Source organism: Peromyscus leucopus, chromosome 12, assembly GCF_004664715.2.
Source record: "Peromyscus leucopus breed LL Stock chromosome 12, UCI_PerLeu_2.1, whole genome shotgun sequence".
Classification (NCBI taxonomy): Eukaryota; Metazoa; Chordata; class Mammalia; order Rodentia; family Cricetidae; genus Peromyscus; species Peromyscus leucopus.
The window spans coordinates 51012586-51084674 of NC_051073.1; the positions used below are offsets into that span (position 1 = coordinate 51012586).

The 72089-nt window shown below is 39.0% G+C and overlaps 1 protein-coding gene across 1 annotated transcript; it reads right to left on the minus strand.

Moving 5' to 3' along the window:
• Positions 1-22588: 22588 nt before the first annotated feature.
• Btla (B and T lymphocyte associated) lies at positions 22589-50257 on the minus strand. Its single transcript, XM_028872065.2, has 6 exons — positions 49468-50257; positions 34838-35158; positions 31219-31254; positions 29579-29737; positions 25833-25879; positions 22589-23116 (listed from the first exon to the last, which is right to left on the minus strand). The coding sequence occupies exons 1-6, from the start codon at positions 49550-49552 to the stop codon at positions 22868-22870; spliced, it is 897 nt and encodes a 298-aa protein (XP_028727898.1). The 5' UTR covers positions 49553-50257; the 3' UTR covers positions 22589-22867.
• Between the last annotated feature and the right edge of the window lie 21832 nt (positions 50258-72089).

Here is a 72089-nt window from a genome sequence, read left to right on the forward strand (position 1 = left end):
CCATCATTCTCAGTTTGGCTTTCCTGCCTAACTCCCTGTCCATCTACCAGCCAATCAGTATTTTATTAAACCAATTTGAGTGACAGATCTTTACAGTGCACAAGAGGATTCTTCTACAGTACAGCAGCATGTCAAATATAGCTCTGTTATAGAGTCCTTGCCTGAGTTTAATACTTACAACCACACATGCACACAAGCACACACACTCATTCATACATAATATCTATTTATTATTATATGCCATAATCAAGTTGGTTTCACTCAAGGGATGTTTTGATGGTAGAATTTATGCAAATCAGGAAAAATAATATATCATACAAATAAGATGGCTAATTAAAATCATAATATTATCTCAACATTTGCAAAAAAGTAATTTGACAAAATTCAATTCCTCTTCATGAGAAAAGCCTTGAAAAATGAAGTACAAGAAGAAGAAACCTTAAAGTAGCAGAGGCTGCACACAACTCACTGTAACCAACAGTGCTGAATAGGGAAACACTGAAAACATTTCCTCTAAGATCAGGACTAAGACAACGGCATCTATTCTCAATGCCCTTCTTCAGTGTTGTAATGGTAATTTCAGCCAGAGCAATTAGCTAAGAGAAAGAATAAAATGCATATAAATAGGACAAGGGGAGGCAATAACCCTGTCTACAGATGATATGATTCTACATGTGGTAAAACCTAAAGTTTCCACCAAAGACTCTAAGACTGATAAATTCAGTGAAGTAGAAGGATGCAAAATCAACATACAAAACCAGTAGATTTTGTGCATATCAATAATAAATTTGCCATGAAAGAAATTGTGACAGGTATTCCATTTGCAATGGTCACAAAAAAGCAAATGTAAAATACCTAGAAATTAAGTTAGGAATTAAAAGGCAGCTATAACAGAAATTACAAAGTATGAGAAAAAATTGACAAACATACAACTAAGTGGAAATGACTTCCATTTGCACAAATCAGAAGAATTAATATTGGTAAATATCTGTATTACCCAAAGAAATCTATAGATTCAATGTGATCCCTGTTGAACTACAAGTATTTCCCTAAAAAAAAACATTTAGTAACCTGAAGATTCATGATAGTCTTAAGTAAAAGGAACCAAATCCAAAGCATCAGAATACCTGGTTTCAATATACACTATAGAACCATAGTCACCAAAACAGTATTATACTGACATGAAAAAACAGACACAGGCATCAGTGGAACATAGAGGACTCATAAATAAGACCATGCAAATGATACGTTTTCTTACCCAAATGCAAAAAACACACGATGAAAAGGGGCTAATCTCTTTAACAAATGTTGAATAACTGGATATTCATATACAAAAACTGAAATTTGACCACGATTTCTCAACTTATATAAAACGCAACTCAAAATGGATCAAAGGCCTGAAGCTGTGAAAATATTAAAAGAAAATATAGCAAAGACTTTTAAGACATTGGTCCAAGCATTAATTTTCTGGACATGATTCCAAAAGTACAAGAAAAAAACAAACAAAAAACCCACAAATGGACTACATCAAATTAAAATGCTTCTGCATAGCAAAAAAAAAAAAAAAATCACAGTGCAGAGAGAAGGTACAGGACAAGGGGAAATGTTTGTCAGCTATGCATATGACAAAGAGTTAACAACCAAAAAGTAGAAAGAAGTTTAAAAATGAATAATAAAACAGTCAATTAAAATAGGGAAGTTATCTAAATACACAATTACCAAAAGAATATGAAAAAGTTCTCAATATCATTAGCTACTGGGGAAAGCAATGTAAAATTACAATGAGAATCCATCTCACTCCAGTTAGAATTGCTATTATTAAAAGCAAAATGAAATAAACAATTATAAATGTTGGTAAGAACATGGAGAAGAATCCTTGTACACTGTGGGGGATGTAGGTTAATGTAGCCACTGTGAAAATCCAATAGAGGTTCCTTAAAACCTAGAAGTGGAACTTCCATATAATCCAACTATCCCATTCCTCAGGAAATGATATTAGCAGGCAAAACCAATAACTACACCCTCAAGTTTATTGGGGAACTTTCCACAACAGCCAAAATATGGAAGCAGCCTAGGTGCCCATGAGCAGCTAAATCGATAAAGAAAGTATTATGTATCAAGTCAGTGGCATGGCGCAGTGGGTAAAGGTGCTGATGGCCAAGGCTGATGAGCTGAGTTTGATCTCCAGTACCCCCATAGTGGAAGAAGAACTAATTTCCTCAGGTTGTTCTCCTACTTCTATAAGTGTGTGTGCATGCACAAACACACACACACACACACACACACACACACACACACACATACACACACACACTAAACAATTGAAAATTCCTAAAAATAAATTATTAAATATGACATGTTTACAGACAAATGAAATGCTGTCATCTGCAGCAAAAGGAATAGAATCCAAAGACATAATATTAAGTGAAAAAATTCAGACACAGAAGGATAATTATCATATATTCTAAAATAAGACAATTTAAAAAAAATAAACCAAGTTTCTACTAAAGCTTTTTAAAAGTAGTAACTTAAGTACACAGGCTACTGTAGATTGCCAAACTATCACATTTTAAAAACAAGAGACAGACTACAAGAAAACAAGAGACAGACTACATTTGGCCAAAGGGTAATGAAAATTGAAGTGATCTCCAAAAGAAATGAACAATGCTCAAGTAGCAATGTTTCTACTTGACATTCCAGAATCAGAGAAAGGTCAAGACAGGCATGAAGTTGGGCAGATTGCTATTTGAAATTCAGAACTCAAAGCATAAAAATAACTTTGCAAGTATCTAGTCATGAAGAGAAAAGAAGGAAAGAAATAAAACAGAAACACAATTAACATGGATCCAAAATAGGAGAAACTATCTTGGAAGAGTTTGGTTCAATGATGAATTCCAGAACTACATAAAACTAACTACATCATTTTGAAAGGAGAAGAGAAAAGTTACTACAGAATTTTGGATTTAGTCAAGTTATCATCTACATATGAGGAAGAGAAAAATGCTCTGACACACAGGTAGTTTTTTAAATGTGTGATTCTCCTTGCATTAAAAAAAAAAAAAAAAAAAAAAAAAAAAGGCTGACAGTATTATTTCAGCTGCCTGAGACAGGAATCTACATCAACACCCAAGAGAAGTGGTGGTTCAGGGAAGAGGAAAAACAACAAACCTTTAAAGGAACCTCAGAAGCTTTTAACATGATATCAGGTGATGTGGACACTTAACGTTTTGTCATGCAGCAGTTTGGCTATTTCCCTAATGGAATTTCTGAATCTCTTATATCTGGAGATTTATAGTGCTGACAGTCTATGACTCTAGACAACTGCTCCTCCTGAGAGAGAAATCTATCAAGTGAGGAAATGGTCATTGTTACTGTCAGGATTGGGAGCCAGGAACACACATTAAAACCTTCCTGGAAGGTATTCCTGCTCAACAGCTCTGGAGATGCTAGCTTCATTGTCTACCTATTCAGCATGTACCAACATTTCCATCAGAAAAAGCCAAGATCAGTTTCTGTGAGGCATCCTTCACTAAGACTGGAAATTAGCTTTGTCTGATGTTCAGTGTTACATCTCCTTGACATGTACAATTGCAAGAGTTAAGCTGACCATTTCTTCCTGTGTACCCAAAAGGAACACCAAAGTCACAGATGCAGGATGGCATACATAGTTAGTCACATTCTTTAACCATCCGTGGCTGAACATCCTGATAGGTATCAATGTGAGAAGACACATTAGAAGACTCTAGCCTGACTCCTATAGTAACCTAAATCTAATATGCTTACTCACTAAGTCAATGGCTTATAAAGTATAATTTCTTTTGAAGGAATGTTTTAAAATGTATTTTTAAATGCTTTATAAAAAGAAAAGGATCTGTCTTTCTCTGTGTTTTAAAGTGCCAAGTATTCTGTTCAATGTTTTTGGATGACTGTGGCTAAGCCTGAAAACTGCGTAATTTCTCCTACATTATTTTAATCTTTCTTCACTACAAGGCATATTTACACAATGAAGAAACCAGTTACAGAATAATTTGGGCCTTGTGTTGTGGCACATTCTTATAATCTCAGCATGTGGAATGTGGAGGCAGGAAGATCAGGAGTTCAAGGACACACTTTCTCTAGAGAGTGAGTCTGAAGTCAACCAATGCTACATGAAACCTTATCACAAATAAACCAAACAAACAAAAATTGGAATGTAAAAGTTGGACGAAAACCACAGTTCGTGGCTGTGGTGGTTTGAATGTAATTGGCCCCTATAATCTCACAGGGAGTAGTATTTTTAGGAGGTGTGGTTTTGTTGGGGTGGGTATGGTCTTGTTGGAGGAAGTGTTATCACTGTGGGGGTGGGCGTTGGTGTTGAGGTTTCCTTTGCTCAGGATACCACCCAATGTGTCAGTCAGCTTCTTGTTGCCTGTAAGATGAAGGACTCTCAGCTGCTACTCCAGCACTTTCTGCCTGCTCCCTGTCGTGGTGATAATGGACTGAACCTCTGAAGGTATAAGTGAGCCACTTCAATTAAATGTCTTCCTTATAAGAGTTGCTGTGGTCATGGTGTCTCTTCACAGCAATAAAGACCCTAATGAAGATAATGGCATATAGATTTTGTTTGAAGACAATAGTTCAACAACAGAAGGGACATCTTATAATGTAGGGGTCATGGTATAGTAAGGACAACAGTGTCTCTAAAACTACTTTATAAACCTTCATTTTTCACTTAACAGTTGGTTGCCCAGATAAGATGATGTAAGTGCATTATGTGTAAACCATTCAAGGCCTCCCCAGTATTTGTGAATATGTTCTACATTTGCTAGTATGGCAATTAAGAATCATCATAGCTTTTACTGTGCTTAGGATATAGAATACCCAAGAACAGATTAGATTTTACCTATTTTAAAGTATAAATATTTCATTACTTTTCATTTTTTTCCTTCGGGCCTCAATCTGAGTATCTCCTTTTTCTGCAAACTGGAGGCATAACCCACATGCAAAATTGAATCAGCTTCACTCTGGTACATGCTGATGGACATGTTGCATCATTTGTGGGGCTGTAACAGGGGGAATTAAGCAGGAACTAATATGAGTGAAGGCAAGGGATCTCTAGGCAAGATCAGGGTAGAATGTGATCTGGAACATGTACTTGTTCAGACTTTAAAAATCAAAAGTAACTTCAAAGGCAAGCTTTATGAATACAGAGATAGCATGTAGCAAATTAGAAATAGAGGCAAAGGCATAGAAAAACAAAAGAAGAGGAGTAAATTCATCTTCTTGGTACTAGGAAATAAATGTTTTCTTTATGGGAGTTGCTGTGGTCATGGTGTTAAAACATGTGAGTTTAAACATCAATAATATCTAACGGTAGAGCAAGAAATCCAAATCCAGACTCAGCCACACAGATGATTACAAGCCAGCATGAGGCTGCATGTGACTATAGCTCAAAGGCAAACCAAACCAAATCTTAAAAGACTTAGAAAGAAAGTGATAGGAATTAAGTCTGAAATAATCTGTGTGCCAAGAGGCACAAAACATGGAGTAAAAATGAGAAAAAGAATAGACAAATATTCAAGGCTATGGAGGGGTAAAGAGTTCATGGGCACTGGGTTATCAGGATTGCGATGGAGACTGGATACTTATTTTCTTCTGTGCATATTCTCTTAAAGTAGAACTCAACACAAGTTTTAAGATTCAATGGCCATGAATACAATTAAAAAGAGATTCTGAACACAGCTTCTGAACACAGCATTACAGCAAAAGTTACTCCATGAGTATTCAGTGGAACACAGTAAGGGCTTCACTGTGTCAAGAGACAGATAGTGGCACCTTTTATATGCTCTCTATTTAGCAAGATTTGAGCATTTAAGACAATGATTTTTGTCCTTTTGGCATGGAAAGAAATAAGGGAGATAAGTCTAGGAGGTTTAAGCTAGAATCAAATTTGCATAGGTTTTACATGTCCCACAGTAGAGTTTGTAGTTTACCTTCATCTGCGCTTATGTCTAGGGAAAGAGACTATAAGGAGAGAGAGAGAGAGAGAGAGAGAGAGAGAGAGAGAGAGAGAGAGAGAGAGAGAGAGAGAGAGAGAGAGAGCTCAGTGGGTGGAGGTGCCTGCTTCTGAGCCTGGTCATTTGAGCTGTGCCCTCAGGACTTGAATGGTGGAGGGAAGAGAACTGAGTCTGTCTGGATTTCCTCTGTTCTCCATAGCAGCACATGGCACACACACTCAAGATGTACACACACAATAACAAGTGTAATAAAAAGTTTCAAGAGAGAAATATGAACAGAGCATGCTGATAAAACAAATTTTCATCTAACAAATTTCAGGACATTGAGTAAGAACTTAATCAGAACTAGGTAGTTTTCAACCAGGGTAGAGAAAGCAATCTTGGCAAGTCTACCATCCAACCTATAATGAAATCCAGTGCCAGACAGGCTTGCCTATGCAAGTGATAGTTCATATCAGAGAGATAAAAGGAGCCCTAACTTCAGAAAGAATTAGCCAGAACTATGTATTGGAAGAACCTTCTACAAACAAGGCAAGGAGATATCAGAAAAGACAGCAGGGCCGGGAATATAAGCTTACCAGACTAAGACAGGAAACCAGTCCAAAGAACTTGGCCAAGATAGAAAGGCGGATCCCTTCCTGTTAATTTTCAGGAGTAAGGGTAAGAGATGGTTGGAAGAAAAATATTTTGTAACTAAGATGTGTAGCCAGGTTGACTTTTGAAGCCATTATCTGTGAGCTATTATCTGTGTTTACAAACTCATTTCTCAGACTGGAATTGACTAAGGGTGTTTTCCATTCCTCTCTGAAACATTCCAGGAAATTCTCTCAATAGCCAACTATCCTTGGGTCTTTGGACTCCAAGTGATGATGGACTCATTTGGAGGCAGAAGCAGAGGTAGGCTGATTTTTTTTTTCAGGCCAAGAGTAGCCCCTTGACTCAAGATCCAACTTATAATCAGGCATGTCCCCTCTTCCAGTTGCTCTTCATTAGCAGTGTGTACATCTAGCATTAGGACACTGTGTCACACAAACTGATGTCAGCAGAAAGCCATTGTGTCTCTAGACATATTTTACTCAAGAAATTCTAACCATCTGGGGCTTCACTAAGAACCTGAATATGAACACCCTTTCTTGTACCCACATAAACAAGACTTTCCTCAACATGGCTCTTAACCTCTGTGGCAAGCATGCTAGCTGCGCTGATCTCTGATCCCATCTCCCATTCACATGTCTCTGTTTATTCCCATCTGTCAGGCAACATCGTGGGGCTTTTTGCATAGAGTTTCTGTGAACTTGCACCACTTTAGTTAGGTCAAATAAGATCCAGGGAAAGTCACTAATAATCTCTCTGGTCAGCTCAAGTTCTCCTGGCAGTCCAGCCCTAGCCTATTCTATTTTTAGGGGGACTACTTTCCAGACCATGGGAAAGCTACAATATTTTCTAAGCAGAAAGAATCAATGAGAAGATTAATTTTAGTAAACAAACTTTTTCCTACCAATGGACAGACCTAAACTTTTACTGGAATGTACAAAAGGGCCATATCTGCATGCCCCAGGTTTTTCACATCTGAGTGGGTATTTAGACTGTCACCTACTCATAGAGATACTGAAAGGATCAAACAGTATAAGGAACTTCAGGTTGGGGTGCACTCCTGGTAGGCCACCAAACACCAGTATTTAGCAGGACAAGCATCTGCTTTCAGCGATCATACTTCAAGCAAAGATCTTTCTTAGGCTTTCTCCCTCAGAACAGCTTTACCATTTTTGCTTGATCAGCTATTTTTTTTCCTGACAAAGATTTAAAATGTGTTTATGTAGAATGTTTGGAAGCTCTGTGTTGTGAAGATCTTTAAGGATCTCTAGTTTCCAACACTGCCCAAAGCAAACACTACAGTTTCTTCCCTGTCTGTGATTATTTCATTTAAGCCTGAAAAGTCTTTCTATGGAAATATAAACAGTTCTGAGCCATTCTCCAAGCATAAACCATGTGTTGAATAACTTCTGATTGGTGATGTTTTTATACCTGCTCAATTTTCTTCCAATGATGTTTATTCCCTTCTCAAACTGATTTTAAATACTGGTAGTGTTGTTGGTTCTAATTCTTCCTTTCTCAGAAATTGCCTACCAGTTTTCATTTTCTAGGTGAGCTTTGATGTAATTTTCCAAACTTTGGAAAAGAAATTACATTGATATTTTAATTGAAATTCAGTAAATAATGAAATTTTTAGGGAGTCATGTGAAATCTTAGTCTAAAGACATAGTTTGTCTTTGCATTTAATTTAGTTTATAATCTAATAGAGGACCTCTTTAAGGTTTGAAGTATAATTGTGTGCTGTAGAGTATACAGATCTTAAATATTCTAGGAGTTTTGCTGAAGGAGTCTACCTCTGTAGCCATTTTTCCATGTCAGGACACAGAGTGCTTCCACTTCTCTGAGAAAATCCCCCTGTGAATCTTCCCATCAGTATTACTACACATATTACTACACATAGATGTTTACACCTAGCATCCTATAATTGCTTTTCTGGTTCATTGTTTTTTCCTATTCTAGAACTTCCTACAAATGAAATCACCATTTTTACGTCACATTCTTCCACCTAGCAAAATGATTTAGAATTGCATCCACGTAGTTACAGGCAGTAGCATTCTTTTTTATTGCTGAGTGATCTTGTGTGACTGTAGTGTGATTTTTAAATCATAATCCTATTGATAGTGATTTGCTGTTGTGCATAAAACTGCAACAAAACTGCTGTGCACATTCTTGTACAATGAAAACTATATTTTCATTGACCTTCTTTAAATACTTATGAAAGGAATTTCTGTCATAGGATAAAGCCATATTTAATTTTATAACAAAATGTGTGAGTTGATTTATGGACTCTCTCTTCTCTTGCACTGATGTGCTGTCTATACAGTGGTTTCTCAATTGAGGTTTTAATGATGGATTGATAAATTTCCCCCTACACCTTTGATCTTTGTTACATGTGTTTTAAGACCTTTTTTCAACTCCATATACATTTAGAATTGAAATTTTTCCTACAAAATTGATGCTTGAGGTATGAAATGTCCCTCTTCCCCTGATAAAATTCCTTCTCTTAAATTCTGTTAATATTAATATAGACTTTCCACTTTAATTATGATTGGTGTTTTGTGGTATATCTTTTTCTATCCTTCTACCTTGGAGCTGAACTTTAACATTCAAGGCATAGATCTTATAAACTGAATATATCTAACTGTGTTTTGGCTGTTTTCCAGTGCAGCAATTTCTAATATTAATTGGTAATTAAGACACATATTTCTTTTTCATTATGTGAAATGGGTTATGTGGTTGGTTTATTATCTTAATATTTGTTTATATTTGTCTCATATTTTCTGCCTGTTTAATTTCTTTTCTATTTGATATTTATCCTCTTTCATTTTTGTCCTTTTTGGCTTTTTAGCTACAGTTCTTCAAAGCACATAGTGAGTGTCCCAGGGAGTTCAAGTTTATTAATTAATTAATTAATTAATTAATAATTAATAGCTTGTTAAGCACATCATGCTTCCACTTACCATGCTCATTCTTTAAGCTACTGTTGTTAAATATTTTATATCTGCACATTCTAAAATTTCCATATTACATTTTTACTTTTTTTTTTCCAGTCATTAATCTTTTAAAAACTCTGAAAAGGAAATTTCAAATGTCTTTTATATTTATCCAGATATTTCTATCCCTGACACTCTCCATTCTGGTGCCAGGACCTACTTTCCTCTGGTATTACTTTCTTCATCCCAATGAATGCTTTTTAAATCCTGCAAATATCCTCTCTGAGTTTTAAAAATATTTTCGCTTTATATTTGTTTGTTTTGTTTTGTTTGTTGTTGTTGGTTTGTTTTGGTTTTTGGTTTTTTGGTTGTTTTTTTTGTTTTTGTTTTTTGGTTTTGAGTAATTTAACCATGCTCTAGTCATAGTTTTCTTCGTGCTTACCATCTCTGAGACATTTGAGTTGATATTTTTCCACCAAATTTAGAAGTAATTGTGCTGTTGTTTCTCCAAATGCTTCTTGTCTGTCTGCATCAGCTTCACTATTGTCTTTCTCTGAGGATATGGTTACATATATATTAAACTACTTTGCATTCCTTAGAATGTTTTGCTTGGTTCTATTATCTTGTTTCTTGGATATCCTGTTGCTTCACATTTGGAAAACTTTAATTGAAGGTTGCTTATCAAAATGATCAGAGAAATGCTCATGTCCTTTCCTTTAAGTTTCTTTGGATTCCGTAGACAGGTCTAAGGAAGAGTTTCTAGGAGGAAGAGTGGTGAATTTACGAGCATACTTTGAATTTAGAACTGAGCTTCAGGTCCTTATTTAACATCTGGTTTGTGCTGGTGCTCATTTGTGTCCCACAGGAAGGCTTCGTTTTCGATCAACCACATACACACAGCCTTGTTGCACCCTATATTCTCCGTATGTCACCCATTTTTATTTTGGGGGTAAGGCATGGGGGGTTGTATGTCTGCATATATGTGCATGTGTATGTATGCACGTATATAAACAATGTGTTTGTGTACAGGCCAGAGGTTGATGTTGGTATCTTCGTCAGTTACACTCCATATTAGTGGTTTTGAGATTGAATCTCTCACTGAACTTGCAGCCTGTAGATTTAGCCAGACTGACTGACCAGCAAGCCCCAGGGTCTTCCTGTCTCTGCGTCCCCACTGTTGGGATTACAGGCTGGCACCATTACACCTAGCTTTTTTTTTTTTTTTTTTTTTTTTTTTGGTTTTTTGAGACAGGGTTTCTCTGTGTAGCTTTGCGCCTTTCCTGGAACTCACTTGGTAGCCCAGGCTGGCCTCGAACTCACAGAGATCCGCCTGCCTCTGCCTCCCGAGTGCTGGGATTAAAGGCGTGCGCCACCACCGCCTGGCAGTACACTTAGCTTTTAATGTAGATCCTAGAGAACTGGATTCAGATCTCTATATTTGTGCAGCAAACACAATACTGACTAAACCATCTCCTTAGCCCTCTATGTACTGTTTCCAAAATAAAATATTAGTTTTACTATGAAAAATATGGATTAAAATAACTCTCCACCTCATTTTTTCTTATAACATATCAAACTGATTAAAATCATTACATACATTTATTTTATCTGTCTGGCTATGCCATCAACCCAACGTGAATTTGAGGTGATTTTAGTGTTTTTTTTTAATTTTAAAAATTATTTATGAAGTATTATTATTGCCTAACGTTGCAAAGAATTCCCATGATTCCAAAGTCAAATTCTAGAAGGTACAACTTTTTCTTTTTGTTTGTTTGTTTGTTTTTTGAGACAGTGCTTCTCTGTGTAGCCCTGTCTGTCCTGGAACTCACTCTATAGACCAGGCTGACCTTGAATTCACAGAGATCTACCCTCCTCTGCCTCTGCTGGAATTAAAGGCACGCACCACCACTGTCCTGAAAAAATATAGTTTTTAAAGACTCATTTTCTTTTTTCTTTAGTTTTTTTGACACAGAGTCTCTCTATGTAGCCCCACTGTCCTGAAACTCACTATGTAGAGCAAGCTAGCTTTGAGCTAGCAGAAATATACCTGCTTTTACCTCTGCCTCACCTGCCTCCTCTGTCTCCAAGTGCTAAAACCAAAAGTATGCACCACCAGCCTAGCAAGAATCATTTTTTCTTTGCTTATTCTACACTATTATTTCTTTCCACCAAGTGGTAGCCTTTTAAAAATTTTTAGTTTTCATTTTTTTTAACTAAATATACGTATGTGTCCAGGAAAATCTCTGTGTCTGTGTATCTATGTGTGAATGTGTATAGATATATTTTTTGATAATACTGTTAGTTGGAGTTTCTGAAATACTCAAAAACTCTTACAGTAAAGAATAAGAATTTCACAAAACAAAACAGCTGATTGTGTGGTTGTGTCTGTTTGAAAGTTGTTTTGGTTTCCATAGAACGTACACCACAGGACCAGCATATTTTAGAGTTGTCAGCTAAAAATGAGTTAAATTAGATGTTCACAAGACATATGGGGTTTACTGAATGTGTTACCCTCTGATTTTCCTCAGACCACTGGAGTCCATTTTTAGCTTATGGGTGATACCCTTAACCATAAATTTGGTTCAGCAATTTGCCCCCACCCCAGCCTCTCCTTCCTTTTTTTGGCATTATTGCTGATCCTGTTTTGTTTGTTTGCCCAACATATCCATGCTTCTTGAGGGAGGGGAAGTGTGGTAAGAGCTGTCAGTTCTGCCTATGAACTGAATTTTTCTCAGGATTGTTACTGGAAGCATCATCTTCTCTCATTCCACATTACTCTTCTCCAGGAAAACCAGGGGTGTCTTCATCTTCAGATTTAAGCCCACTCCAGTCGGGGACCAGGCCTAGGTAGGGAGCATGTTAGAGCCCCCACGCTCACATGTAATGGCCTGAGCTCTCAGCAAATGCTGGTTCTCTGTGCCATTTGCTTTGTCTCCAGTCACTCCTACTGTGATCACTGATCTCTCATTTACAGTCTGCTCATTTTTCTCCTTCTGAGCATATCTGTCCTAACAGCCATCTTACAACCTGCCCTTTCTTTCCACAAGCAAGCTGCCCACTCTCACATAATGCCATATATTTCCCTTGGCTGTGATTCCTTTCATCCACTGTTCAGCTCCCACTGATAACCAGACAATTGCAAACACTACGAATCTCACCCAGGACTCAGTAAACACCCCCAAGTCAGCTTTAACAGACAGCTCTAAGGCATCACATCACTCTCAGTTCTTGTGCATATGACAGAGCCCAGAACAACACGACTCCTTTGTAGCTTCTTGAGTAGAGAAACAGAGGCTCTGCAACAAGTCTGCTAGCTTGCAACTCACTCCTTAAAGTTGTTAATGATAGGAACATGGGCAAGTTATTTAACTACTGTGTGCCTCAGTTTTCTGATCAGAAGACTGAGCACAATACCACTCTGTTATATGGTGGTTGGGAGAATTAAACAAGTTGTATATGTAAAGTTCTTAGAACAGTGTTTGGTGTGTAGAAAACCAACAGCCAAATGGTAGCTGCCTGTTATTGTAAGCAGTGGTGTTCATGCATAATTATGAGCCATAGAAAGCCCTAAATAGCATCATCTCAATTTAGTATACCAACAATGATTGGAATAAATGTACTATACTATTTAAGTTATTCTTCTTAAGTTTAAAAGAAGGTACACTGGGCATTTATAGATGTAAAGTGAACTTGGAGATCACATTGGTCCAAACTCTATATTGAATATCATCCAAAGAAAATAAAAATTCTCTAAGATTTGAAAGCCAGCATAATCTACGGTAGGAGCTATCATTTTAACCATCTTCAGCAGTTTGTGAATAGTAAGAAAGTGTGAAGGGGACTGGGTGGTGGTGGCACACACCTTTAATCCCAGCATTTGGGAGGTAGAGCCAGGCAGATCTCTGTGAGTTCAAGGCTAGCCTAATCTACAGAGCGAGGTCCAGGACAGGCACCAAAACTACACAGAGAAACTCTGTCTCAAAAACCAAAAGAAAAAAGAAAAAGAAAAAAGGAAGTGTGAAGGGTTTTTATTGTTAGAGTTTCTATTTGTCTTTTGATTTGTTTTGTTCAAACAGCAGCTTATTCCATAGCCTAGACTAGCCTCAGACTTGTGATCCTCCTGCCTCAGTCTCCTAGGACTTGGATTACAGGCATGCACCTACTGCAGGATAATCCTCTCATACACTGTAAGGATTTGTCACTCAAACTGATTTAATAAAACACTGATTGACCAGTAAGTAGCCAGGCAGGAAGCATAGGTGGGGCAACCAAACTAAGGATGATGGGAAGGAGAAGGGCAGAGCCAGGGGTGTCAGCCAGACACAGAGGGAGCAGGAGATGAACATAACATGCTAATACAGGTGCTACATGGCAGGTCATAAATAAGGAATATGGGTTAACTTAAAATCTAAGAGCTAGTTAGTAATAAGCCTGAGCTATTGGCCCATCATTTATAATTTATATTAAGTCTCTGTGTAGTAATTTGGGAAGAGACTGCCAGGTATTTGGGAATAGGAAACGCCCATTTATTTGCACCACCATTCCAGGCTACTGAGTTTAAATTTTCTTTCTTTTTTTTTTTTTTTCAAGATAGAGTTTCTCTGTGTAGCTTTGCACCTTTCCTGGAACTCACTTGGTAGTCTAGGCTGGCCTCAAACTCATAGAGATCCGCCTAGCTCTGCCTCCCAAGTGCTGGGATTAAAGGTGTGCACCACCACCGCCCTGCAGGTTTGAACTTTCTAATCTCTATTTGTTTACTATTTCACAGGGCTTGATAAAATTCTAGACATTCCTCCTGCTAAATAAAATTATCAACATAATTAGTAAGACTTGGCTAAGTTCATAGCACTGTCATAAATAAAAATGAAAGTTATTGTTATATAAGCATATTGACTATGTATTTTTTTGTGTACATATATACGTTCATGAATGTGTCCATGCATGTGGAAGCCAAGGACCAATGTCAGGTGTTTTCCTCACTTCCTCTACCATAACTTTTGAGACAAGGTCTCTCACCAGACTTGGAGGACACTGATTTGACGAGACTGGATGGTCAGGAAGCCCCTGGGACCTTCCTGTTTCTACCTCCTCAGAGCTGAGATCATGGCTGGCACTGCTGTGTCTGGCTGTTATTTTCACATGGCTTTGGGTGGTCAAACTCAGATCTTCATGTTTGCATTTCCAACATTGTCAAGATGTGCAGTGCTTACAGGAGTAACCACAGAGACTCTTTACCCGGTCAAAGTGTTCACAGTAAGTGCTTGAGTACTCTGTCATAAATAGGACATCTCTAGCTCCCACTCCAGCTTTGATGGAATATCACAGAAGAGGGGCAAAAAAGAATGTAAGAGCTTGAGGAAGGAGCCAGGCATTGTAGAATGAAGACTTCGGGTACAATATGATCATTGAATTCTTTTTAAAGAATTAGATTTTACTTTCTTTGTTTGGGCAGAGGGGGATACATATGCTACAGCACACAAGTGGAGGTCAAAGGAAGACTGTGTGAGTCAATTCTTTCATTCGGCCTTGTGGGTCCCAGGAATCAAACTCAGGCCACCAAGTCATGTAGCAGGCAGCCTTACCCCCTGGACCATCTTGCTGGCCCATATCAACTCCTGAATTCACAGCAATATGGGTACCTGCACAGCTCTTGCCAAAGACTGGGCCTACCAACATCCCATCACGGAGCAGAGAGGGGCAAATGAAGCCCACCCACCTGCAACCCTGAAGATCTATAAGTAGGTAATGCCTTCTGGATTTTCTTCAATGATACAGCCATTGGTAAAGCGTCTATGCTCCTATAAACAACCTTCCCATCCATGCTTTCATAAGTAACCCTGATGAAACTCACTGAGTCACCAAAAACAAACAAAATCCAAAAAGGACATTATCGTAGGAGGGGACTAGTTGGGAAGAGGACCAGAGAGTAAATATGATCAAATATATACAAGTATAAAAATAGGACAATATATATACATATGTATATAGTCACTAACAGAAACAGCTTTACAAAATACCCCATACCCTTAGAATGGCTATCTCCAATTAAAATTTTTTCTTTTGTCTGGCTAGAAGAGAAAGCACAAGTTATATTTCTTTGATCTCCCCTAAAGAACTGCACTTTTAATTTTATCCCACCCAGTAATTAGTGTAACATTTTGTGCATTCTTATTATAAACTCAAATAAGCAAGAAGTCATTCTTTTGATTTCCTCGAGGTTTTACCTTAGCCACAAAATAGGATCTTTATCTGGCCTACCTCTGTTCAGGCACGCCCTCCAGAAAGAGGATGTTTAGCTGGCTCTGAGAGACAGGGCTCTGGCCCTTTTGACCACATTAACCTCGGGGGCGGGGGGGACTCTTTCATTAAAGTTCAGGAAGTGTTCATCTCGTTTCTCTTCCTGTGTCTACAATCAAAGCTTGGAGCCAGCTGGCACCTCCACAAGGCTGGAACATCTCTCTGTAAATCAACTCTACCCACATGTGAGCGGCAAGGTCAAGCAGGATTTAGAAAGGAAGTTTTGGGAAACCCCTTTTGTCTTTGGGCTCAAGCCATGCACTCCAGTTCATTTTTACTACTGATATTGATAATTTTCCTGATCTGACTCCCCCATTTCTTATTTGGTTAAAGACCAATAGAGAGAGAGGGATGTGGTGAATTGGAGTTTCTTCACAACCCTCCAGGCAGTTTCTAGGGAATGAAGATTCTAGTAAAATAAGAAACAAGCTTTACCTTCAAGGGACTGAGAGTGGCATGGGGTTTCCACATGTTCTGCAACTACCTGTATGACATCATTTAGCTGCGGGGTTACAATTTTTGTTCAGTACACAATATCATGCAGAAATAGGGTCTTTGTCCATCATGTCATCTCAGAAGCCAGCAAACCAGGAGATGCAAGCATGTGTTCATAAACTCAGGTGAAGCAATGCACACAGAGTGTTTACTGGTTCTGACTCCTGGAGAGGGCTTCATTTTGAAAATCAACATCTATAATTTGCTTTTGAGGCTGTATGTTGATTTCTAGCACAGAACTTTCAGTTCTCATATTCTCAAGTTCTTTGGCACAAGCTTCTAAAAAAATTTTTTTTTAAGTTGTGTTTTCTTTTTTACTTGCCATTTTTACTTTCTGAGTGGGGTGGTGAGGCCTTTCCTGTACCCGCTCAAAATAGAACTTTCCAGATTCATCTCTCCTATAAATGTACCTTTGCTTATGTTCCTACTGCACTTGACTGAGGTTGGGGAGAGATGCTCACAAAGGCTCAGTGAATTATAAGACCCAGAGAGGGCATGCAACCCACCCGGGGCTTTGTTCAAATGCAAATCCATGTTTAGGGTGGGAAGAGTGTGATTTCATATTACTAATATGCTCCCAAAAGTTCAAAGTTCCTATGCATCTGACACAAAGATCATCCCTTGTCTATAAAAGAAAGTGGATGGTTTACTTCACAAACATTCAACATATTTAATTATAATACACACCAAGCACTGGGTTGTGAAACTAAATGGGAATGTGACAATATTTACCCTTAAGAAGCCCACAGATAGGGATGGAGAGATGGCTCATCCAAAATGAGAAATTTCTCATACTGGGTCACCTTGCCCAGCCTTAAAAGAAGGCGAGGTGCTTAGTCTTACTGCAACTTGATAGGTCACGTTTTGTTGATATCCATGGGAGGCCTGCCATTTTTCTGAACAGAAATGGAGGAGGAGAGGATGGAGGCGGGCAGACAGGAGGTAGGAGGAGGGACAAGGAAGAGAGAAGGGAGGGGAAATTGCAGTCCGGATGTAAAATAAATAAATACATTTTTTAAAAATTTTGTTTTTAAAAAAGAAGCCCACAGATAGGGATAGATAGATGGCTCAGATGTTGAGAGCAATGGCTGCTCTTCCAGAGGACACAGGTTCAATTTCTAGCACTAAAAAGGCAACTTACAACTGTCTGTAATTCCAGAAGATCTGATGCCCTCTTCTGGATTTCAGGAGCATGAGGCAGCTTGTATGAATACACACACATGCAGGCAAAACATCCATACACATAAAATAATTTTTTTAAAGTCTGCAATCTAATGTGACAGCCAATGTAGCAAATAAGTTCCCTGATTAGCTTGAATATAAGAAGATGAACCAAAGATTGGGATGAGACATTTGAACACATTCCTCCCAAAAGAAAACACAGAGAAGGCAAGTAAGTCTATAAAATTGATGAATACCACATGCCATTATGGAATTTAAATTTTAAATAGCCATGAGATATTATTGCTGAACATTAGAATGATGAAACTCCCAAACATGACATTAAATGTTGGCTAGGAAGTTGGTGGGAATATAAAATGGTACAGCCACTGTAGCACTTATTACAAAAGTAAACACAACCCTAGGCCAGCGATCATCCTCCTTTGCTTTTATCCAAATAAAATAAGAATTTATTCCTACACAAAGACTTCTGCATGGATGTTTATAGCACATCAAGATTACCAAGTTCTTGGAAGCAACCAAGATTTCCTTCAGAAGGAGAATGAATAAACTATAAGTTGTCCAAGCAATGAAATATCATTCAACAGAAATAAACTATTAAGCTATGGAAACATGACAGAACTAATACATGTTACTGCATCTAAAAAGCCAGTATGAAAAGGACACATAGGATGTGACTCCAGCTGTTCTGGAAAAAGCGAAGCTACAGATAAAATACACAGATTACACAGTTTCCAGGAGTTAAGAGGACAGAAGGGTTGGATAGGTGGAACTCAGTGTGTAGTAGGTAAGTAGCAACGTTATTCTTCATGTCTTTGCAATGATAGGTAAAGGTCATTATGCAAGTCTAAACTCCATAGACACAAGAATACCAAGAATAAATTCTGAGGCACACTAGAGACTTTGATTGATAATGATATCTTAGCATTGGTCCTCATTTACTAGTTTCCTGTCCTGCAGGATGCTGATGGGGACCAGCTGTGCACATTGCAGAAAACTGCACATGGAAAACTTCTGTGTTTTCTTCTTGATATTTACTCTGATGAAAAGTTTTAATTTTTAATTATGTTAATTCTTTATGTGTTTTATTGAAGATATTTTTTCATAAGATATATTCTGAATATGATTTCCCCTCCCCCAACTCCTCCCAGATCTTCCCCACTCACTCAACTCCACACCCTTTCTTTACCTCTTTAGAAAACAAACCAGAGTAAAGAAATGTTTTAAAGGAGAAAGCACAGGAAACATGTACATACCCAAGCACAAACAGAACTCATGAAAACACAGAATTATAAACTATAATACACAAGCAAAATACGAATAAGGAAAAAAATCCCAAGCAAAGCAATATGAGACAAAAAAGTCTACAAAAAAAACTGAGTTCATTTTGTTTTGGGGGATAAATGGAAATAAATAAGAGACTCACATCCAGATGCATGTACAGAGTGAGAGACCTTGAAACATTCTGTCCTAAACAGGATGTCTTCATAAAACCCCTCCCTTCAGGAAACCCTGCCTAAGAGGAGGCTGAAAGAATGTAAGAGCCAGATGGCAAAGAGGGTACCAAGAAAACAGGGCCTTCTAAACACTGCAGGACAGACACACACATGAACTCACAGAGACAGAGACGGAGGCAGCTTGTACAGAGCCTGCACAGGTCCCTACCAGAGGGGGTCTTTGAGCTGAAAGATGTGGACAGAAGCCCCTATCCCTAACCCAGAAGCCATCTCCAATGGATAACCACTCACAAATGGAAAATTAATTTTCTGCAATGGACTCTTACTGGATATACAAACTACTCTTCAGAGCAGGCCTCCTGCTCAGCAGCAGATGGACAGCACACAATGAATTCAGTGGAATCTCGGGAGGCTCTTTGTCTCATAATGTTTGGTCAGGGCATATTCTTTTTTAATCTTACAGGTCCTTCATGTTTATATTATGACTTCTGGTCCTGTGTTTTCATGGGATTCCTATGCGTGTGAACATGTGTCTCATGGCATCTATCTGTGTTTCTCATGCTTTTTCTGTTTGTTTTGTCCTACTTGGATTTGTTCGTCTTTGTGTTTTCTTGCTTTATAATTATTATTTAGATGCCGGATTGTTTTATAAGCAGAGACAGAAGGGGTGTGGATTTGGATGGGAGGGGAGATGGGGAGAGCCTTGGAGGCATTGGGGAAGGAGAAACTGTAATCAGAATATATTGTATGAAAAAAACTATTTTCAATAAAAGAAAAATGGAGAAAACGCCCAGTAAATTGTCAGCTGGTCAAGCAGGTTTTGACATACTTACCTTTATACCCCTAGATCTGGACTGCTCTCAGTCTTGGTCAGAAGAGCTTCTTAATGTGGTGGGTGTGGTCAACGCGGAGACTTGGAACTGGTCAAAGGGTCCAGATAAAGTGACTGTTAAGCGCTCACCTGTAAATGTGACATGTGTAGCATCCCTTCCAGAGATTGAGAAAGGTGAAGGAAGACAGAGGGGAAAGAACGTTTGAGCTGGGACACAGGAAGGAGCACTGTAATGCTGGCTTTGGGCCATGACACGAGTGTTGTACCCATGAACTCACAACAGCTGGGTTTTCTTGGGCAAGACCTGCACAAGACCGGTGCCATCAATGTCCTTCGTGGATGGGGAAGGGGCTTACAATGGTTGCGCCTGCCTGCTAAGTTATTAGCGGTTGATTGCCAGGCCAGAGCGGGGAGGGGGTCTTCTTCAGTGTTCTAGCTACTGGTAAATTTTGGCGTCTTCAATCTCAGGTAAATTTTAAGAATTTTACTGTCTTACTGGGAACAATCAACAATCTTAAAGTTCGTGGAAATCATAAAACTATCTACCATCTGTAACTTAAATAAACACGAAAATAATCCTGGAACAGATGTATTTGAGAAAAATATATGTATATATATTTGCTAAGTAGGAATAAGAGCATAAATGATATGTGATTTTTGACAAGCACGGTACAAACATAAACATAATGGACCATTCATAGAGGTGAAATCTCTAGCAGTGCCTTTCACTGTAAAATATAATAATAACATTCTTTTTTTCTTTTTTGGTTTTTCAAGATAGGGTTTCTCTGTGTAACAGCTCTGGCTGTCCTGGAACTTGATTTGTAGACCAGGCTGGCCTCGAACTCATAGAGATCCGCCTGCCTCTGCCTCCCGAGTGCTGGGATTGAAGGCGTGTGCCTCCACCACCCAGCTAAGAGCAACAGGGATGGCTCGGCAGGTAAGGGCGCTTGCTGTGCAAGGGATTGAGTTTGGATGGCCCACACCCACGTAAAAAGCTGGGCATGAGCAGATAGCCCTAGCAATGTGGGGGGCAGAGACAGAAGGATCCATCACGGTGCTTGCTGTCTACAGGCCTAGCTCCAGGTTCAAGGAGAGACCTGTCCCTAACAGAGTGAAGTGGAGAGCAATAGGAAAGGGCACCTGGTGTCCTCTTCTGGCTCCTGCACACACGTGTGCATATGCCACAACATGCATACAACACACACACACACAGGCATACACAGATATACATACACACACAGCGGTTTTCAAAGATTGTTTTAAACAAAATCGGCAGAAGAATTTTGTTTTTAAAGCTGGAGACAAAATTCTGATAGAATTGCTCCACTCACATGTTGATCTGATAAGAGGGACAGGGTGCTGTGCTCATCCCCCATACTTCCTGTTTCCATTTTGAAGATGAGCAGCTAAAGCAGCTATTTTAAGACTTTTTTTTTGCATAAATACCCACAAATGCACCTGGTTGAAAGAGCTTACCTAGAGTTGGTTGCAAGAGTATCTGAAAACAGTGTCTGCTGTCCCACATCCAGGGAACTGAAACCTGATGTGAGCAGTGGCTGAGAAATTTCTCCAGCAAGGCCTCTTCGTTGTCTGTTTCTCAATACCTTCTCTAACAACATTCCTATTCCCACTGTGTCAGAACTTATTTTCTTTAATGCCCAGTTGGTTCTATGCTTTGTACCTCCTAAGCAAACTAAAATTAGGGCAGCAATCTGATTGGTTTCTTGTCTTGTTTCTGTAAGTCATGTCTTGCGTTTTCATTTTAGCATGCATGGGCACAGGAACACACACACACACACACACACACACACACACATGCACAATTACTTGGACCATATTCACTCATTCAGCAGCTCATGTGTTTGTTCTAGTGGCTTCTAGCTTTTGCCATCCACTGCATACTAAAATGATGACGATACTCAGTTTCAGAGTCAGAGAACTCAAGCCTCAGGCTGATGAATAAAATTACGAGCTATGTTTTAAATAATTAGACTCAAGTAATCTGGAAATTCAGCACACCTGAAAAATCTATCCTCTCAAGCAGCTACAATGTCAGAATTTAAACCTGAATGACCTCCATATGCCATATTTCATTACAGATGATTCGTCCTGATTCACTTGATAAGAAGCAAGAAACAGACATTCATGAAAGTATGTCAACGCCTAATGATCAACTACATATTCCAGACTCTTTCTTTTTCTGAATGGCCCTTTGAATTGGCTCTCGGGTAAAGCACACAGTGGTTTAAAAGTTCAATCTGGATTCGCCTTATAATCTCTCCTCTCGTTGACTCTTGTTCATATGTTCATATGTGTATTAGTTCGGTAGCATTGCATCACATTCATGCACATTACTCTGCTTGATCCGAACACTACCGCTCTGATTACAAAAGTGCTCACTATACATTGATGAATCCTGTCCTACCCAACTTTCTTGATTTAGCAGGGTGGTGATGAGCATCTCATTAGCAGGGATAATGTACATTGGCCCCACCTCTGCTCGGCATCTTCTGTACCTGTATTGCACCAATTACCTTTTCTAATATTTTTCTGAATTGTGTCCAAGATAATTTTCCTTTATATTAAGAAAAATAAAACCTTAGCTATAGATTGACATGGGAAATTGTGTTATCATGGAAGATTGGGAACATACATTCATTACTGTATTTATGATTAGTCAGTCAAATTGGGCCATCCTTTTTCTAGAATGTGTAGTGAGTTGATCCAAATGTCACACTTCTTTCTTCCCTGCAAGTCTCTCTGAGAGTTCCAAAGGAAATATTAAATTCACACCTTGGGTAAGACATGGTCAAATTTAAACATTCTATTATTCTACTATTTGCGATATGAGTTTTCCCAGAGAGAAGTCTTTTGTTCAAGGCTCTTGTACAAAACTCTTCCAAAGTTTTCAGCAGAAATTTTAACTAAATATTCTATGGACCTTTACGACACAGCCCAGTACAAACCATCTTGACGTGAAAATTCCCAGGTTGAAGAAAGTTATTTGACCCCAGAGGTCCAGACAGTGGTATTGACAAGTCCATCCTACAGTGCTCACAGTCTATGTCAGTACCAGATTTAACTTCTCCTACAAATGGATGCATATTCTGTGGGTGCCTCTTCTATGTTCTTTGCCTGTCTTGGGTTCCTTCCAATAACAGAATGGTTCAGAGAAGCATAAACAATGCCCTGTTTGTTTCCCTCCAATTGGGAGTTAGTTGTAGATTCAGAACTTTCCTGGACACTTGACCAGAGATCATTATCATAAATGCCAGTTTCTGATGGCAGTGTTTGGGAATTTGTCCTGGGACTCACTGGGATATCAACCTACAAGAGAAAAGAGATGTAGCACGTAAGGATGCAACAAAACATATTGATTATTAGACTCTGAGTGAAAGGCTACATGTTGTCATGCACATTGACAGAGACTGTCTATTGTTCCTCATGTAAATTACTTAATATCTACATTTTCACTAAACTTTATATAATCAAAGGATGAAAGGGTTGGTTTGTTTGGGGGTGTGGTTGTTTGGTTGGTTTGGATTGGTTTTTTTGTTTTGTTTTGTTTTATGTTATGTCCAGGTCCTCATGAGCGCTAGATAGGTTCTTGACCACTGAGCCCCAAAGGCCAAACATTTGAAGTTCACTATGTTCTTCCCAAACAGTTGTTTTGTGCTGTATTATGGGCCATTTGAGGTCACAACACATACACACAATGCTCTTTCCATGGAAAAAAAAAATCACTGTCCAGTTCATGGGAAGAGAAAAATAACTCTATGAAAATTTTAGGCAGCTTATAACACATTGGCATATAATACATAGAACATCAAAAGATCAAGCCCAAGGCAAAAAGACCTGAGACCTCCTTGGAAAGCAGGAACAGGAAGCATCATGGGTTATCCAATACACATTATGATGAGAGAGCTAAACTAGACAATGGAAGCCAATTTTGAAAGAACAAAGTTTCATTTAAGTCCTAAAATACTATTCTATTTGTTATTTCTACTGCAAAAAAAAATCATCATACTTTTAAATAGTGCCAGAGACCTAAATGGTGTGAGACAGAGGGAAATCTGTGGAAACTGAAGTGAATTTTGATATTTTCTCCCCCTTTTCAGTTATTTGTTAGCTTCTCCTGGTTATACAAAAATGCAGATGGTAAGAATGATGTTGTGTTAATAATTAGGGTTTTAATTCTCATGTGTGGAAGGGGGAAGGGGTGGGTAGGTGCATTCACCCATGTGTGTACAGGTAGAGGTCAGAGGTCATGTCAGGTTTTTTCCTCTATTCCTCTCTATCTTATTTATTGAGAAAGGTGTTCTCACTGAAGCTGGTACTTCAAGTATGCTTTCAGCTAGGCTGGATGGCCAATGAGTGCCTGGTTCAACCAGTTTTCACTTCTTCCCCCACCACTGGGTTTTAAAGTGTGTGCAACCACATCTAGATTTGGCATAAGTTGTGGGATCCAAACCAAGTTCTCACACTTGCACAGAGTGCTTTACCCACTGGTCCATTTCCCCCAGGGCTCTATTTTGACTTTTTAAATCTCCACTTTGCCAGCCAAGTTATGCTCTTCCTCAAAGTTGCCAGGTTCTTGATCTTTGACTAGTCACACTCCTCTAGTCCTTGGTAAGTCTCACTGTGACATATGCAGCAGGATTTCTCTTATACCTACTGAGGAAAGCTCTGTCCTCAAAGCACGCTTAGTCCTAACTTGAGAAATGAGGCAATAACTGCTGATACGCTGCAATTTTCCAGTGAGGTGAGCACCCAGAAATCACACGGAGGCTGGAGGTCTGACAGAGCCGAGAGTGGGTTGGCTAAGATGGAAAGTACCCCCTCACGAAATGAGCCTGCATGGGGGGGGGGGGCAGAAGACTGTCAAATGAACTGCTAAAGAGTGGCAAATTCACTGTCTACCACCGAGGTTCCCTGCTATATTTTCCAATCTTAGTCTGTCAGTTCAGTTGGCTTGGCTCTCTTCACCAGAATGGCTCATTGTCATGAAAACTCTGTTAGCATGAACATAATTCTTTGCACCTGAAGTTCTGTAACACTCTATAAAAGCAGCGGGTGCCACAAGGCAGGTGCACTGTGATGTGGTGGCCAGAGACGATAAAGGCTGTTAGACAGGCAGACATCTCACCTTGAAGACCTATTGGAGTTGTAAGGCTCTTTTAAAAACAAGCATGCTGGTTTATAACTCACTTTCAAAAAGTCTAACCCTTTTAAGTGTGTTATGACCAAGGGGACTTGTCTATACAACCACTTTTATTCCCTTAGAACAGTGGTTCTCAACCTGTGGGTCACGAGCCCTTTGGCAAATTTCTAGCTCCAAAAATATTGACATTATGATTTATAACAGTGGTAAAATTACAGTTACAAAGTAGCAATGGAAATAATTTTATGGTTGGGGGTCTCCACAACATGAGGAACTGTATTAAAGGGTCGAAACATTAAGAAGGTTGAGAATCATTACCTCAGAAGGACTATTTTGAAATAATATCAGAACCCTGTACTTTTCTGTTTTGTTATTTTTTATGTTTCATTAGCATAACTAATATATTAGAACATAACATTAGTAACTACACATAATAATGTTTTACATGACATAGTTGTATACAATAGGTTTATTCATAGTCACCCTCCATTGGTCTCTCTTGTCCCCTTCCCAATCCTCCCAATCCCCTTCCTCTTCCCAACCTGTTCCCTTTCTATTTTGATGGTTTTTCCCACAATGAATTTCATTTCAGTGGCTTACAATAATACAAGTGAGGGTTTATTTACAGTGAGCACACTGAAAATGGCTCTCTCCCCATCCATTTTTGACTACCATCTTTTCCTCCCCACTCCATAGCAAGTTGCTTAGAGGCCCTATCTTATACAAGTATTATACAAGCAATCACAGCTGACGTGAAAAATCTGGAGTGTGTGTGTGTGTGTGTGTGTGTGTGTGTGTATGATAATATCATATAAACTTACTGAAAAAATACATATGGTGTAACATAAAATGTGTTTGTCTCAGCAGATATTTCAGACGTACCAGGTTAACGTCCCTTTCTGCTAAGTCAGAAGGCATCTTTCCTTTCCCTGAAAGATTGAAAAGAAAGAAAGAAAAATGGTCATCAAATGGTATTAAGAAAGCAAGGTAAATGATCTTCCCACCACACCCACCTCATGCACTCCAGCACTCATGCTGTTAGCTTTGCCTTGCTACCTGGACCCCACACATCTCGGCCTGTGAGAGTGCACATGCCCACTTCCTTCCCCTCACTTCTTATGTCATACAACAGTCTTCACATCCAAGACGAAGGAGTAGGATCTAATGAAGAACAGTTTCAAAGGTTGGGAGTCATTGCAGTCTCGATGTTAAAAGTGCTTCTGTCAGCTCTACGATAGATGGGACATCTATAGCATACTCCTCCCCCAAGGCTCAGGTAACATTGAAGAAATAGTGTAAGAGCCAGAGGTTGGTGAAGACTGAGGAAAAACTGTCTCCTGGATGTGACTGTGCCATTGTATCAAGTAACTCATAACACCTGTGATTTCTTGTTACAGACCTGTGCAAGATTAAGACAGCCAGCATGGCAGTACTGGAGCTCTGCAACCTTCAGCTCATGACAGATAGTAGATGCTAGGAAAGGAAGAGTTAGTTCTTTTGCAGGGGGAGGGGATCATCTCTGGTAGGTTACCATACCTCAGTGAATCTCCACAGCTATATGTATATGAGCAACAGTAATTGGCTCAATGGGATATATGTTGTGGTAGTTTGAATGTAATTGGCCCCAATAATCTGATAAGGAATAGCACTATTAGGAAGTGTGGCTTTGGTGAAGTGTTTATGGCCTTGTTGGAGGAAGTGTGTCACTGTGGGGGTGGGATTTAAGGTTTCCTATGCTCAGGATACTGCCTAGTGTGTCAGTTGACTTCCTGTTGCTTGCAAGATATAGGACTCTTAGCTACTGCTCCAACATCATATCTGCCTGCATGCCACCATGCTCCCTATCATGATGATAAAGGTTGAACCTCTGAAACTGTAAGGGAGTCACCCCACTTAAATATTTTCTTTATAAGAGTTGCCATGGTCATGGTGTCTCTTCACAGCAATAAAAACCCTAACTAAGACAGAAGTTGATACCAGGGACTGGGCTATTGCTGTGATAGGCCAGACCCATGTTTTTGTTTGGAGGAATTTGGACTTTGGTACTTTGGGTTAAGGAAATAGTGGAATGTTTTAAGCACTGCTTGATGGGCCATACTAGTAGGGGCATGGAAGACAGTAATGCTGAATGCGATTTGATGAACTGTGGGGAGGTTGCTCAAAAGGTTACAGAGGAGAATAATTTTAGTATGTTGCCTAGAGATTCTTCTTGGGATATTTTGGTGAAGAAAGTGCCTGCTTTTTGCCCTTGTCCAACTAAATTTCCAACTTATGAATTAAAGAAAAGCTTAGAGATGGGTGTGGTAGTGCAAGCCTTTAATCCTAGCACTGGGAAGGCAGAGCCTGGCAGATCTCTGAGTGTGAGGTCAGCTTGGTCTAGAGAGCAAGTCTCAGGACAGCCAACCTTAAGCAGTAAAGGACAGAAAGCTGGTGAAGATATAATTGAATGAGTATTCCATGTTCCAGCCCCAGTAAGCAGCAGAACTTGGCAGCTTCAGGCACCTGTTTCTGCCTCTAGAGTTAAGGACAGAAAAAAATTGGTTATGGAATGTGCTTGTGTACCTAAAGAAAGCCAATGAGGCCAGGCATGTGACAGGGGCATCCCTGAATGGAGGCCTAGTAGAGAGGTCATTTCATGAAGCTGTGAAGTTGAAGCCTGGATTGCTTTGGAGAATGCAAGATGGTAGAGATGCCAGAGTCATGGTATACTTGCTGAGAAGAGCTGCTAACAGGGAGTGAAACCAGCCCAAAAGGAAAACAAAAGTGTGTTGCATTCAACAAAGCTGAACAGAATTGGAGATCTGAAGAGTGTTTTGACATCAGACATGGAGATGCAAAGTTTGGAGTTTGCTCAGCTGGTTTTTGGTCAGGCTTTGGTCCCATATTTCCTCACTATGCTCCTTTCCCTGCATTGTGGAATGGTAATGTATATCCTGTGCCATTATATGTTGGAAGTATGTGATCTGCTTTTTGATTTTGATTTTACAGATGATTACAGTTAAGAGATTGCGTGAATCCCAGAAGAGACTTTGAACTTTGGACTTTTAAACACTGTTGAGACTGTGATCGACTATGGGGGACTTTTGAAGTTGGACTAAATGAATTTTGCATTATGATATTGATACAAGCTTATGGGGGCCAGGGAATGGAATGTGGTAGTTTGAATGTAACTGACCCCCATAATCTCATAGGTATGATTTTTTGGTGGAATTGGTATGGCCTTGCTAGAGGAAATGTGCCCCTGTCGGGATAAGCTTTGAAGTTTCTTTTGCTCAAGATACCACCCAGTGAGTCAGTCAGTTTCCTGTTGCTTGCAAAATGTTGGGCTTTCAGCTACTACTCTGGCACTACTTCTGCCTGCATGCTGCCATGCTCCCTGTCAAGATGATAATGACCTGAACCTCTAAAACTATAAGCAAGCCACTCCAATTAGATGTTGTCTTTATAAGAGTTGCCATGGTTATGGTGTCTCTTCACAGCAACAAAAAACCTAAGAGGTGTGTGTGTGTGTGTGTGTGTGTGTGTGTGTGTGTGTGTGTGTAATTGGGAGGAGGATCTAGGAGGGACTAGAGGGGTTAGAGAAAAGGACAGTGTGACAATGGTCAAAATGTATTGTATGCATGTAAGAACAAACAGAAATATAAAAATGTAACTAATGTTCTAGTCACATATCCATGCTCCCAATTCCCTTTGGATATGATAACCAATAAAGATTATTCCAGTTTCTTGTGCTGTGTAGTTACAGAGGCAGAGCTGGGTTTACAGGGGGATTCCTTAGAACTGTAAAAAGGTTCTGGGATCCAAAAGCACTTACTTCAAAACACCAGAAGCTCTTCCATCCAGACAAAGCTTTCTCTTGTGGCAGCCAAACAAGGGATGCTCTGTCTGGCTCAGTTTCTACAGCTACACTGTGGCTTGTATTGTAGAAAAAGGGGAGGGGAAGACAAGGAGAAGAACAGGAAACAGAAAATATAGATGGACCAGATCAGCATGCCTCTCTTGCTGAGTTTTACTGTTCAGTGATGATGATGAAGGCATGATTTCAAAAGGAAAAGGCAACTGTTTTTGAAATATCACAACTCTCTTATTGTAGGCAAGTCCACATTTTCAAATGCAACACTACTGAGTAAAAATCTGACTCAAGCATGGGTTTATGACAGAATAGAAAGTACAAACGCACATGAATCCCTTCTGGGGACAATGGTTCTTTATTTAGATAAGGGTGTGTATCATTGGAATTATGTGGTATAGCTGTGGAAAGGTCTTAAAAAGAATAACTCAAATCAACATGTTCATTCAAGAGATTATTTCAACCTGCCTTTCAACCTGATTAAAGTTTAGGAAAACGCTGTCTTATACACACCTGAGATTGATGTGTATAGAATAAGAATACTCCAGTAATGTGCCCTCTTCGCCACAACTCCAGGCTAGCGTTGTGATGTGGTGAATATGCCTTATCATGCCTGGAGAGAGCCCACCTTAATCCATTCAGTTTTCTAGTGGAAACCAGTAGTTCCCCAGGAATCATTATCCAGAAAGAAAACACTAGCCAGCAAAAAAAAATTTATGCTCTAGAAAATGGGCCCCAAATGTGTGGTACATGAGGGCAGAGGGAAATTGCAACCCACCTTGGCGCCTTTTCAGGAAACAGACCAGGCAGAAACAGGCAAGCAGCAGAGGCAATGCCCCCAAAGGAAGCAAGCTGTAAAGCAGCCAGATCATGTCCAGCCTCTCTTCCGTGGTGGGTGGTCCTGAGGCGTTGGTGGCATCTGGGATGTCAGACGGTGCTGAAAACAATTAAGACATTCTAGAAGCATTAGAGCTAACAATACCCTTTTGCATTGTCATAGTTTGAATTATGACAATAATTCAAGCCCTCTATTTCTCCTTTGGTGGTCCCAGTACCATCAACCTACTCTTTTTAACTTTTGTGAACATCTCACATTTGTCTTGAACAAGTCATCTGAAGAAAGATCTCTGCGACAGTTCTCACAAACTACTTCACCAGGCCCTTTCATTTATATATTTAGCTCAGAGCTCATGAAACCATTTTCTTTATACAGTTTTAGAACTTGAAAGGAATGTTATTGCTCCAAAAATTGCCCAAAGACAGACAGCTCATGAATGGCAGTTGGGACTCCTGCCAGAGGGTTTCTGATGCTGTACCTTTGCTTCTTCTCTAAGACATCATTATCTCCAAACATCAAATACTTTTATTCTTACCAAATATGCTTTTCTTAGCATCTAGCTAGTGCTCGTTATGACTGATCAGTGTTTACATTCACTGGATCCCTCTTTGGTCAAGGTTGGTTGCAACTTACAAATAAGTTGTGACACAACTCAGTGAATCAAAAAATAGTAGTTTTTTAAAACATATTTTCTTTTATTTTTATATGCATTGGTGTTTGACCTGCTTGCCTTTGTGAGAGAGTTGGATTCACTGAGTTATAGACAGTTGTGAGCTGCCGTGTGGGTGCTAGGAATTGAACCCAGGTCCTCTGGAAGAGCAGCCAGTGCTCTTAACTGCTGAGCAATCTCTCTAGACACCCCCCCAAAATAGTAGTGTTTTAATAATATAAGACAAACTACAAAATATCTGAATTCATAGTACATGCAGTGGTTCTCAACCAGAAAATCTCTCATGCTCCAGAAACATGTGGTAGTTTTGGGAGACCCTTTCTGGTATCACAAGGTGGGAGAGTACCTGCATCTAGTAAGGAAAGGTCCAGGGCTTAGTAAAATCCCTGCACTACACAGGGCACTCTTCCATTCCCATAGCACAGAAATCAAACAACTCTACTATCTATGGATTGTGTGGATTTGCTTTTCCTGTGTGTGTGTTCTGGGTTATGATGTAAGATGTACTGCTTCTTTGGAGTTACTGTTATTTTGATACTGAGTATCAAAAGCAGTGAAGTAAAGTTTGAATTATGTGTGTGATTCCCCCCTACACACACACACACACACACACACACACACACACACACACACCCCAGATCCTCTCTTTGAGGGTAAAAACAATCAGGAGCAGTTGAAGGGGACATACAGTGGGCATATAGTTTAATGGTACAGAATGGTGGCGAATTACTGCAGCTGCTGTTTAGGTTGGGCAAGCAGCCAAGAAGCAGATGCAGCTGTCTGGGGGAAGGCAGTCTGCTGGCAAACAATAGATAATCTAATACAAACAAACTCAATTAAGAAGACCTTATTCCCATTATTTATCCGAACACCAAACAAACTTGCTAATTTTGATTGGTTTCATACTTACTTATTAGATGGTGTTCTGAATCATTTTGAGTCCTTTCTGAAACAGAAAACAAGATTAAGTATTAAAATGGCTTGAGAAAACACTAAGGTGGTACTCAATGTTATCTCTAAAGTCAGAGCTATTTAGAAAGGACTCCAGTGTTGCCACGACGACAGAGAATCCAATAATCCAGGCCAAGTTCAGCTTGCATAATTCATGGATCTTCACCTTGAGATCATGGTACACAAAGCAAAGGAGTTCTTTTCAAGTCTGAAGAAAGACTGCTATCAACACAGTATAACCTTCAACTGACTGCTTTGGTTCTCTCCTCCTCATTCCTTAGGCATAAGGACACAGAGACCATGTGTGACCTCTGACACCTGCAATGTAATAAAACACATAACCCTCAGGTGCTTCTGAGACTGTGGATGCTCTGGGTGAGAGTCAGTCAAGGTACTCATTCTGAAACAAAGATTGTGCCTCTCAATTCCTGCCTTCTCACTCTCTGCCTTCTCACTCAACACCCATCTCGATAATGACCTCTGCATTTTTCTAATGTCCCTACTCAGAAACTAACCTGGGACGATTGAGAATCACGGAGCTTTATAATATGCAGGGGCTGTTCCTGGCTCTGTGAGATAATCCCCTTGGACACTGGTTTGTTTCACAAGGTGCCTTTTCTCATTCTGGAAGACAGTTACTTTCTCAAGAATAGCCAAGCCTCCTTCTGTCCACAATTGTCCTTACACAAACCAATTCCTATCATGAACATAAAAAGCAAAACATATGCAAAAACAGGGGCATTTCCAACATCCCCTCAGAAAGATATTTCAAAGGGTAAAAAACAAAATACTTGTATTATATCTCCAAATTTTACTAATTACAAGCATAACCATAGTCCCAGGACATATTTATTTCCTCATTTCATAAGCAGTTCCCAGAATACTCTTGGGTTCAAAAATAAAAAGAATATTTTTATTCTTTCCCTGTAATCACCATTTCCCTAAAGGAGACTATATACTCAGCTGAAATTTAAACTAATCCTAAAAAGAAATGTATGTGACCTCTACAAAAGAAAAACAACCACAAAAAGCAAGACATGATTTCTATTTTGTAAGGCACTATAAGCTCTTATGAAACTTGACGTATTTTTATATAATGCACAGGGAAAGGAAATGTATGATAAATGAGAGACATAGACCTGAATGATAAGCAAATTGACAGACTGCAGAATCAGTTCATTGAGAGTAATCCTGGAGACTTCCTGGAGAACTTGGGCAATAATCAGGGCTTGAAAGGAAAAGTATAGTTGTGATAGGTATAAAAATGGATCTTCTGAAATGGATGAGAGTGGCATAGGAAGGTGATGATGGGGATGTGTAAGGCTGGTCCTGGGAAGATGCGTCACATGTGTGAGATTGAGGACCTACGTTGAATGTTCAGTATCCACATAAGAGAGAGAACATGGCAGCTCCTGTCTGTCATCCAGTGCTAAGGAGGCAGCAACAGGAGCATCCCAGGTTATCACTGACTAGCCAGCCTAACAGTTGTTCCATTGAGTCCAAAGTTCACTGAGAGATCTTGTCTCAAAAAATAAGGTGGAAAACAATTGAGGAAGACACCAGATGTCAATCTCTGCCTTCCACGTACACACATGTGCAGACACATATATGCACACACACAAAGATGAGGCAATGGAAAGTAATGCTGTTCAACTTGGAAAGGTTCCTCCTTGAAGTGATGCAAGAAGGTATGGAGAAAGCTCTGGTGCATCTTTATATATGTTGGGCAATAGTCTCTTATTAGGCATGTGATTCTCAAACACTTTCTCATGTTCTGTGAGGCGCCTTTTCACTCTTGATGCAGAAACATGTTGAATTGTGATGAAGTCTACTCCACTGCTATTGCTTTTGTTGTATGCTTTTATAATCATATCTAGGAAATGATTACAAAATAAAAGATCAAGACTTAGCTTTTTATGCATATGTATGGTTTTGTGTAAAAGTAGTTTTGTAGATTAATTTCTTGTATTTAAATTTCTGATCAATTTTGAGGTTTTTTATTATTTGACATTTTCATTCACATATATCATGAATTTTGTTCATTCAACTCCCATCATTTCCTTCTCCTTTATTCTTCCTTCTCCTACTGACTTACTTATTTACATGGTATGAAGCAGGAGGTTCAAATTCAATTTTGGCATATGTATATACAATTATATTTCAACATCATTTGTGTTGGGGTTATTTTTCCTTCTTTCTTTGTCATTTTTGGTGGATTTTTTTTTCTCTTTTTGTGCTAGGAATCAAATCATGAGCCTCCAACATAGTACGTAAGAACTCTACCATTGAGCTAAGTTCCCAGTTGCTATTGTTAAAGAGACTTTTCTTTCCCATATGGATGATTTTTATCTTACTTCTCAAAAATCAGTTGAGGGCATTGGGCAAGGTGACACATACTTTTAAGCCCAGTATTTGGAGGAAGTGGCAGTGGATCTCTGATTTTCAGTACAGCCTAGTCTCCATAGCCAGTTTCAGGATAGCAAAAAATACATACTGAAACACTGTCTCAAAAAACAAAGCAAAGCAAAACAAAAATAAGTAACAACAAAAAACAATTGAGAGGCATAAAGAAAGCTCAGTAGTTGGGAATATTAGCTGCTCTTCCAGAGGACCCAGGCCCAATTCCCAGAACCCACATGGAAGATCAAACCATCTGTAACTTCAGTCCCAGAAACACAAGCCATATGTGTAGTACACAGACGTACATGCAGGCTAAAACACCCACACAGAGAAAATCAAAATAATATAAAAAGTCAATTGATCCTATACAGAATTTTATTCTAGACTCTCAATTCTGCTATGTTGATCTCACAACAGTATTTAAATAGCTATATTTTAATAATGAGTTTTGAAATATAGAAGTCGTAAACTTCCAACTCTCTTCTTTATCCAGTTTATTTTGGCTTCTTGGAGTCTGTTACAACATGATGTGAATTTTAGAATTAAATAAGATTTGAAGGAGACGATGATGTTCAATCTTGGGGACTGCCATCTTTATAACAGTCTTCCAAGCTGATGACAATAGGGTATTTTTACATCTTTATCTGTTAATTCATGCTACAAATCTGCTGCTTATGTAAACATAACTTCTACAAATTCTAATCAACAAGAGCCAACAACAGAAAAAAAATTAAGGAAAAAGAAAACAATGTTGTTGTGATCATTTTTGAACTTGTCCAATAAATGTTTTAATCTTTAAAGGCAAGAACAATCAATAACTGCCTGCTGTGGTAGTGCACACACATTTAATCCCAGCACTCGGGAGGCAGAGGCAGGTGGGTCTCTGTGAGTTCCAGGACAGCCTGGTTTACAAAGAGAGTTCCAGAACAGCTGGACCCTACCTCAAAAAAAGACCAGTAACTTCCATTATTTTTCCTCTACTGTTCTTGCCTCACCCTTCTCTTCCCCTACACAAATACTTTATGTATTTATGACTGTCACAGTCTGGAAGATGTGGTAGACTGTGGATGTGATACAAGTGTTCCAACTTCTAACCAAAGCATCTGCAAGTCTGGGTTGTCTCTTCCATGGAAACGCAATGAAAAAAAGCCATAGATGGCCTCGGGTAGAGCACTCACCTGTCACATTGATGGTTATTATGCGGCTGTAAATAACATTAGAATTAATGTTTGTAGAACAGACATACAATCCTTTATCACTGGCATTTATTGGTTCAAAATGGAGAATAAAAACCGAAGCCTCGGGCTTTTCTTCCCAACTAGTGTGTTTCTGAGGTCCAAACTCAAGAGGTAAACATTGTTTTTCACTGTACTTGCACCAAGTCACATTAGGTCTGTGATCACAGTATGTCACAGGACATTTAATTTTAAAGTACTCTCCTGTTGTAGCATATTCCGAATGCCTGTTAACCTTAATTTGTACTTCACATGACTCTTCACCTAAAACACAAAAGCAAAACTGGAATCAGTATGATCTTCTAGTAGGACCATAGATAATGCAGCAATTATTTCCCACAAAGGTTTCTAGTGCACAATTCCATAATTTTCCTCAGTACTATTTTTCAGTATTTTACCTCCACTAGCCCAATGTGGTACATAGCTAGCACATAATAAATAGTTGTTTTAAAAATAAATAATTTCACTGAGTGGTAATGACATACACCTCTAATCTCAGCACTCTGGAGACAGAGGCAGGCAGATCTCTGAGTTTCAGGCCAGCCTGGTCTAGAGAGCAAGTTCCAGGACAACCAGGGATACACAGAGAAACTCTGTCTCAAAAAACAAACTAACAAACAATTAATTAATTAGTTTCATCCTCCCCACAAAATGACATTATGAATTCTGTTTTACAGATGAGGTTTAAATGCTAAAGAACTTGTCCATGGTTATATGCTAATAATTAGAAAAACTGAGGCTTTAAAGTCATGATGAGATCTCTACTGCATTATTTATTGGCATTATTTTGTTTGTATTACTTCTTAGCCAGTAATCACATTTTACATTTTCTAATATCAGCACTGCTATGGTCAAGTTAAATAGGGAATTATAAACAATCACTTCTCTACAATACTTGGCAGTAATAATATTCTTCCCTTGTTTTTCTTTATTCCTTTTTTGGATGTTTATCATTTTTTATTTCGATTCTTTTTTTTAATCCTTCTCTCATACAATAAATACATCCTGCTTACAGTTTCCCCCTCCTCCACTCCTCCCAGATCCCTTCTTTCCCTTCCCCTCCAGATCCACTCCTCCTCCATTTCCCTTCAGAAAAGAGCAGACCTCTCAGGGATATCCACCAACTAGGGCCTAACAAGATACAATAAGAATAGACACAACCCCATAACAAGGCTGAAAGAGGCATCCCCGTAGGGCAAAAAGGGTCCCAAGAGCAGGCAGAAGAGTCAGAGACACCCCTACTCCCACTGTTGGGGCCCCACAAAAACACCAAGGTAACAATCCTAACATGTATGAAAAGGACCTAGTGCATGCTCATGCAGGCTCCATCATTGCCACTTCAGTCTATGAGTCCTGCTTAGTTGATTCTGTGGGCCACATTCTCCTGGTGTTCCCAACCCCTCTGGCTCCTGTAATTCTTCCTCTCCATCTTCTGTGGGGTTCCCTGAGCTCCACCTAATGTTTGGCTGTGGGTCTTTGCATCCACTCCCATAGGCTGCTGGAGGAAGCCTCACTGATGACAATTGGGCTAGGCACTGAGCATAATAGCAGAATATCATTAGGAATAATTTCACTAATTTTTGAGGGGTTGGGGGCAGTCATGTTTGGTTTTACCTTAGGTCTCTTGGCTATCCAGCCTCTAGTTCCTGGCCATCCAGGCAGTGCTGGGCATGAGCTCCCTCTCATGGTGTGGGCCTCAAGTTAGACCAGTCATTGGTTGGCCATTCCCACAAGTTCTGTGCCACCATTGTCCCAGAACATTTGCAGGCAGGACAGATTGTAGGTTCAAGGTTTTGTGGCTGGGTTGATGTCCCAGTACCACCATGGGAAGCATTGCCTGGCAATTTACAGCAAGTCTATAACCAATATCAAATTAAATAGGAGAAACTCAAAGCAATTCTACTAACATTAGGGACAAGATAAGACTGCCAACTCTCTCCATATCTAGTCAGTACAGTACTTGAAGTTCTAGCTAGACAATTAGACAACTGAAGGCGATCAAGGGGATACAAATTGGAAATGAAGAAGTCAAGGTATCACTATTTGCAGGTGATATGATAGTATATAGAAGCATTCCCTTGTTTTTCAATGGCTTTAATACTGTCTTTCAGTCTTTTCCATGAATCTGAGTAAGAGACATGCAACTCAGGATAACCATGCCAAGGTAAGATGTGTTCTGATGACAGCCGACATTTGTATACTTTACAAAGCAGAAAGAGAAACAGCACCCCAGTTCTTTGGGAATTTCTGCATGCCAGACAGGTATCTTGGAAATATGCATCTTTTTGTTTTGAGGAAATGAGCTTTTCTCCTGAATATGCATCTTCCAATGACTTATGAACCTTGAGTTAATAATTGCCAGGAATTTATAAAAGTAGACACACAAGCCCGGAGTAGGGGCTCATATGGATAATACCAGTGCTTAAGAGGCTGAGGCAGAAAAATTGACTGAGTCACATAATAATTTTCAGGCCAACCTGTGCTATATAGAAAGACACTGTCTTAAAGAGCAATACCAGAAAAAAAAAGCGAACAAAAACAACCAATAGCATAGAAAAACAATTTAAATTTTCTATGTCATTGTATGTTACATAATCATTCACTTATGTACTATTTTATTATTAACTTATTATCACATGCCTTGTAACCTCAACACATAAACTTGAGGCCAAGGCACATGAAAAAAGATCTTCTCTATGCAAAAAAAGATGGACAATTTAAGATACCAAATTTACCTCACTTTACACATAGTTCTCACAATTTCATTATCATTTGCTAATCAACCTATAATATTAAAAGCACAAAAATCATAAAATTTAAAATCAGGTTCAAATACATCCCTTTCTTGAAACAAACAAGTGTGCAATTTGGTCCACCAAAGATTCTACCAGCATGGGTACTTCAAAACAGAAACTGGCTACTAAGTCCCAAGCTGCAATTGCTCAGAAAACAGTCATGTTCAAGTGTTCATTCATAAATGAGCAGAGGAAATGGCATGATCATGACAACGTTAGAAGCCTTTCCGCGTCATGCCCATCGTATAACTGCTATGTCTGACGCATCAAGAAATGACTAGATGGGATTTCCTGAGCTGGTAAAATGAAATAAGTAAAATAGGCAAAGAACCCTTTCGTGAAGTACTCTGTGGCACTTTCCAGCTTCCTCTTTTTACATTAAAGATGAGGCTAAACACAGGGTCTTAACATATTTCAAGTTCTTTTTCCTCCAGCCTTATGATCTTTCTTAGTTTTGCTGTTGTGTTGTTGTTTTATTGTTTTGTTTTGAATTTTTAGAAAGGATCTCAATATGTAGCTCTTGCTGTCATGGAAATGACTCTGTAGACCAGGCTAGCCTCAAACTCACAGAAATCCACCTGCCTCTGCCTCCGGAGTGCTGGGATTAAAGGCATGAGTCACTATGCCCGGCTCTTTCTTAGTTTTGAAATATTCTATTTCATGGCAATAAACGTCCTCTGCCTCCTCACTAACTTTCATGCTCAAGTACTTTTCTAAATAGATGTATGGAATCACAGGCTATAATGACACCTAAATATAGTCAAGGCTTCCTTTAAAGATGAAGAGTGCTCAGGGCATTATTTTAACTATTTCTTAACACTTAATAAATCTCGCACTGTAACTTTTGCCCAGATCTCACCTCCTCTTGCTTAGAACAACTGAACTTTGACTGAATTCTCAGGAGTCAGGTAGAGACTAGGGACCCCTACAGAGAACTTTTAGCATCTCCGATTAGTGACTTATTTTTAACTGTATTGGATTCCTAAACAACTTCACTTTAAGATGTCATGGTTCAGTCGCTTCAAATGTTCTAGAATAAACATGAAAGAAAATCAAAAGGTAAGTTATAAGGGCAAGTTTTCAAAAGCTTGAAGAGGAAGGGTAAGGTCGCTGACCAAAAAGAAGTGCCTAACAATACAGTACCTGGTGTGGTCAGATTTACAGCAAAAAGCAAGAAAGCCGAAGGGGGAAGGCAAAGGTGAAAACGTCAAGTGAAACCTTGTCTCCAAAGTTCCTTCCTCTCTCAAGTTAAGAGACCTCAGCCTCCTCACTTCCCTTTTTTATTTTCTTGAGAACATCTGAGCAACAAGGTGGCTGTGGCCAAAGGAATGTTGTCCTCAATGAGCTTACTGTTGATTCATGGGACAATTATGTAATGATAAGGACTTTTTCTAAATAAATCTATTATATACTATTCTTTTTCTCTTGAAATATATCCAAGCTTGAAAGCAAGGTTCAGAGGAGCCTTGTGCATTTCTTGTTAGAGAGTATAGGAATTAGAAATGAAGTCTGCCTTGGTGGAATTTGCCTTCATGTGGAAAATAATCATGCACAACAAATGGGAGGTTAATACTGTACACAGGTACAAAGCACTCAGCCTGGGCTGCTGGTGTGCTTTCCTAGAAGCTGAGCTGCCCTTCAGTGGATGAACAGCCTTTGACCATCAGAGTAGAGACTGTTTAGGTACTGGAGTCTGACGAAGTGGAAAAACAAAGGCTTCTCCTTAGTTCAATAGTCTCACAGCAGATTTACGGGACTGATACACAGGTGGATCATGGCTTTCTGGAAGTGATAAAGATCACTGGTTATTCCAGAATGAATAAGATGAGCACAGTTTGGGGACACTGAAACTTTTCCTATCCATGAAGAAAAAATATGATGCCCAACTTGGATAAACATACAAAAGGCATGAAATTAGAGAAAAAATGGGAACATTTATTTAACATGGTTATTTCCAGTGGCAGTACAGTGTGTGTGCTTGGAACAGATACTTGGAACATTCTCACCGACCCCCAATTTCTTCAAAATGAGGTACACATGGAACTATAAAAATAGGAAAATTCTCATGTATCAACTGTAAACACACATACACACACACACACACACACACACACACACACACACCTCACTTCCCTCAATGCATGACTGTGAAATTATTCCTAGTCTACAAAACTTCTAACTGCAATGCATTACCCTTCCCTTCAGCCAGAGAATTGTTACCTCATGCTAATAACCTAGTCCATCGTTAGCATTCTGTGACTATACACTTAAGAGAAGCATCACTGATTTGGAATGAAATGACAGAAACATTATTGTGGCTTCTGAGTATTCTTCTCCGCAGGATAAAGGTGACTGACAATCACATTAGCCGGCACAGAAATTTTCTTCAATGTTAGGATAAATAGAATAATGCTTTTACAGCATTAGACATCAAGAATAGTCACTCTGTGTGCAAATAAGGCAGGGTTTCTTTTTCTTCTCACCCTCAAAGCCTATAACTTGATGCTAGCAGGTCAAGAATGATCTACTGAGACAGATGTCACAGTTCTAATTTTCTATCTGGCAAGCATGTTGACAATTCCTTTCTGTCTGCCTTGAAATATGCCAATCAATCATGTGACACTCAGGATGCTCACAGCTACCCATGACTGGATTGTCTCCTCAAGCAAATAGTTTCTGGTGAGGAAATAATCACCGTTGGGTTTAGCTCTGACTTGTCTGCCAACTCCCAGCCACTTTGTCCTTGGTATTATTGTTCCTGCTGCTTTTCTCAAACATTATTATCTGGTGGGGGTTTTCAATGAGAAATAATGAAAGCACATGCAGCAAGACACCAAAACTACCTACCACCCCCAGGATTTCATATGACATAGCTCTTTGTGAACCACTGGAAGTGGAGGAGCCTATGAAAAAGTCTTCCCAGAGCTACTTGTGGTCTGTATTCTATGTGAACTGTACACACCAATGGATAACCAGTTAGTGTCTATCCAATGAGAAAACTGGGTTGTATTATTTTGTACAACAACTATCTCCATATGAAAAATACATTTTGTGAAATTTCAAAAGGAAATAAACAATAAAATGATCATATATATAAAATAAAGTCACAAAACAAAAATGTTGTAAGGATATCACAAAGAATGTGGAGATACTGGCCAGAATCAAACTCTAATGGTTCTGAGTATAATTCATGCTTCAAGTGAGCAAAAGGGCTGAATTCATATGTGCTCAGGGCCAGTTTTACAGCTGGGCAGTTCTGAATTAACTTTTATGTAGAGTGAAATTTCTGCTGAGGATAAATATTACAAACATGTTTATTTACAAATTATATACATATTTATTAAAACTCAATGGTAACATATTAACTAGTTAGAACTTAAACCAAAATTACTCTAGTGGGAAATGTTTTACCATGGACATTGTCAGAACTTCTAATACATAGTGATGATCAACACCAGATAGTATAGATACTGTGCCTTCCTGTTGTCCATACTGTAAAGGTATGGACATACCACTGCCTATGATCATTTAGGAATCTGATAATTTCTAACAGAATTTTATAGTTAGACTTTTTAAATCTCAGACATGACATAATCCCCCAGCTTTCAGATCCTCAAGATGGGAAGAGCCCTTCTGGTTGAGTTGGCCAAGAAAGGTTTCATCAAAGAATGTAACCCAAGCCCACCTCTAGGGAAACCCAGTCCTCTTGTCTTCACAACGCCATCTCCACTCATTAAAATGCCTTATGCTAGTCTAAAATTGCTTCATCTGCCTTGCCTTGATTACACCTATTATTGTAAAGCAAGTCTCAGCCAAGAGTCATCAACCCTCCATTGAAAAATTCTTACAGCTTATTGAAACTTCAAAAATGGTTGCAGTCATTGAGTGAAATTAATGAAAAAAGGTGAAGATTGGATTAGTTTGAGTTACAATGTCAAAGATGAACACATGAATGTAAACCATTTTAGAAAAATAAAATTACCACCAATGGTGTATTAATAATTAATATTAATGGTGTCTTTACATCAGGAGGGGGAAAAGTCTCTAGACAATATTCAGTAATATATTCTGCTGACTTGAAAGGCTAGGGATGATGAAGGGGGTGGGGAGGTTACACTCACTGAGGAAAGGAAAGAGATACATCTTTCCTAGAACTGGAATGTAGGAATCCTTTGAAGGTGCCCTGCACCTAGCCAAGGTTAGTCCATGCACAGCCTTGTAATTTCACAGTAACCATCCTAGGACATCAGCCAGACACTTGAGAAAATCACAGGCACCACATCAGAAAGTCAAGGTATTGTATTTCTCATCATAAGCTAGTTACCACAGCCACAAAACCAGAAACACCACAGTAACATGAGACTATAATGGGGGATCTGCACTCCATTCAGAAACCATTCATTGAATGTTTTGTAGTTTTGGTTAAATGTATTACTTTATGGTAAGTGAGCATATTCCATAAGTAAGATATTCCAAAAATCCTAGGAATATCTACAGAAATATGAAAAACAGCAATACATATACATCTAAGTTAAAATCAGAACTGTAATTGGAAAAGCACCATTGTTGGAGGAAAACCCTGTGCCTTGGTCTCAGGGATAAAGCATACAATGAAAACTGAGGCTGCTGTGAAATGGACCTGAAAAGAATTAACCCCATGTGAAGTACACACATGGTATGAATTCATATAACATCATTTAAAACACAGCAGAGAACATGGAATAAGAAAATTGGAAGAATTTTTATAATCATCTATTATTTTTTCCTCTTAAAGCATATACATCTTTATAATCATACGTAACACATTTAAATTTGATTTAATACATTTTTTAAGAACACAGATTCTTCTAGGGTTAAAGTTTACGATAGTTACTGTGACATGAGATTTTGGGAAAGAATTTAAAGACTATCTCTTAAATTTGGTTGTATAGGACAATCAGAGACATTAAGCCAGACATGTCTTATTTTTACCAATAATTTTGAAATTATTTTGTCCAAAACCAGTTGTTTTGATATTTAAAATACCACTTGTTTTTAAATACTCAAAGGTGCCCATAGTATTTCCTCTCCTAGAAATACTTAAAGCAGGACAAGTGCAGACCTTGAAAGGCCATCCAGACAGCAGACTGCAATTTAAGTCATGTTTGGCAGATAATTTCAGAACCTCCTGTGCCCATTCATAGCTAGTTACACAGGTTCACTAAACCTTCCATATCAGTGTGCACATACATCTCCCAGACCCAGCACAAAAGTGGACAAATGGAAAAATGGCTAATCATTCTTAAGTTCTTACTATGTGCTAAGTACTTTTGGGCATCATTTATAGAGGTGCTCCTTGGCTTATGGTAGAATTGTGTGCTGATAAACTCATCATGATTTTAAAATATTGGGAGGAAAAATTCACTTAGTAAACCTAAATTTATCAATCACCATATCCTAACCTAGCCTTCCTTAAACTTATTCAAAACAGATTACCCTACAGTTAGCCCAAATAAACTAACAAAAAGTCTGTTTCATAGTTAAGTGTTGGTACTTCGTGTAATTTTAGAATATACTTAACCAAAAACTGCTGGCACCACGGTATGCTGGATGGTATTGGTCATTTACCTTAGTGATTGCATAGTTGAGTAGGGTTCTAGCCAGTACTGCAAAAGACTATATCGCTAGCCATGGAAAATATCAAAACTTAAATTTTGAAGTGTATCTTCTGCTAAATTCATATCACTTATGCACCATTGTAATGTTTTGACAGTTTCTAAGTTGAACCATCCTAATTAATGAATCATGCATTTATGAGTGATCAATTGTACTGTCTTTATATTTAAGTTGAAAAAAAAATGAATTCTAGAACAAATAAGCCATCTACCATAGTTCACCAGCTATTGGGAGTGAGACTTGGGACTAGCATTTAAACCCAGGTCTACTGCTTCTTCCAAGACACAGGTTTTTATCCAAATGAGTTATTGTGAATGAGCATATGTAGGAAAAGTTCTTGGCGCTACACTTAGATTATACTTAGCAACAATAAATACCAAGTGTTACTATTTTTGTAATAGGGATGGATTTATAAAACTGACTTATAAGTTGAATAATTGTCAAAAGCCATAAAAAACTATGAGTCTCAGGGACAAAATAAAAATTCAAAGGTCTTCCCCAAGTACCTCTGTTCTTAAAAATTAATCCTAGCTACTTTCACGGGATTAGCAGTGGTGTGTAATGAGTGGGATCTATGTCAGCCCAACAAATACACAGACAGAAAAGGGAGTGCTATATAACAATGTAATTCTTTCTTATAAACAAAAATGTTATGGAATTATACTGACCAGCAAGGCCTAGCTGACATGGCCACAACTACAAACTTAAGAGCTTTGGCTTTGGCTTTCTTTCCAAGTCGGCTCTTGGCACTTCATTATAAGTCTACTAGGTGGCAGATGTCACCTTCGACCCTATTGTTCACTGCCTTTGCTCCCCAGCTCAGAGGATTCGCATGCATTCCACTTCATGGAGCCTTGTCCATCCAATGTGTCCAGGGCGAGTTTTGTCAGATAGCTCGGTAGATAATATATAAATATCTCCAGTGAACAACAGAAGTTTTGTTGAGACTCTGAGGAATAAAGATTCTTACTGGCAGGTTACAGGTGCTTCTGGTCAGGGGAACACTGAGTACCTGGTACAAGTGGGCCTTGTCTTCCAGAGATGCTAGGTCCTCTGCCTTGGTCACAAATCTTTCAGGAAGAGAAGCCGACCTTAAAGGCTGTTGATAGCAGCGTTTGGTGAGCTCCTCTTACCCTGTCAGAAACCAGCTTGAGTTTTTACAAAACTTGTCAGGGGAATGGTGTTTCTTTGTGATGCTCAGTAAGAGTGTGTTAAGTCAGAAAGGTACAGCGAAGTCTACTTTCACCTCCCTCCAATGTATTTTCTCACTTCCCTAATACAGTCTGCTACAGAGACGACACACTGAGCTTCACTGCCTCTCAATTCCAGGTATGACTGACCTGTGGAAAACAAGGTTGGTTTGTGGGGGGAAAAACCCTGCCAATTGTTCCCCACGGTTCACTTTCCTTTTCTAAGACTACAGAAGAAAGTGAAAGGAATCGTGACCATCCAGCTAAAATCTGAATGTTTCTCCTGTTGATGATTTCTGAACCATGGACTATTGCTGATGGGTGTGAATTCCAGGCTGTTTGTTAGATGAACATGGCAATTAGGGAAGAGGAAAAGGTCTTAGAGAGACCTACCAGATGAACTTGGTTTTGTTTGTGACTGTCCTACATGGTCCATCAGACAGTCCCCTGACATGTGTTTAAGAGGAGTGTCAAAGGATATACACATCAGACTCTGAGGATATGAAGAATGACATCCATACATGTACATCATGGGATAAATAAACCGTAAGTGCAAAGCATATAAGACAGGGGCACAATATTAATCAATTTCAAGGCAAGAGAACTGAGAACTGGAGAAAAGTGAATTACAAATCACAAATGACACCTGGATGGGAGAAACTGACTAACTCTCAAAAAGATAATGCATGGTGGTACTCCTTGTGACCGAAGATGATAACAGATAACATAGAGAACTACTGAGTCTGCTAGCCTCAAAGAAATATCACTTCCCAATACCACTTAAGGAAACAATTAAGCTAATTAAAGTTTGAACCAGAAGAAAACAATAACAAATAATCGCTCTTAGCAGAATTTACGCAGCACTGACAGTGTGCTCTACAACGTTCTGGGTATTTGTACAGAATCAAGGCACTTAATCGGCATAACACCTCAACGAAACACCATGACTGTTTTCTTCTTTTAGATGAGGAATTGAGAACTAGAGCTGCTGTAGTCATATAACCAGTAAGTAACAGCCATGGACTGATTGGGCTGTCTCCAGACATCCATTCTTCCTCCCCCCCCCCCCCCCAGAGCTGAGGACCAAACCCAGGGCCTTGTGCTTGCTAGGTAAGCGCTCTACCACTGAGCTAAATCCCCAAACCCAGACATCCATTCTTAACCACTGCACAACAGATTGTCCAAGAAATCAAGCAAAAAGTCAATTGCATCATATGAACCTCATTACAAATACTTTTCAGCATTTTTCTTCCAACAAGCATACAGGTAATGGAAGCTAAATAGGAAAGTCCCATGGAGGTGTGGTAATAGTTTCAACTTCAGTAATACAATGGAGGGCAGTTTTATAGTGCAGTAAAGGAAGTAACAGTAATTTAAAGAGCTGAATAATATTAGTGAGTCAATTCAAGGATGTAATCAGCACATGGCTTAATATGATTTTGCTCAATCCAGGAAATCCTGAAGCATAGGAATGTTTTTTCTAGGTATTTGCATAAGTTCCAGACACTTTCATGATACACAAAAGGTGTTTGGAATTTGGGGAAAGATGCAGCTCTGTTTCCAGGATTCCATGTGAACTTTTCAACAGGAATGACTAGAGTCATGAAGATGCGGCAGAGAGGGGCTGGGGAAACAACTCAGCAGGTAAGAGCACTTGCTGCTCTTCCAGAGGTCCCAAGTTCAGTTTCCTGCATCCACATCAGGCAGCTCATAACCACTATAATTGAAACTACAGGGCATCTAATACCTTTTACTGGACTCTATGGTCATCCACAGCATGGCAGATGCAAATACATACAACAAAAAAATTTAAAAATTAAAAACGTTTTCAAGTGAGATGAGGACATGTTACCTTGTCAAGGGGTAATAGACTGATTCAGAGCATCTGTCTGCTCTGACCCAATTTAAAAATGGCTCCACACAGCAACATCACAATGCTCACCTTCAGGAGAAAGAAGACACAGGCAAGGCCACATTGGCAACATGACTCTCTATGCAGGGTGTTCTCAAAAGAGCCAGGCTGTAAATCTGTAAATGTCTCCTTGCTGGGTCATATTATGACTATTTTTATCACAATAATCAACGATCAATCAAAGATTTTGTACTGCCTTTACTCCAGATCAAACACACACACACACACACACACACACACACACACACACACACACACACACAAATTAAAGTCCTCAGTTAGCCTCAACTGAATGAGTGGTCCAGGCCCTCAGGATGGAGCAATCTCCACCTGCACTCAGAACTTTCTAGCATCATATTTATGCTCTATTTCCATCATGAGAGGAAATGACGTTATTGAAACTAAGGGGAGAGTTTCTCTATATTTTTCTTTTTCGAGAAATACAAAAAGCACACCTCATGAGCATTTCATATTACTATAATTGGGGGAAATATGTTTAAACCATTCTTAAATAGTTTGAGAATACACTACTATAAAGAATTCAGTAGTTATTGAAAGTCACAGGAATTCTTCAATATATAAAGGTTCTTTATGTCATTAGTATAATTTTAAGGGATGGAACTACCATCAGTTTTGTCCAGAATAATTCCTTATTACCAAAGATTACTTTTTGCTTTCTTCTTTTGGAGGGAGGGGACAGCAGGGTGTTGAGAACAGAGCCTAAGAATGTTAGGCAAGCACTCTACCACTGAGCCACACTTTCAAACCTCACCAAATGCTCCTTTCTCAACCTATATTATTTTAAAATACATTTTATCTCATTTGTTTATTTAGTGTGTGTATGTGTGAATGTGCACAGGATTGTGTGTGTGTGTGTGTGTGTGTGTGTGTGTGTGTGTGTGTGTGTTTGATCTGTACAGAAGTCAGAGGATAACTTTCAGGATGCAGAAGTTGGTTCTCTCCTTCTACCATGTGAGTCCCTGGGATTGAACTCAAGTTTTCAGGAATGGCAGCAAGCACCTCTACCCACTACTCACTGAGCCATACCACCAGCATCCAACCTATATTTGTAATGCAGAGTAACACTATAATCCACTAATCCATTAATTCAATATGAATGACACTGTAATCTACTAATCCATTAATTAAACCTGAGTAACACTGTAATCCACCTTATCAACTACTATATAAGACACCTGGCCAATGCCTAAATCTTTCCATTTAATTTTCTACATATATTCATTACATTTGGGTTTAAAAATTTCACACAAGATATTTTATTAATTATTTTAGCTCTGAAACAAGTATTAGGGAAACACTGACCACAAAGCATGAAGCCAAAGCTGGACAAAAGTAAAAAGTTTTAGTCATAGCACAGTGACTGCAGCTAACTATTTTAAAATTAATAACTGGATAGATTTAAAATAATAAGTATGTGCGGTCATAGGCAAGTTAATTTAAACATTCTACAATGTATGCCTCCATTATAGCCTTACATAATACTTCATACATATAGTATTTGACAATTTTTTTAAAAAGGATGAAAAAGCTTAAAACCAGAATTACTTAAAGTGTTCATGTTAAACCTCAATTCTCATTTAATTGGATTTTGTGGGAGGTACTGATGAAATAAAAACTATTAGCAAAATTACCATTAACATTTATCAAGCTTTAAGTTCATGTACTTACTATAGCTAGGCACTATAGACCTAACAAAGAGACATCCTTTAGGTATAAGTATTATATGCTTTTAATTGAAAGGAGAGCTAAGAAAGGAAAAGAAACTGAGTCTATAATGTAAGTGACAAAGTTGATAAAGAATCCAATTCTGATAACCAAGTTTATGTACATGAACACTAGGTTATAGCACACTGGGTGGAAGAACAGAATATGGAGTACAGCCCAACTGTGATGCAGAATTAAAATTTTCCTTCATTACACAGAGGACAGCCTACAATAGATCCCTTGGAATTAAACAGATTGAGTTTAATGTCTGACTCCAGTTGCACCTATGTGATGGACCACTAATAACCGAGGGCTTGGATGACTGAGGAGATGTTTTACTCTGCCCCTGGATATGAGGTCTAGTGACATCAGAGTTGAATTCTAGAACTTCACAGTTCTAGAATTCAAGATGACATTCCACAAGACCTCAGTGGTTGGATTTTCCAATTTAAAACAAATGTGCCCAAGCGATACACGTGCTCTGGTGGGAGATAATTCCTTAAAATATCCTTGAGCCCAGAATTAACTGAGGAATGAGAAACTTCTGCTGACCATTCCACAGGCCTTTCCTCTAATCAATGCATGGTTCCTGAGCAAAGTCACGAGAGATGGCAAGATAAAGAAGGAATTGCAGGGTTTGCTAACAAAAAGGCTCTGTAGGGATGAGCCAGGGTCACCTATGGAGAACTGTTTTCTATGTTCAGTTGGCAACCACTTGCAAATCATCTCATCCAACAAAATTGAAACACCAGTGCTCTGCTCCTCTACTTCACAGCATGGTGTTTGCTCAGTGTTCTCATAGTACATCCCACAGAAACAAGGAGGGATTTAATTGAAATTGAACATCATTTGACAGTAACCATGGCCACAGCTGTAAACTCAAGGATCCAATACCTTCCCCACCCAATTACACACTACAGCATCCTACTGACATCCATTTGGAAAGAACATGAGATTTCTTTCCCATTAGTATGGCAGCCAGAGAGATCTCACGTGCGGTAGTGACAAATTAGTACCTAAATGTTTATAACATCCACTACAGTATCCTTACTTATCATCAGGGCATGTTTTTAGGAAACGTGGCCAAGGTATGGACTCGGTGTCTGCTCTGTAGGCAGGTGAATACAGTGTTCTACTTTCAATTACATCCTCTAGCATTTTCAAGAAGCAATAGCAACTACTCTGAGTTACCCCCTGCACGTAAACATCCCTCTCCATTAAGCAAGCCCGAGAAAAACTATCACAGACACGAACACTGAGGAAGAAACCCAGAAGTCCCCTTAGGAGGTGCCTTACCACGGATGCTCCAGAGGCCCAGGTGGAGGATTAAGAGTTCCCTAAATAACTCTGGAGTCCCAAGCATGGCAGGCAGTGTCTTCATTCCCAGCACATATCAGGCAGGGGTAAACTCCTCAAGCAGAAGGCTTCTCTTCTTCCCTAGGGATCTTCCGAGCTGGATGGTATTATCTAACCTAGCAGCATCTTAGGAGGAAAAAAGTCAGGAGAGCTGACGGGAGAGGACAGTATGAAGAGCCTGGGTGATTTTCTGAAAGCAAGTGAACAGAAACTGTGCTGTGGTTTTGCTTCTGATCCAATCTACCCTTCACTTCTCAGGCCTCCTGATGTACAAAGCACCTGGGTCCCTGCTTCTCTTTCCGCCCTGCTACTCTTCTTACGTCGCCTTGAGGTTTTCCTCAAAGTGAACAATTAAACTTGAAAAATCTGAATTGGTCCAGTTTTAGGTGATTTTAATCAAATCAAGGTTGGGAAATTCATGGTAAAAATACCTAGGCTAAGCATGCATGTCCCCTTTCCATAGCTTGTGATTACGAAACTTCTTCTGTGTAGTGTATCTTAGAACCACCCCCACCCCCACCCCATCAAGTCACGGTACAATGAGAATGCTCATTGACCTGAAAGCAGTGAAGACTTCTCTGAGCTTATGGAGAAAATGAGTGACAGGATGCACCTCACCAACGGAAGAAGAAAGGGCCTTTTTCTTCGGTCTGTAGATGCCTATCAATGGAACACAATCACGATTAGTGCTGTCTCCATGTTCTTTCTAAATATTAAAGTTCTAAGCAAAACGAGATCTTGAATACCAATTAAAGGAAACTTCCGTTTTTGGGTATGCATTATGTGGTTGTTGTCTAGATTAAGCAGTAAAGTAAGAAATGGGAAAGTTCTAAATTAGATTGCTGGGGGCAAGGGGGGGGACTCTGGGTCCCCAGCCCACATTTAATCACTAGCTTAAAACAACAGGAACTTATGTATTTTCCAAATGAAAAAGCTTGATGTTTTTCGCTTGTGCATTTGTAGTCATTGGGAGAAACTGAGAAATCTTTCCCTCCAAGGGTGGTGATATCCATCCAAGGCCAAACTCCAGTGTATTGTGTATTCATTTATTCAAACAGATAAGCCACAGCGGCTGGAGATACAAACATGAATGAACACACTGCTTCCGAATTTAAGAAACTTGGCCAACCAGTATTGACATCCATGTACCCTGGGTACACCAGGTAATACAGTCTGCAGAGCTCTTAGAAGCCTCACTGCTGGCCAAGGAGGCACCCTGTTTATGGTACATTACCACTCATTCCTCTTTCCTGTTCAGAATGGGGTGCGCAATTCCTGTGGCAGTTAAAGCAATGTTCATTGTCCCTCCGAAATGGCCTGAGAAGTTTAAAAGAAAAGTCTTGAATCATCTAAAGCTCACGATATCATCCAACCAGAAGAAAAGCCTGTCAAGTACAGACTCTCATCATTCTCTGCTCTGGGAATTGTTCTCTCTCTCCTGCTCCTGCTTCTGCTTTTGGTGTGTGTGTCGTGTATGTAAGTGTTCATGTAGATGTGTGGACATGCTGTGTGCATTCTCCCAAGTGCGTTCATGGATCAGGTTTCCTTCTCAGTCATTTTCCACCTTATATTTGTGGACAGAGCTTCTCACTGAACCAGAAGCTCATCAATTTGACTAGAGTGAACTGGAAATGAGCTCCAGGAATCCATCTGTCTCTCCCACTCACTCCCCAGCACTGGGATTACAAATACGTATCACTGTATCTAGCCTTTTATGTGGTTTCTGGGGATCTGAATTAAAGTCCTCATTTGAGCACAGCAGGTATTTTACTGGCTGAACCATCAGCCTCATGATTTCTTTTGTCATATAAGAGTCCATCCTGGCCAGGCCATGGTGGCGCACGCCTTTAATCCCAGCACTTGGGAGGCAGAGCCAGGCAGATCTCTATGAGTTAGATGCCAGCCGAGGCTACAGACTGGCTATTTAGCACTTCACAGCTGGCAGTACTGAGAGTACCACTAGCCAAGACTTTACCTCAGAATCTCACTCTCCTTTTTATTCTAGGAAAGAACTGAAAGAAGCCAGATTCAGAAATGCATTGCTCAATGACAAGTCAGTATTGCTTTGTGTTTATAACTTATCCAGTAGCTAGGCTTTTTATCTCAAACCATCCCACCATAATCATGTATCATTTGATCTGAAAATTGTAATTTCCATGTCAATGCACATATTGAAAGAGTTCACTGCATTCTTAGAAGTGATTTGTTGCATACTGGGAACAGTTTTAAAACACGAACTTTAGAACACAAACTGCTAGTTGTATGTTGAATGACAAAAAATAAAATAGAATTTGGCAAAATGCAAATTATCTTTACAAACACCCAGGAGCTACTTGCACAGTAAATATTCCACTTACTTGCTGACTCAGTTACAACTGTGAAGCATAAAGCAACTTTATTTTCTATAGTATTTCATCCAGGTGTTCAGAAAAACAGCAGTCACAGACTTAGATGCAATAATGTTCGACAACATCAGACCCTCCTTAGTCATGACTTTTTTAGCGCACACCCAGATAATACTCCATAGCGTCACCCGACATCTAAAACCATTCTCATTCTAATGTATCGCTTTCCGCGCTAATGTTATTGCTAGCAGTGGCATCTATCTATACATGACTGCTCTTTACAATCAGCCTGAGTACTTGTTAGAAAATGACTGATTCCTAGGTCCTGCGCTTAACCTACTGAATTCAGGTCCCACAGAGCTGTGGCCAGAGTGCAATTCTGAAAAAGATATAAACATGGTTCGGACACATTCAATTGAAAGGATGGTTAGAAATCGACCTGTTGGTGGAACTGGTGAACTTTTGAGATGTGGTATCAAAGATTTGATACTCACTAGATGTCATGCTTTTTAAAGTCTTAGAACCCAAAGTAGACCCAGGGATGCCCTACAAGATTGTCCTCTATGGATGTGTTTACTGCTTTGGGGACAGCAGTTAACACAAGCCTCAGATATTAACTCCCTCAGTGTGTTCTCCATTGAGAAGTGCTTTACACAAGGTCATTCTGTCCTTGACACCCTGCACGCAACAATGGACCAAGAGAAGTATACAAAGCATTGTCTATTTTCACTCAACATGGAACGCTGCTGGGGCATTCTTGTGATAGAATGCATCATTGAATTGGCCAAGGTGGTCAGGCCTGCACCACAGTTTAATTTCTCCCCTGTTCTGCATCACCTCTGTCTTTACACAGATATGGATTCCTGGTCATCTCAATATCTGCTCCCAGTGAACCAAATCCACTCAGACCTCTATTACTAACTTTGTTGAATAAAGATGGTAATAATACTACTCTATTCAGCTGGTTGGTTAACTGAGGTGATTATGCATAGTGATCAGCAATTGTATCTATAATTATCCTCAAACACTGGTTAGTTTTTATTTGGAAAAGATAGATAACAAGAAGCACTGCATTAATAAGTCAAACACTGATGATTGTGGAAACATACACACACACACACACACACACACACACACACACACACACACACACCACATTCCAAGAATATCGTGGGCAATTTTACCAACAGACTTGTGTACATTATATATCTTCTATTTATTCACTATGATATCTTAACACAAATTACATCATATTTTTTAACTTCCTATCTCCAACAGAATCCTTAATTTTTTTAAAGACTGAATTAAGGAAAATGGGGGCACAGAGTGTGGGATAAAAAATAAATACAAACATTAATTGTTTTACTAATTGTGTTATCAATAAACCAGTACAAAAGATGTGTTCGACAAAACATAATGAAGAGTTAAAACGAGGCATTTCCATAGCAAGGCTGAAGATTCCAGTCTCTGTGTTTGGAATTTAGAATGCAGAAATTACATAATATCTATAAGGATATTAACACCCGTGTGGAAGGTTGGTATGAGGACTAGAGACATAAAGAGTTACATATTTTAATTTAATATATGTAAAAACACCTACCACAATGCCTGAAACAAAGGGCTGTAGAGGTGGCTCAGTGGTTAAAAGCACTTGTTGCTCTTTAGGAAAACTGGGGATCAATCCCAGCACTCACATGGCAGCTTACAACTGTCTATAACTCCAGTTCTAGGTGCTCTGATGCCCTCTCTTTTGACCTCCTTGGGCACCAAGCATGCACATGGTACACATATATTCATGCATGCAAAATACTATACACATAAAATAGTAAATATAAACATAACATTTTTTAAAAGATTATAATACATGCATTTTCCTTTCTTTGATCACACTCAGAAAGTTTTAAGTTTCTTGGATCTTTTTTCTTTGCATTGACAAAGCATGGCTTCTCTTACATCCTATGCACATGTGTAAAGTGTATTTGTTATAGACATATTTTTTTAATTAAATCATGCCTGACTATTTAAAAAACAAAAATGGAAACTTTTTATTGAAAATAGATTCTTCTCTCATACAATACATCCCAAACACAATTTCCCCTTCCTCCTCTCCTCCCAGCTCCCCCAAAACTCCCCTCTCCCCCACATCCACTTCCTCTCCATTTCCTCTTCAGAAAAGAGGCCTCCCAGGGATATCAAACAAACTCGGCATAGCAACTTACAATAAGACAGGCAAAAGCCCTCATATTGAGCCCAGACAAGGCAACCCAATAAGAGGAAATGAGTCCCAAGATCAGGCAAAAGAGTCAGAGACACACCCACTCCCACAGTCAGGAGTCCCATGAAAACATCAAGCTAACAGCAAATACATATGCAGAGGACTTGGTGCAGACCCTTACAGGCCTCTTCAGTCTCTGTGACCCTGTGCGAATTCTGCTTAGTTGATGCAGTTGGCCATGTTATTCTGGCATCCTCAATGCACTCTGACTCCTGAAGTCTTTGCCTCTTCCATGGAGTTCCCAGTCTCCGAGGGGAGGGACCAGTTGGAGACCTCCAATTTAGACTTTTTGTCCACATAACGTCTGGCTGTGGGTCTTTGCACCCGCTCCCATCTGCTGCTGGAGGAAGTATCTCTGACAATGACTGGAAAAGGCACAGATCTTTGAGTACAGCAGAGATTCGTTGGAATCACTCCATTGATTTTTCTCCCAGTAGTGTTTGGTTCTACCCTAGGTCTCTGAGCTACCCAGTCTCAGCGTCCTAGTCATCCAGGCAGTGTAGGGAAAGGACTCCCTTTTGTAGGGTGGGCCTCAAGTGAAACCAAACATTGGTTGGCCACTCCCACAAGTTCTGTGCCACCATTGTCCCAGTATATCTTGTAGGCTGGACAGATTGCCTGTCGAGGGTTTTGTGACCGGGATGGTGTCCAGGTTTCTTTTCCTGTAGCCTGTAGAGTACCTTCTTGTGCCAAAGAGATTAGAATATAGGGGTGAAGGTTCCAAGTGGGTACCAGCTCTACCTCTCTACATTCAATGAGCTAACTGGAAGCTGTCTTTGACAATGGGACCCTGGTATCAGGTTTTTTTAATTATTAAGAAATTTTCTATTTACTTTACATACCAACCACAGATCCCCCCCTCTTCCCTCTTCCCACCCCCTAGCCTTCCCCCTAACCCACCCCCATCCCCACATTTCACAAGTCAAGTTTTCCCTTGGGGAGTTAGCAGAGCCTGGCACACTCAGCTGAGGCAGGTCCAAGCTCCCCCCTCCCTGCCCCCCAGCACCAAGGCTATGCAAGGTGTCACACCCTAGGAACTGGGCTCCAAATAGCCAGCTCATGCACCAGGGATGGATCCCAATCCCCCTCTGTCCTATCATAAGTCTAGGCTCCACAGGACCCCTTCAGCCAACAGATCAGCCAAATGCAGCCCAGTCCCACCACTGGAAGCCCTTGCCTGTCTACTAAAGATAGCTGACTTTTTTTCAGACTCTGTATCCTCCATTACTAGGAATCCTCACTAGGGTCCTCCTCATAGATTCCACAAAGTTTCCACTGCTTAAGGCATTCACACACCTCCCATACTCCCCAATTCCAACTGTCTCTCCTGCATACTCTCCATTCACTCCCTCCACCTGACCATTGTATATCTTTATTTCATTGCTCTCCTTGTGAAACCAACATTATTACTGATTAGCATTCTTCTTCTTCTCTTAGTTTTGTGGATATGCATATGCTTTGACATGTCTCAGCTTTGAGATCTCAGCAAAATACCAGGGTCTGAAGCCATGACATTCTTCTGCCACGAGAGCCTTGCAGAAAGGAAATTTTCATGGGGCATGGAGTATTATAATGTGTCTCCAATGATAACGGTTGTGATTGAGCAAGAGGCTCCAGTCTCTGGACTCTGACAATTCATCACTGCTTTTGTGCTAAACCCAACCTAAGATGCCTAAGTAGGCTTATTCCTGGAAGATACAAGACTCTCTGATGGACTTTACAATACTGCTTTGCATAGCAGTCTTGGATCACTACACTCACACTACTTCCTATTTTTTTCTTCACCTGAAATTAACTTGCACTGTGACTAAATAGTTCTCCTCCTTCCCATTTTTTTTCACCACAGTAATTTCCCTATGATAAAACCTTTGCATATTTGACCATTTCTTTGCATCTCTTAATGCAGTAGTATTATGCTACTGATCCAATATCAAACATACGATATTTTATTCTATGTCCCTTCATTCTTTGTTCAACAGGCAACATTTTTCACAACAGGCATCTGTTTTATAGGAGGTAGGAAACTATTAAAGAAAATAAAAATAATATGATTAAGTCAATCAATTCAAGATAAACTAAATATTAGCCAATGTGCAAAACAGACATAAAAAATAGAAGCATGGATAGTTCATAATATTTTAATCATAAAAATAAGAGTATCTAAGAGCATAGTAGGAATTCAACAAAAGAAAATGAAAGTGTGCATTTCAGAACCACACTACACACACTATCACGTTTGTTGTGACATGGGATCCTCTTGTTATCATTTTGTTTTATATTTAGGTGGGATTTCATGCAGCCCAGACTGGTAAACTCACTACATAGCCAAGGATGACCTTGAATTTCTTATTATCTCTTCTTCTGCCTCCAAAGTGCCAGGGTTACAAGCTTGGACCACAATGCCCTATTTATGGTGATCCAATCCAGAGTTTCTGAAATGCTAATTGAACACTCCATCAACTGAGCCATATCTCCAGCACCTACAGGGCTTTACAATGAGAAAGGGAACATATGAATGACAGCAATTCAGTGCAAAATGAAATGGAGGGTTGTTTGGTTGGTTGGTTGGTTGATTTGTTTTGATTTTGGGGTTTATTTATTTATTTATTTTCACAGACCATAGAAGGTCAAAAAATTTGATCGTTCACTCAGTACGGGGGATGGTGATAAATATACATTAACCAGTATAGGAGAGGCATTTTAGTTGCTCAATAGAGAGGTGAATCATAATGAAGTTCCCAAGAAAGGGTCCAGGGAAGCCAAGGCTGCAGGGACGACCCCAGGACTCAGGGCAGCAACTGCTTGTTATTAGTCAATGGTTCAGAAATACAAGCCTGCAAATGTTAACACTTGGCAGAGCCACAGCAGTGCACTGGTTGAACTTTAGCCATGGTCATCCTTTGGTGTTATTTGAAGTCAGTACCAACCAACCCCAATAATTGTCCACCTAAGTCATCAATACAAATGCAATTTGCAAAAAAAAAAAAAAAAAAAAAAAAAAATCAGAAAGCCCAGGTCTGAGTAGCATGCTCCTTCACCCCTTGCAAATTTTACCCACACAATTGCCCTTGTTGTAGACCTTTCTAAGTGAAAGCATGTTCTCCACAGGCACACGTTTTGAATAGCTTGACATATTTTGATCCTAAGATTTCTCTGTTTGTAAGATACTACATTTTTCTAATGTTTGACATAAGCATTTTCCTCTACTGTATTTTAGGTGACTTCCCCAAAGTAGAGTTGATAGGTAGAAGAAATGAACACTAAAAAAATATCCTTGATAGCCAGTGTGGTTTGTTTTTTCTGAAAGAAAGTACTTTAATGGTAAGGTTTGATTTATGGAAATTTTCTCTAAAGTAGACATATCTATCCATTTCTGTTGTTGCTAAATTATAAAAAACCTCTCTATGGATGATTTGTAATCAAGAAACTAGAGATATTTAATGGGCCAACTATAGCCTTCCATGTGTGCTTATACCTTAACTCTAAATACCTTGAACCCCTGCTACCAAACATGGCTATATATATATACACTTTACAGATGAGAATAACTTAAAGAACTATGGAAAGCAAGATGGAGTTTTCTCAAGGACGTAAAAATAGAACTATCATAGCCATAGCTGTGGGTATCTACCCTAAGAATTCTCTATCACAGAGATACTTGCATATTTTTGTTTATTGCAGTTGTATTCACAATAGTAAGGAAATAAAATGGGCTCACATGTCCACCAACTGATGAATAGATAAAGAAAATACATATGCAGTGGATCTTTTTTAGCCATGGAAAATGCAATTTTCAAAAGAAATGGATGGATCTGGAAATGATTACGTTAAATGGGGGAAACAAAGACAGGTAGTGCATGCCCTCTCCCACATGTGGGTTAGGACCCTAGATTTTTATCTTTGGTGTATGTGTGCCTATGTGGATATGCTTGTGGGTATAGGACACTGAGTTGGACGTGTTGAAGTAAAGAGGAGTGTAATAGACCACATGTGAGATGAAAGCAGAAAGGGAACCACTGGAGATAGAAGAGTAATTAGAGGCATCAGTGAGGGAATGGGAAGAGGTTAGGGGAAAGAACAACAAAACAATTATGCATGAAAGCAAATAAACCAATTACTCACTTTATGTCAATTACAAAATGAAAAAATAAAGGATATTGAGGTTAATTTATCTTGAACTACTCAGGGAGGCCTGATGAGCTTGCAGCAATCCTTATAAGAGAGGCATAGATTCTTACATAGGGCTGGAGGAACAGGCACTGTGGCAGCAGAAGCCACAAATCTAGGGCCACCGACGCCCTCTAGAAATTGAAAGAGAGGAAGAACATATGTTTCCATGGAATCTCCAGGGAATCAACTCTCTGGCATTTAGTGTAATTTTCATAAGATTCTCTTTGGTTTCTGAGCTCTAGTAAGTTATGAGACTATACTTAGATTTTAAGACACTAAATTTGTGGTAATCTGTTGCTATGACAACAAATGTCATAGAGTGAGTGATGTTATTTTGTATGTTACCACTCAAATTACCAGTAAATGATGAGTGAGAAAATGTAGCATTTGTCTTTCTGGGTCTGAGTTACCTCACTCCATATAATCTTTACTAGCTCCATCCATTTACTTGTATGATTTCATTTTTTTTTGTAGCTGAATACCATTCCATAGTGTATATGAATCACATTTTTATCATCCATTCCTCATTTAGGTTGTTTCTATTCCTAGCTAATGTGAATAGCCCAACAATAAACATTGCTAAGCAAATATCTGTGGAGTCACTTGGGTTAACAATGCTCCCCCTCAAGAACCAGAGAGTAACAAAACCCCAGTACCAGGCATGAGAAACATCCCTAGAACTGTTGGTCATTTGAATTTTTTGTTAGCTTGGATAAAGTTCAGCTGCATACAGTTAAATAAATGCAAAGCAGGGTGGCTACATAGGATTGAAAATTGTTTCTTACAAATGAAATGGAGACTCAGAAATAGGAAGTATGGGGCCGATCTGGAGGCTCCTTCCTGGTCAGTAACCTCTCTCTTTTTGACTGTCTTTTGACTCTCCATCTTAACTCTGAGATCCATTCTCCAGGGTGCTTTCATGGTCTCAGATCCAGGGACCTTGTATGAACTGTTAGGTGGAAGAGGCAAAAGAGAAAAATGGCAGCCCTCAGTGCTGTGCAGCAGTCATTAAAGAAACTTTCTGGAAATCTGATACTTAAAACACACTGAGCATGTGCGACTTAACCACAGGTTTCACTTTCCTGCAAGGAATGGTTGGAAAAGGACTTCTGACCAGCCAGAAGTACTAAATAAATGTCTAGGTCCCATTATGAAGAATAGCCAACATAGTTTCCACCACAGTTCACTCCTTTAGTCATAAGATATCTACACACTTCCCTCCTGAAGAACACACTCCCTTTCACAAACGAAAAATACTAACACCTCACTTCACTAATGTAATAGAAGTGTACTTGTAAGACATGATCCCTTCCTATCAGATCTGTATGCTGTGTTGTGTGGCTCCATGACCCATGAACTGTAAAGATAAGGTACACATTCCATTGCTTCAACAGTTCCATCACCATCTTTAAAATTTTTGGATAACCAGTTTTTGGCTCCCAAGTGAAGTGTTATTTGCAGTAACAAAATGTAATGTGAGGCATTTTCACCTTTAGAACAACTGATCTCCTAATATAAACTTCAAATTCTTGAACAGCGGTTATCAGTTCTAACTGGCTAGTATTTTTGACCCATAATAAAAATAACTGCTATGTTTTTTAAATATTGGTACCCTTAAAATCTTAAAAATACTGGTGCTTCACTCTCATAGTGATACTAATAGAAAGTAGGGCCTCAGAGACAATTGGTGTCAATCACCTTACAAACAAAGCTTCAGAGATGACCCGCCTGCCCCTCTGCTGCCAAGGATATGGCAAGAAGGCACCACATACAAGCAAGGAGTAGCCCTACCAGACATTGAATCTGCTGGTGCCTTATCTTGGACTTCCCAGCCTCCAAAAATAAGAGGAACAAATTTCTATTCTTCATCAATCTACCACTTCCATGCATAACACCACAGCATTCCAAACAGACAAGTATAGTGAGATAAATCCATCTGGCTAGCAATGATGCATCTTTGCTGAACATTAAATAGAAAGCAACCTTTAGCTCAAGGTAAAATGTCAATATGACATTTCCAGTCTTTAGGAAACACACACACACACACACACACACACACACACACACACACACACACACACCCTATTCAGAAAAAGGCATAAGGGAGACAGAAATGTCCACTGGTAAATAACTAGCCTGCCATAATACTACATGAAATTTCCTATTTAGCCAAAAATTTGTCTAGGCTTCTGCACTCTGGAAGGCCTTTCTTATTTTTAACACATATTAATTTCACAAAATAGTGGACTTCATTATGACATATATCATGTTCTTTGATCATAATCAGCCTTTATTACCCTCTCTCTTTGCCCAACTCCCTCCTGCTTGCCCCTTCCTCTTCTCAAATGGTCCCTGTTCTTTCATTTCACATATGTAGCTTTGCAAGTGAAACCAAACATATTTGTCTGAGTGCAGTTTATTTTACTTAAGATGATTTCTTGTTCCATCTGCTTTCCTGCAAATGACACAATTTCATTCTCCTTTATTGCTCAAAATAAATTGCGTGTGTGTGTGTGTGTGTGTGTGTGTGTGTGTGTGTATGTGTGTGTGTGTGTGTGTGTGTGTGTGTGTGTGTGTGTGAGAGAGAGAGAGAGAGAGAGAGAGAGAGAGAGAGAGAGAGAGAGAGAGAGAGAGAGAGACTTTATCTGCTCATACATTGATGGGCTCCTAAACTGATCTCATGTCTTGGATACTGTGAGCAATGTCAAAATAACCATTGATATACAGTTTTAATCTTTTTGATTCTTTGGGACATGTAACCAGGAGCAGTATAGTGGACTCATATGGGATACACGGACACGGACACGGACACACACACACACGGACACGGACACGGACACGGACACATGGACACACACACATGGACACGGACACACACTTACACAGGGATACACACACACACAGACACACGGACACATACATAAAATCTTGATTGTTTTTAATTTTTTAAGAATGCCATACCTATTTCCAAATTTACTCCACTAATTTAAATGTCCACCAGCAGTGACTATGTCCTCCTTCCCCCAAGCAGCTTCACCTGGGTCTGTTGTTTTCTTGATGACAGTCATTCTGATTAGGGTGAGTGGCAATTGCTACTTCTTTTGAATACTGTCTCTTCCATTAATTTGTGAATTAATTTATTGAATTATTCATTCTTCTGGGGCTTAATGTTTGAATTCTCTATGCATTCTGGAAATATATATTCCCTTATCAAATTAATTATTATTAAATTAATAGATGACAAAGATTTTCTTCCATTCTGTGGGCAGTTCTTCATTATGATAATTGTTTCCTCTGCTGATGCAGAAGCTTTTCAATTGGATGCAAATTCATGCTATTACTTCCTAAGCTATTGGACTCATATTCAGAAAGGCATTGCCTATTTCTATAGACCTTGAAGTGTTTTACTTGTGTTTTCTTTAAGTAGTTATAAAGTTTCAAGTCTTACATTGAGTCCTTTGATCTTGAGTTTATTTTTGTGCACAGTTCCATTCTTCTGCATGTAGATATCCAGTTTTCTTGTACCATTTGTTTTTCTTTGTTTGTTTTTGGATTTTTGAGACTGGGTTTCTGTGTAGTCCTGACTGTCCTGGAACTCACTCTATAACCAGCTGGCCTCTAACTCAGAGATCCACCCACCTCTGCCTCCCAAGTACTGGGACTAAAGGCATGTGCCACCACTACTTGGTCACTTACACCATGTGTTAAAGAATCTTTTTCACTCTTGATAATGCAATCATTTTAACCATATCATTCTGATGACCCATGAATGTTCCATCTGTTTTCTATCTTCTGGTGACTTCTTCAGTATTTTATTGTTTTCATTATAGAGGCTTCCCATCCTTGTGCTTAAATTTATTCCTGGATGTTCTATTTTGAATAGAATTTATTTTCCTGTTTTCTTTCTCAGTGTGTTTCTTATTGACATATAGAAGATTACTGATTTGGGATCTGAAGAGATGACTCAGTTGTTAAGAGCACTTACTTCTCTGGGCAGTGGTGGTGCACGCCTTTAATCCCAGCACTTGGAAGACAGAGGCAGGTGGATCTCTGTGAGTTCTAGGCCAGCCTGGGCTACAGAGTGAGTTCCAGGACAGGCTCCAAAGCTACACAAAGAAACCCTGTCTCGAAAAACAAAACAAAATAAAACAAAACAAAAGAGCACTTTCTTCTCTATCAGAACCAGAATTCTGATTCCAGCACCCACATTAGGAAGCTAACAAATACCTATTAATTTTGGTTCCAAGGAATCTGAAACTTACTTGTGCACACACACACACACACACACACACACACACACACACACACACACCATACATAATCTTTAAAAAGAAAAAGCACTCATTTTTGTTGTATGTTAACTTATATCCCAATGTGTTGAAAATGACTATCAAGTCTAACAGTCTACTGGCAGAATCTTTAGGGACATTTAAGTATAGGGTCATATCACCCATAAATAAGGATAATTTGACTTCTTTTCCTCTGTGCATCCCTTTTATTTCTCTTATATTATTGTTTTACTTAAAAAAAACTCCATCACTGTATTGAATAAAACCAGTAAGAGTTGGCATTCCCATCTTGTTACTAATTTTAGAGATAATGCTTTCAGTTTTTCCCCATTATTACAATGCTATCTGCTTATTATACACCTTATGTTGAGGTATGTTCCTTCAATTCCTACTTTCTTCAGGGATGTTTGTCATAAAGAATATTAAACTTTGCCAAAGGCCTTTTCTGAATCTACTAGGATGATGTAGCCATGAATGTTTAAACCATGGAGATTTATTCAACACTGGGCTCTGTAGCCTCTTGTTCCCATTTTAGTAAGAGCAAGCCTAGGTCAATTAGTAAGCATGGAGGAAATTCTTAATATGGTATTTTTCACTAAGCTAGCTCCCATTGTTAGTCAACAAATTTTGGAGGAATATTTTAAAACACATAACATCAGACCTCTGACATTCTAAGGCTATAGCTCTAAAAAAAACATGAATTTATCCCTATATGTAAGCACACTCAAAAATACAATGCATGAAGGTCATAGACCATCCTGGGGAATCCTCACATGGAAACATACAGAGCATCTACTACAGCAAAAGCCAAAATCCAAAGCTCATAAGCAACATTTATGAAACTATGGAGACTACAAAGAGACCAACAAAGCACAGACCAGACATGAGAAAAAACCACCGACACTATAAATCTCTGTGTCTGCCTCCTGACCAGAAAAGGCAGAGGGCTGCCAATGGGAAATCTGACACGCCTAAAAACAGGAGAACTCCAAAGAGCCAAAAAGGACTCCCTAGAGAATAACGCAGGTCAAGGGCAAATAGGAGTTTAGCCTGGGTGGTTTGCCCACTCCATCAGCAAGTAATCATGGGGCCTTCTGTAAGAACTAAAGGGGCTGAAGAAGAATGCTCACCATCATCTTAAAAACTGTGCTACCATGGGCTGCTTTCCAGGGCTGAACCTCCCTACCACTGATGTGCCACTGACCAGAGATGTCATGGATAATAAAGATGGAGGGAGGGTTCATTAAAAGGAAAAAGGGAGACACCATTGAAAAAGCTAGCCACAGTATTTTAGGAAAGAAGGGAGGGAGGGGAGAAGGAGAGATTGGGGAGGGAGGGAAGAAGAGAGAGAGTTCTCTTCATTCTAAAAGTTTGGTAATACCACCAGGCATGTTGGCCCACATCTGCAATCCCAACACTAAGCAGAAGGAAGCAAGATGATCAGCAGTTTAAGGCCAGTGTGGGCTATGAGACTCTACATCATTAAAAAAAAGTTTGATAAAACTAATTCAGAGGCAAGAAACTATAGAGGTGAAGTCACATACAAAGTTATTTATAAAAAAGAGAATAAAAAAACAGAATAATTTCTTTATAAAAAATTTAAAGCATGCCCAAAATACATGTCCAAAAACAGATTTGTTTTTAAAAGGCCTGGAGTCACACAACAATTTAGCATGAGAAAAACTCCAAATTAGGTAGTGATTAAAAAAAATAGAAAAGGAATAGACTAAGTCAGGAGAAAAACTTAAACAAGAAAATGAGTGGAATGACACAGATTATACTAGAACAAATGAAAGTGCAAGTAAGGTAAGACAACTCTATAAATTCAAAAGGAAACAAATAAAAAGGATTCAGGAGGAAGTAACAGAGACTGAAATTATACAAACAAGAATCAATATGTGCTCAACAGAAATCCCTGGGGGAAAAAAAAAAGCAGAACAAATACTTTCAAAAAAATCTGCTTTAAAATTATTTTCTCACAGTACCCAAGGTGCTATGTAGCCTATGAGGAGAAAAAGGTATCAACAGTCTCATTCAACCATAAACCTTATTCCAGTTTACCAGACAGGATGTGCCCACATGTGTAATAGTGGTGCAACCACTATGGTGGTGACCAACTGCTCTCTGATTAAATTTAAGGGTTACTCTAAAAAAAACTGAATCTATACCTATATGTAAGCACATTCAAAAATACAATGCATAAAGGTCATGTACCATACTGGGGAATTTAGTTCTAGGGTTTATTCAAACTGACACTTTCTCCTGTAGGTATATATAATTATATCCACAGATAACTATCTACTCCCAGCCTTAACCAGAAAAGCCTCTCTTCTCAGTGAACTTCAGTGAATAGAGAGATATATGACTGCAAAAAGTGTCAGGAATAGTGACAGTTGAGTATTTAATGCTAAACAAGACATTTATACCATCCCTTCTGAGACTCAGGAAATACTGCAGAAGTGGGAGCAGAAAGAATGTAAAAGCTGCAACAGAGAGATAAGGGCTGTGAAATGTCATTTTTTGGGCAACACACAGCCATCACAATCATGTTTCAACTGCAAAGGAATGTAGTGAACGTGGATGGAGAAGTAATGTAATGAATCAACAACAAGGTGTGGATGGAGGAGGAATTCAGTAGGCCCTACTCTTCACGGCTAAACTATTTCCTACTGCTGGATTCAGGTAAAGAGGGAATTGTTACCTTCTATTGTACATCCACTGGTGATTCCATCAGGCTCCAATGGATAGTCATAATCTGATGGTCACACAAATAGCCATGATTAAACTAATAGGTCATTAAAAAATCATGAATCTGGGAAAGGTAGCGAAGGAGGGTGTTGATTGGAGTGGGAAGGAGATAAGGGAGGGTTAGGAGAGAAAGTAACCAGAATACACTATGTACATATATGAAAATGTCAAAGAACTAAATCAATAAAAATGCCCTGAAATTGCCGGGCGGTGGTGGCGCACGCCTTTAATCCCAGCACTCGGGAGGCAGAGGCAGGCGGATCTCTGTGAGTTCGAGGCCAGCCTGGACTACCAAGTGAGTCCCAGGAAAGGCGCAAAGCTACACAGAGAAACCCAGTCTCGAAAAAAAAAAAAAAAAAAAAAAATGCCCTGAAATCAAAATAATATTATATTGTTTAAATAAATAATATGGAATACAGTCAGAAATTATGAAATAACCTCTATATCCTTGAAGACAATGATTCTCCATGTGAAAGCAAGGAGTTATCATACATGTGATACAGAGGAAGTCAATCCAAAGTTCTGGAAACTTTCTAAACTTGAATTGGAGATATTAAATATTTTATTATTTAACATGTACATACCTATGTGTAGACAGACTTTTCTTTTTGGTCTGTCAGTTCACAAAAAAATGATACAGACACTTATTATTAATCATGAAAGCTCGGCCTTAGCTTAGACTTGTTTCTAACTAGCTCTTATAACTTAAATTAACCCATATTTTTTAATCTACATTCTTCCATGGGCTCATTACCTCATTTCCACTATGCTTATCCTGGTTATTCCATGTCTGGCTGGTGACTCTCTCTTCTTTCCAGAGTGCTCTTAGTCCAGAAGTCCCACCTATACCTCCTGCCTAACTATTGGCCATGTAAGTTTTTATTAAACCAATCACAGTGACACATCTTCACACAGTATAAAAGAATATTCCACAACACACATGTACATAATTGGGAAATGGGTAGAAAAGGAAAGGAAAGAATAGACTTGGAGAGAAAAGGAAATAAAGAGGAAGGGAAGAGAGAAGCTCTTTCTATGCTCTGTCAAGTAAAGGAATTCCAGAATAGTAATCAGTTTAGGAATAATTGTCATCTCTGGCATGCAGATTAGTCTTGATGCATCTTTTCCACTTTAAAATAAAACAAGAATACTAAAAATTAGCTTCTTGAAGAGACATCTAACCCAAATTTTGAAGAAAAAAATTTATAAAATAAACCATTTTGTCATACTCTGTATATTTTTTTTTGAATTTCAACCACAGTTCCTGGCCCATAACTAATCTCTCCAAAGAAGTCCATTGAGACTATAGTTCCTATTCTTCACAGTGGGTCACAGATATTCTAATTTCCCCTGCCTTTCCATCTTGAAGTTGATCATTAAAAAGTTCTGGTCTACCCTTAAGTGATTAGGAGGTTCTAAAACACTCATGCCTGAGGAGTCCAGACCCATGCAATTTAGGAAAGAATGTTTCACAGAAAGACCAGGAAGAAAATAAGAGAAAGGGGGAGAGGAGTGGAGGGGAGAGGGAAAGGGAGGAGAAGAGAAGAGAAGGGAAGAGGGAGTTAAGAGCTTCTAGATAGACACACGGAAGTGCTTGTAGGTGGCATTCTTAGGGAGGAGAGGAAACCAAAGCTCTCCGTTGCTCACTTGTGTTTTAATGTCATTTCCAACAAACCAGTAAAAGTATTCCCTTGAGTTCTGTGAGACTCAAGCAAACCTGTGGAAAGGAGTTATAAGGTTTATATTCAGTGTGTCGGAAAGACAGGTATTTGACTGGCATCTAGAGCAAGAGAAAACTTGAAGAGTGAGCTCTCAATTTGTGTCATCTGATTTAATCTCAAGGTAGGTAATGCCAAAGATCAACTGAATTAAAAGATACTCAGCCTTTTTCTCTAGAAAATTGCTTATTTATGGGTGATGAGAAATCAGCATACTTCATAGAAGCCAGTGTTGATTGTGGTGTAAGATCAGAGGAAAAATGAGAGTTTTCCCCTAACACTCATGTGAAGCAAGGACATGAAGTCACTAGAGATATGTCAAAGGGACCTGAAGACAACATGAAGAAGTTCCATTGTCCAAAGTTGGGATAATTGAGTTTCTTCTAAATGGGTAATAATCACAATTTATTAAGACCCATAAAAGGAGGAAGGAGTGAGAGCAGAATGTCCATCTCAGGACCAAGAGCTTGGTTGGAGGTTTTCTCTTTTACACTGGATAAAACGGTGGTTACTGAAATGTCACGGAGGTTGCATAGAGATTCTAGGATGATCTACTCAAGAAAGAGCAGATTCACTATGGCCTACAAATTGTCATAAGCATTTGAAGGAATGGTATGGTCTAAAAAATACACACATTTTAATTGCAATCCATGTGTCATAATTATTTAGCTTACTTGTGACAGGCACAAGATACAATAGACTGCCTCTGTGGGGCTAATAACTTAGACTTTACATGTACACAAAAATCTATTATAGAAATAAGTATCACCATAGAGGCACAATCAAAACTCTATAGTTCAATAGAAATATCATTTCTTTGGACCAAGAGTCAGGGATGGAGAAGAGAGAAGAAACTTAGCACTGTTCTGCTTACGCTAGGGACTCCAGGCAGTCCAGCTGACCAGAGAGTAGTAACTAAGCCAGCCTGACCAGCCTGGACATCCAGAGAGACACTCCCTCAGAGACCATGCCACATACAACAGTGCTTCACAGGCCATCTGCAGTAAAGGACCATTTTTGTCTTCCCCATTTGTTGTGTTTAACTTGTGTTAAAATCAATAATTGTTGTTAGAAAAAATGATTAAGTGTTTAGATTGCTATAAACTTTTTCTGCAAACTCACTTTCAATTCTTATGTTTTTATTTTAGCTCATAAAAATAAACATGAATACACTTTAGTGGTACTGAGTGGCAGGACTGATGATGGTTTGGTCATTTATTGTCTAGGTAATATTATTAACCCTTTGACCCTTTCCGGATTTAAGTTCCTTTGTTCACAAATAAAAATTAAACATGCTCTAAGACTTCCTAAATTGCATGGTACTTACAGCTTTGTAAGTCTGCCTATGTTCTCTTCCTTCTGCCAGAGGGTTTCTTCTGGGAGTTTTTACATTTTTCCTCTATAATACTTGAAGTATAAGGTTAGATGAGTTTGAAGCCAGAAGATTAGTGAGGGATAGGCAGGCCTTGAAGGGGCCATACTGTGTGTAAAAACTAATCTAGGCTAATTTGCCAGCACAGTGGCCCGAAAGTCACAGGAAGCCAACAACAAAGCATGACCATGAACCACAGAGCCCAGCTTACATAACAAGATTGGTGACTCACTCTAGATTCCTAGGTACCAGCATCTTGTAGAAATCTGCCAGTGTTTGTACCATCTCCCTCCCACTTAAAGGGCCAGTGGTTATTTATAATACTGCTTTTCTTATACATCCCTAATGTCAAGCATTTTGCTAGGCACATGGGCGGTCCCTGTGAAGTCTTTCTCAAGTAAGTCCATGAATGAAGGAGAATGACTCATGTCACTCCAAAGTCTTCACATTGAGCTGAACCTCACTGAGTTTTTCTTTCCCTTTTGTCTCTCTGACTACTACTAGAACCACCCTGATTCCTGTGCATGCTGTGAAAGGGGGAAAATGGTACAAAAAGTGATGGTTTCTGAGTTGTAAAATTTGAGTTCTGTAGGTGAGACAGTTGATTGGCTTGATCTGTTTGGGAGGCATCTAGGCAGTGCTACCAGGTCCTGTGCTCATTGCATCATGAGTTGGCTGTTTGAAACCTGGGGCTTATGCAGGGACGCTTGGCTCAGTCTGGGAGGAGGGGACTGGACCTGCCTGGACTGAGTCTACCAGGTTGATCTCAGTCCTCAGGGGAGGCTTTGCCCTGGAGGAGGTGAAAATGGGGGGTGGGCTGGGGGAAGGGGAGGGGGCAGAAGGGGGAAGAACAAGGGAATCCGTGGCTGATATGTAGAACTGAATGATATTGTAAAATAAATACAAGGAAAAAAATTGAGTTCTGACTCAAACTTTCTCTGTTTTAATCAGAATATATTAGACTTTAATACGACATCAAACAACCTTCAAATCCCAGTGGCTTAACATATATGTATCCCTCATTTTTTCTACCACCATCTAGAATCCCAAGTGAATGTAAGGCAAAACTCTTTTAGTAGTAAGGCGGGTGGGTGTTCAGGATTTTTCCCATTTGTGTTCTCGTTATATCACGAGGGCAGCAGAGGAGTGAGTAATTTAGCCATGGCTTTGTCACCGCTTTGTCGCATCTCTAGGATCAGAACTATCAAACAGTCCACTCAACTACAAGGAAGAAGCTGTATAAGGTTTTCATGCCTAGGAAAAAAGAACACTAATGGGAATGCTGGACTGCAACGGGACTGTTTTTAAAATTATTGCAGTCATAGAGGATGTGCTTCCATTTCAATGACTTAGAAAAATTTTAAGAGATCTAGGAAAATCCCCAAGTTAAAAACAACAGACTTCTTAACAGTTCATGGGTCAAAGAAATCTTAAGAGAAACTATAAACCCCTATTATGCTCAAATTAGAATAAATAAGTTCTGCATGTCTATTTTAAAGAATGGTGATTACAGTGGATAGTAGTTGGTTGGATAGTTTTAAGTGGCCCAAAGAGTGATCTCAAACATTCTCACAGTAAGAAATAGGCAAGTATGTAATATGAAGGGCATGTCCATGAGTTTTATTTGATCATTTCACTACATATAAATATGTCAAAACCTAACTGTACAGTGTAAATGTAGGCAAGTGTGTTGCAACTCTGGGGGAAAGGTATCCTGACTGTCTGAGAGTCAGGCGACACCTGGAACTTCTAGGACAGCTCTGGCAACTGGAGCTAGAATAGACATCCCAGCCCTGGAGGGGAAGTATCCCAGATACCCTGAGCTGCTAGGACAGCTAATTTTTACTAATAACAGTACCTTACTTAAGCTTTGGTGGAGAAACTATTATGAATTGAGTGATAAGTGAAGTATAGCACACTACAATCCGTGAAGGAGGCCACAGCAGTGCTTACGTGGGGATTTATAATTTAAAGGCTTATTTTATTTTTAGTTATGTGCATATGTCTGTATATGGGTATATGCACATTGAGTACAGATACCTTGGAGGCCTGAGACATCAGCTCCCATGGAGTTGGAGTGACAGGCAGTGGTGAGCCTTCTGAAATGGGTTCTGGGAACAATCCTCTACAAGAGTAGCAAACACTCTTAACCACTGAGTACTCTCTCTAGCATTGAGATGTACAATGTAAATGCTTGTTTTAGAAATGAAAAAAAGTGAAAATTAATGAGGTTATGTTCAGAGCAAAAATTTAAGCAACAGAAAAGCCCAAAGTAGTAGAAGAAAATAATAAAAATTTTAAAAAATACATGAAAGAAAATGAAGATATGAAAGCCAGAAGTTCAATCTTTGCACAGACTAATGAAAGTGACTCATCTGGAGCCAAGAGAACTAGAGATTCCAAGCAGAAGAAATGAAAAAGGAACATGTACCAACAGCTCCCACGCATTAAAATGGTAAGAAAACACAGGGAATAACTTTATGCAAACAAATTTGGCATCTTTGCATAAGCCTATAGGAAGAAATTAAATATGCAACAAAAAAATCTTCCCAGAAAATAAAGATTCCCAGGAACATAGATGTAAATGGTCCTTTGCAAAATATTAGCAAAGCAAATATTGGATGAAAAACTCAATAACACATTGCAAACAAATAGGACATGTCCCAGGAATATCAAAGTAGTTTAGCATTCAAAACTCAATATAATTAGTAAAATATTTTAAATAAAGACAGCATTTTAATAGGTTAAAAAAAAGCATGTAGCAGAATTTATTTGTTTGGGATAAAACCTCTCGAGTCATAATTAGAAGGAGGGAACCTTTTACAGTCTGATGAAGGTTGTTGGCAAGAACTGAGTCTGAAAATATGATAATTTTCTTTGCTTACAAGTTAATAATTAGCCTATCATACCTCACCTCATAGATAGTGGTAGAAGACATAAGCCTTATAATCCAATAGTTGAGGACAGTTACTTATTTTAGGGAAATCAGTATCAATTATATTAATTATATTTTCTTGTCAGGGTCCAAATCCTATATTAACAAAAGGTAATATAAGAGCCAGAGGATATTTGCATGCTAGGTGGTTTGTATTACAGAACTTTGAACTAAAGGAACCGGTTTTTCTTATGATAACTGAACATGCACCATCCTGCCCAAAGGGAGAGACATTGTCTTTATTATATAGAACAACCAGGAGAATATTCTATTTTTTAGATGCTGTATCTGCCAAGGCTTTTCACTAAGTATCTTTGAAAATACAGTCCATAGCAAAGAGTGATTTATGCTTGTGTGCACAAAATACAGGAATATGAGACCCTCACAGATAACTGTCTCCTGATAATGGAATACTGAATGCTCTTAACATAAAATCTGAAGAAAGAAAATTATGTCATTATATCAATTCAATTCAACATTTATCTTCCCAGATATCCTGGTGTAGCAGTTACTTTTCTGGTTCTGTAATAAAACACAAAGACCAAGGAAACAGAGAAGGAAGAGTTCAACCATTGTAATTTTAAAACACTGCAGCAACTGGTTGAATAATTCTAAAAATATTTAGAAAGAGAAACTAGAAAATATCAAAGTAAATAGAAGTCCTAAATAAACAATGAAATATACTATTACCAATATAGGAGTCAAGAAGC

Excerpts from the sequence above, each read along its gene's own strand:
- Btla (XM_028872065.2), bottom strand. The coding sequence starts at position 49,552 with ATGAAGACACTGCCTGCCATGCTTGGGACTCCAGAGTTATTTAGGGAA. Across the intron at positions 35,159-49,467 it reads GGGCCTCTGGAGCATCCGTG|GTGAAGAGTCATGTGAAGTA; the intron begins GTAAGGCACCTC and ends TTTGTGTTTTAG. Across the intron at positions 23,117-25,832 it reads CAGAAAGGGACGTTAACCTG|GTTGATATCCCAGTGAGTCC; the intron begins GTACGTCTGAAA and ends TTTCTCTTGTAG.